Source organism: Sciurus carolinensis, chromosome 7 (genome assembly GCF_902686445.1).
Source record: "Sciurus carolinensis chromosome 7, mSciCar1.2, whole genome shotgun sequence".
Lineage (NCBI taxonomy): Eukaryota > Metazoa > Chordata > Mammalia > Rodentia > Sciuridae > Sciurus > Sciurus carolinensis.
In genome coordinates this window covers 141,858,624-141,914,939 of record NC_062219.1, presented here as the reverse complement: position 1 = coordinate 141,914,939, position 56,316 = coordinate 141,858,624, and the positions used below count along the sequence as shown (strand labels likewise).

The following is a 56,316-nucleotide window of genomic DNA, read 5'->3' as shown; positions in this document are numbered from 1 at the left end:
CTCAGTCAAGCAGAGAATTCACAAGCTCTGCCTGTTCGGGTTGTTACCAAGTGGTCCTTCCAAGATGGCTAGCTTGTCTGTCCCTGTCAAAGAGCACCTGTAGAGGCCAGGAGAGGGGGCAAATGCACACACAATAATGCAAGAACAGAAGGCTCATGAGCAATACCTCCTGAAGGAACTAATAAAGCACCAGTAAGGGACACCAAAGAAATGGAGATCTATGATCTGACAAAACTAATGCTCATGAAGAAATTCAGTAATCATTTAATATCGTAATGGATTTTAACTATCTCCTTAAAAATACAATTAAAGGCAATGAAATGTAAAGTCATGATGAAGCACTAAAAACGCTTTAAATGTTGCAGCTGTATGAACTACAAGAACATAGAGAGAGGACAAGTTTTTTCTTGCAGTATTGGGGATTGAACCCAGGGACATTACCTACCCCTTAGATGTTTTGCCTACCTGACTTTTGCCTCTTTTCCTTACACTTAAGATACACACTTAGAGAAAAGGTGTATCTCGATTCATGGATCTGGAGGTTCTAGTCTAAAACGGTTCTGTTGCTTTGGGCAAGGGTGGCCTATCACATGATCCAAGCAACAGGACTCTCCAGGGCAGGAAGCTGCACTCACACCACTGACACTGAACTGTTGGTAAATGGATTTCTCTGCATTGTGTGTGTGTGGTGCTGGGGGATCAAACGCAGGCCTCTGCATGGTGTGTGTGGTGCTGGGGGATCAAACGCAGGCCCCCGCATGGCACGTGCTAGGCAAGCCCTTTACCGCTGAGCTACATTCCACAGCCCTGGTCTTTATGTAAACCAAGAATTTGGTACACCTAACTGTATGATGAAAGGCGATTACTAACCAGGCGTGTGGCATAGCACGGGGGCTTGGGAGGCTGAGGCAGGAGAATCACGAGTTCAAAGCCAGCCTCAGCAAAAGCCAGGTGCTAAGCAACTCAGTGAGACCCTGTCTCTAAATAAAATACAAAATAAGGCTGGGGATGCGGTTCAGTGGTCAAGTGCCCGAGTTCGATTACCAGTACACACACACACACACAGGCAATTACTATGCCAGAAACTGTGGAATAATTTCTAATTTAAAATATTTGCAAGTGTTTGCCATCAACCCTCAATCATTTCACTATAGTGGTCCCTGTCAATACCACTAAGACCCGGGACCCCGGTAGACTAAAAGTTTAATGACTCAGTGTTGTGATGGGGCTTCCCAAATTCCAATTTTGTTCCCAACTGCATTAACAGAAATGCATATCCAGAATACAGTACCCTGGTCACAGCCCAGAGTTCCAGGCACTGTGGTTTACCAATAACCCCGTCAAGCTGCATCCTGTATGGGGAGTCAGAAAGAACCTGAAGGTACTCAAAACCACGACACGTTAAAAAAAGCTGAGGAAACGGACCACTTTCAAGAAGTGTAAGCAGGGCTGGGGGTGGCTCGGCAGCAGAACTCTTGCCTAGCAGGCCCAAATCCCTGGGTTCAGTACCACAAAAAAAGAAAAAGTTTAAGCAAATACATAAGTGCCTAAATTACACGTTCAACTCAACCCGTGTGATACACAAGCAATACCCTGGTTTTTTTTTTGTCTTTTTGGTACTGGGGACTGAATCCATTACCTCTACCACTGAACTACACCCCCAGTTCCTTTTTAAAATTTTTTTGAGATAGGTCTAAGTTGCTGAGAGTCAATTGTTGAGGCTGGTTTCAACCTGTGATCCTCCTTCCTTGTCCTCCCAAGTTGCCAGATCAGATGTGTACCATCTTTCCTAGCTATTCTTTCCTTTATTAAAGAGGGAAAAACTACCTGGAGGTGTGTGATCATAATCCCAGCTTCAAAGGAGGCTGAGGCAAGAGGATTCCAAGTTCAAGGCCAACCTGGACAATTTAGCAAGACCCTGTCTCAAAAGTAAAATAAAAAGAGCTAGGAATGCAGCTCAGAGGTAGAATGTTTCTGGGTTTAATTCCCAGCACTGTAATTAAAAAAACTAAAGAAAACTAAAACAGGGGATAAGGTTACTAGGTTAATCCTCAATGCTGAAAAAGAATAAAGTAAAATGTGCCAGTGTCCAACTGGTGTGTCCAATGCTGAACCAAACTAGGCAATTCAAGCTCTGGACAGCTCTTTCAGTCCGACATTTACAGATGAACTACTTAAGCGAACTCCATCCCCCCACCACACACACACACCTTCTGCATAGTCCTCATCTTAGAAATCCTCAGAGGTGGGGCTGGGGTTGTGGCTCAGTGGTAGAGCACTTGCCTAACACGTCTGAGGCCCTGGGTTAAATTCTCAGCACCACATATAGATAAATAAATATAGGTTCATCAACAGCTAATAAAAATATTTTTTAAAAAATTCTCAGAGCTCATTATTAAAACAAGCTTCCAGGCAATGCATAACCAAATAACGATCCTTGGTCCTTATTCAAAATGGGCAATTAAAAAGAATTTCGCATTTCTAAATCACCTTGCTATCCACATCTTCTGTATTTCCGACAGGTCTGGCAAGGAAGACACCAAAGAACATGTTATTTATAGTAAAATTTATTTCCACTGATATTTCATTTCACATAATCTCAGTGTAGGTCTGGACTAAGATGAAAAAGAACGCACACCTGAATCTCTTGGCAACACTTTTCCACACCGTTCTTGGAGTGGGGAGTAGGGCTTCAGGACCCCCAGTGTGAAGCCTAACACTTTACCCTGTGATTTCATCTGACACAGACCTGAGCCACACAAGGGAGCCAACAAGCTCCTGCGCGGTATCCTCGCCACCTCGGAAGGGCTGTGACAGTAACGCCAAACTTTTTCCCCAGTGAATTTGGTGGTGTTTTGGTTTTTGAAGTAAAATGTCAGAGTGTGTAAATGTGCTGCACTTCTTTCCCTTAAAAACTGAGAACAGTGGAAGTCTGGAGAGTTCTAATTCTTCACAAGTCCAGGCTGGGTTGGGACCACTACGGCTGGGGTCTATTCAACATACTTATTCCAAGTTTGGCAACCATCAGCAAACTGTTCAAAAGAAACACAAACAAAGACACATCAGGAAAAGGAGAGAACAGGTGACCATTTTTTAAGGGACTAGTCCTCTGCAGGTCACAGCTCTCCCGCACAGCTGCACAGGAAGGAAGGTACCAGGTAGATAATCAGAAATAAAATGTCCTCCCAGGAGAAACCAGAAAAGGAAAACACCAACACACAGCAGCAGCATTGCACTGGAGTCTGAGAACACAACGTGTATTCCCAATGCAACTGCCAATAATCTGAAGATGAAGAAACTGAAGGTGAGAGAGATCAAGCCCTCCCAGGTCACAGACCTAATTAGCGCAAAATCTCCAGTCTCAGTTTACTGCCCTTGCTTGACCTTGGTCTGCACTGACTGTTTCAAGTATAAAACACTACAACAGACAGACAGGGTAACTATGACCAAAGATGGGCCCATAACATTTTCTAAATAGGACTTTTTAAAATTCCTCTGCCTTCAGGATATCTTTATTACATATAAGGACTATAATATTTAAGACAATTCGGTTGGGTTTTTATAATCAAAGTTGGTTAGAAAACAGATGTCAATCAAAATTTCCTTTCCACAATATTTTCAGTAACAAAGGACACCTACACCAAGAAACATGGAGCCCAGGCTGAAAGCCACACGCAGAGCCAAAGTCTCGGCTTTGCCCTGAGGCTTCCACACGGTGGGAAGGAGCCTGGGTGACCACAGAGCAATCTGAAAACAAAACCATTTCAACAGTGAATGAAAATCCTTAGACCATCTTGACATTAAATCCATGACTGCTCTTGCAGCCTTTCCTATTTATGTATAAATTAATTTCAGTTGACAGCTAGGATCAGGTAAAATTCACTGAAACAAGTAAATTTCTGAATGTATCTTTGGCAAGAAACTGAACTCTGTCCTGTTAAGTAAGAGTAACAGAATGCTACATACCTGGCCCCTGCAATTAAACCTGCAGGCATAAACTTTCCAGAATGGTAGAATCTCATTCCCATGATGCCAGCCAAGGTCCCAGAAGTAGCTGGTGAAAGAGAGAGAGAGTCCAAAGTCTTTGCATCTTATATGCAGGGGACCAGACGTCCCACGCTGCTTTCAAGGCCCAGACTCCATCCTACCCTTCCTCCTCCCACCTCAGGCAGGGCGAGCTCCATGGCTGCCCACATTCTGAAGATCTAAGCTCAAATACTGACCAAATAAGGCCCATTACGACAGGCACTTGGCCTGCCTTTTGGCCTCCATCTCTCATGACTCTACTGCAAAACCCACACTTTAGCCATAAATGCCTAAGTTTTCTCCAAAATGCTGGAGAATTTTTTCACACTTTGTGTTTCTTCCCTGTCTGCTCTTCCTGCTGGGATCTACCCAAACGCCAGCTACTGCTAAGCACAGTGCTGGAGAAGAGACTGTATCAACAACAGTCTTACCTCTGAGAGGGCCTCAAGTCTGCTGGGGTACACTAGTGTAAAGAATCACACTAGCCAGGTACGGCGGCACACACCTGTAACCCTGCTACTAGGAAGGCTTGGAGGGCAGGGGGTGCACGACCTCGGCCACTTAACAAGACCCCTTCTCCAAAAGAAAGGGCTGAAGATGTAGCTCAGTGGTAGAGGGCCTCTGGGTTCAGTCTCACACACACAAACACACACAAATCAAACAAAAAGGAAGTAAAATTTGTATTCTGGGTACAATTAATGCTACACAAATAACATAATGGCAAGCTGTTCAGGAAGCTCAGGCAACGACTGGCAGAGGAAGTAAAGACTGAGCCGTATCTGAAATCAGAGGAGGAGGCAGAGCTGAAGGGTGAGGGACACAGGCCAGGCGGAGGGAGTGTGTGTCACAGGCACTGTGGGAGGAGGAACGCGGGGCACTCAAGGACACAAAAGGTCACTGTGGCACAGAAGATGTGGCTAGCGAGGAGGAGGGGCCCAGCCACCTGCATCCCTGAAGGCCACACCAGGGACCATGGTCCTCCTCCCTACAGCAAGAAGTTCGTCAAGGCTATTAGACAGGGGGCTAGTGAGCAGAGCTGCAGCCCCCAAATGTAATCCTAGCTCTGCATGAGAACAACTGTAGAGAACCAGATGTGGGCAGGGTATTAATGGGGACTCCCTCAGAACGCAGGCAGGGGCGGGGAAGGTGGCCATGGAGGTGGAGACGGGGACAACCTAGGGTGGTGCTGGCATTGACAGGACCTGGGAAGAGAGGGGCCAGGACCCAAAGGAAGCGGGAAGAGAAGACCCACGAGAGAGAGCACGCGGCCAGGTGCGAGCAGAGCCCTCGGACATCTAAAGCCTCTCAACCAGCCAGCTGCTCGCGTGGGGGACAGCTAGGAGGGAGACTGTCCCTGGGGTTCACGAAGTAATTTAAGGAATGGCCTTCCACGACACTGTCGAGTCAGAGTATAAAGGAAATAAGTCACGCCTCAGGACACTCAATTTAATGGACAGAAAGGAAGATGGGTACACAGGAGAAGTGGAAGATAAAAAGGAAAAATAAGGAACAGAAAATGATTGGTCAAATGTGCTGAGACGGTCAACAGTCCACGTGAAACGAGGACTGACCAATGTACAAAGGAGCTCGCAGAGACAGGGGTCACTGGCAGCCTCCGGGACACCTTCCCGTGGACAAGGGGGATAAAAATGCAGTCTGAAGGGTTGACGATGTGTGAAATGGGGAGAAATGGAGGACAAATGGTTTCTTAGAGAAGTTTCTGAGAGAAGGAAAGGGCAGCAACTAAAAAGGGAAGCGGGGTCACCAGAGGTCCTGCTTTGTTACATGGGGAGAGATGAGCACATGTGAGCCCCAACGAGAGAGATCTGCCAAAAGGGGGGGAAACATACAGGAGGGACTCCTGACAACACAGTTCCGAGCAAGGCAGGGAAGAGATCAGAGCCCAGGTGGAGGGACTACCCTGGAAAGGAGGGCGAGAGGACAAGGGAGGCCTGAGGCCGAGGGCGGCATGGCGGTCTCCACCTGGAGGCTTAAGCAGGCAGGAGGTGACTGTGGGAGTGGAGGGTGAGAGCCGGGACCGTGGAGTGGGCGGAACGTCAGTCCAGAGCACGGATGAGGACGCTGCTCAGCAGAGCTGAGGGCCGGTGCAGCCTCCGTCCCCAGCCAGCCGTCGCTGGCCTCCCCCTGCCTGTCCTCACTCCCACCCTCATAAGGGCCAGAGCAGCACCTCCACGTGGTGGGACTGCGAAGGCACCGCATTCCCGGCAGTGTCTGACACCTGGGTGGGGCCCATCAAGAGTGTCCAAAGCCACCCTGATAAGTGATCTTCCCTTTCCCCACGCTCCTCACGGCCAGGCCTGCTCAGGGGGCACTTTCCCACAGTTCCACAGTCGCATTTTACATCCATGTCTGACTTCCCTAGCAAATCAGAGGGCTTCCCGAAGCAAGGCCCACCCTTACGCGACTGGCTGACTGCTTAAGAGCAAACTGACTTTCAAATGGGAAAAATGCAACATGGATGAAGTTAATGCAGACAATTCAGTGATGCTCACGCCGACCACGGTTAACATCCAACTGCAAAGAGTAACAGACAGACTGCCTTGTGCAAGTTCAACGTGAATCTCACAGGGAAGACAGCCATGAAACGCTCTCCACGCTCTATACATGAAAGATAAACAAACGAGCACGAATCCCCGTTTGAAAACTTGCCTCAGCAGAGGCAGTCCAATCTGTGAGTGTGGAGAACCTGCCACATCCCACCAAACCAGGGCCTTCCGGTAAAACGAATGATGGGGACAGACATGCTCTATGGAGACATCAAGGCAGACATACCTAGGAAAACCCAAATGTTCCTGGGATCCTGTGACAGCTGGTAAGCACCCAGGCCTGCTAAACTTCCAAAGAAGAGCCCGGCCGCCAGGGACGGCACACTACCTGGAGGGAAGCAAACACAGGCTTGCGTTATGTCTGACATTTAGTTCATTTGCCAAATCAACCAGACTCCCCTGGCCTCCAGGGGAGCAGATCGAAGAGAAGCTTTCTTCCCACAGTTCCTAACCAAGGCGTCCTCAAGCAGGAAAACGTCTTGGGAAATCTGCTGGCTTAACAGAGAAGTCAGGGTCTTAAGCACCATCCTTCTCTCCTCCAGCAGTAGGGCACTTCCAATCTAAGAAACAGTTACCTCCATCACAGAGCAAGCGGAGTCCTTCCCTCCTAGGTGGATCTGTGTTTAGGCTTTTCCTTTTTTTATGTTTACTTTTTTTTCATTTGTTCTAGTTAGTTAGATATGACAGTAGAATGAACTTTGACACATCATATATAAATGGAGGGTAACTTCTCATTCTACTGGTCGTATATGATGTAGAATCACACCAGTTGTGTAATCATATATGCACACAGGGTAATGATGTCCAGTTCATTCTACCATCCTTCCTGTCCCCATGCCTTCACTTCCCTCTGCCTAATCCAAAGTACTTCTGTTTTCCCCTAGGTGCCCCCCTTATTGTGAATTAGCAACTGCATATCAGAGAAAACATTCGGCCTTTGGTTTTTTAGATTGGCTTATTTTGCTTAGCATGATATTCTCCAGCTCCATCCATTTACCTACAAATGTGGTTAGGTTTTTCTTAACAACCTTGATCAGGTTGTGCACAGGCAGGACTTCAGAATCACAAAAGGGAAATAGGGTCGGTCAACTAAAAACAGATTCAGAGAATAAGAATCCCAGTGCATGCTTGTTGAGTGGGGACACAGGCAAGTAAGCATAGTGATAACCCCTACCTAGAAAGATGAGGAGACTTCAAAAATGAGTATGAGAGAGCTGAGGCTGTAGCTCAATGGCAGAGTATGTGCCTAGCATGAGCAAAGAAAGCCCTGGGTTCTGGCCCTAGCAAAAAACCTAAAGAGTAAGCGAAGACCAGAGGCCTCTTCCTACTTGAATGGTGCAGAGATGACATCCTGGGGTCAAGGCTGATGAATGGCAGTTGAAGATAACAATAATCTACACCATGCCTGCCCACCTTTAGGATAAAGAAGCAAAAACAAGCCTGGTTCAGCTTGGCCAGATAAACAAAAGGCAAGTGCAGGAGTCTGACAGCTTCAGTTGCACTCAAGCTTTGGGGCCTAAGGCAAAGTGGCCTCAAACAAGACTGCTGCTCTGGGACCCTGGGGACTCACTCTCCTCTGAAATAATGTGAAGAATTTAAGCAGCTCTTACCTGCTTTTGCATAGCCAATGATTCCACCAGTAGCAACCAGTGCTGCGTAGCCAAAGCCAAAATAATGTAAAGGCACCCTGAAAATAGAAAAGGGAGAAATCAGTGCTATGTATAAAAACAAATATAAAACCCACATGAGTCATTAAAGGTCATCATGGTTCCAGACAAATTTTATCACTATACAAATCAAAGTAAAACTCAGAGAGGTTGAATGACTCACTGAGTCACACAACTGGTCAGTGGCAGTGCTGGGACTCAAATCCAGGACTCTGGCCATGTGTTCAGTGACCCACTCATACCCCATAATGTCCCTAGGCAGTCCACTCTAGGGCTCTCTTCAGATGGAACTCTGGTTTTAGAAGTGGCTAGTTATTCCACTGTTAGTACTGTGCACTTACATTGGGCCAGTGTTCTTCTGCATTGCTCTCTCACTGCAATCAGCGAAGAGACTACACCAGGCCTGCACCTGTGAACAAGGGGCTGGATCAGACGTGGTTAAACGCATGGATCTCCAACACAGAAGAAGGTCCAAGTTCTGGCTCAAGACCTTGGTGGCTGAGAATTAACTGGGCCCTCAAGCTACACCTCTGAAGCCTCAGTTCCAATGAAGATAACAACAGCACTCATTTCCTACGGCTGTTGTGAACATTCCACGAGGCTAATACGTGCTCAGCACATAGTAAATGCTGTACAAATGCCAGCCGTTTTTGAAACAAAACTCGTTTCTAACAGGCCCACAAAAGTGAGAAAAGAAAATGAGCAAGATTCACTGACAGCTCTGGACAGGTACCCAGTTAACCTTTTCATGAGTTAACCATTACTTACTATTAAATCAGAAAACAAATACTCTGTGCCTTGAGTTCAACTATTTTTTAATCTCTTTAGCGAACAAGAGGAATGCAACTTATCGTCTCTACCCCAAGAATGTAATTATTTCAGTACTCGAGCCTTGTAAAACTTTTAGAAACTTCTGCATCCAACTCAGAGCTCTTATTAGACTGGGACGAGGGGAAGATAATTACATTTGACGCTGCCCCCTTTGAAAAGTTAACTCCTATCTTTTAAGTTTTTTGCACTCATGGAGCCCAAGGAGACTGAAAGCAACGCACACCAGTCTTGCTTTAAAGAATTAGGCTTCCACAGAAAGGGAGGCCTAAGGGTCGCGCCGAGACGTGAATTTTAAGTGGCACTGATATTTCTTTAAGAAATGGGGGAGGGGGTTGCAGGAAACGAAACAATACTGCGCTACACGGGTAGCATTTACCCCACTCTGGGGATCCGGGGGGCTCCCAACCTACATAAGGAAAGCAGAAAATGCGCGACGAGAAAAAGCACCCACAACTCGGCCTAAAGCTCTCGCCGGGATGGCGGGGACGAAAAGCAGCTGACAGTGGAGCGTCTTGCTTCCTAAAAGGCAAAACCGGCATAAAATAAGAACAACCCCCAAGTACCCAGCAGCTCTCGCGAAGGTCTGCGCCGGCGGAAAAGGCACACAAGCCGCAGGGCGAGCAACGAAGGTCTGAATCCAGGTCTGGGAGCGTCTCGGGCGCACTCGCCGTCCCGGGGCGGGGCGGGACCTAAGGCGAGGCCCCGGGAGGGGGCGGGGCTTGAGGCCTGAAGTCGCTGCGCGCGCACCGTCTCCCGGAGACGGGACAGGGTCTGAAGCCCAAAGTGACTGCGCGCGCAGTGTCCGGGGACGCCGGGATAGGAGCTGCGGACGCGCTGGGAATCCAGGGGGGCGTGGACTGGGAGCGCGCTGGGTCGGGTGAGTTGGGTGGAGCTGGGGGCAGGAGTCGGAGTTGGGTGTGCACAGGCAGGTGAGAGCCCGTACACAGCTTCAAATTCTAGTGGTCAAAAACCGGAAACCGAGCGTGTAACACGGGTGTTGCACCAGGTCAGATGCACTGGGCAGGGCTGAAGAGGGAGGCAGGAGAAGAGCACCTGAGGCTGGACTCTGAAGGCCCCCTTAACGGAGGGATACAGTACCAGGTGTAACCCAGATGCGGGCTATCCGGGAGGACTGTTAACCTTAAGGGGCCGCTTTCAACCTGCAGAGAATATGGTGACCACGGGCTGGGCAATGAGACCCACATCAGTGTTTGCGTCTGTCTTAGGAAGTGAGGCCAGTCTTGTCAAGAAACATTTCAGAGGGGGAGAGAAAGTTGCATATCATTTCCACCTATATCTGTGAATCACGAGTCCACAGCATGGCATTCTATTTCTGCTCTATTTCCTGCTGTGTTTTCTGCAGCCCCATTCACTCATTTGCTGTACACCAAAATTTTGGTGTCAACCATGACTTTTCCCTCCTTCATCCCCTACAATTATCAATATGCATAATCTTCAATTTAAGCATTTTTTGGACCTCTGATTACGTTGGCGTTTAAAATTCACAGCTCCCACCCACCCCCCCAAAAAAAAAAAAAAATCCTAAACAAATCCCAAGTTGCAATGTTTCAAATCAATTCATGGCTATCAAGTATCCACAATATGATTCACTACATTTTTAGTAGTTTAGAGCTTTATTGGTAAAGCTAAACCATCCACTCAATAAACCTTTCTCCAAGAAATTAGTAAATAAGAGTACAAAAAGAACCACACCTGTTTTCTCAGTCTACCCTGTCTGCCACATGCTTCTTGATCTCTTATGTTGAAGCCATGCAATATTAGCATATGCACATGCCATGCTGTTACATGCTGGACACTGAAGTGCTTTACATAAATTATCTAATCTTAATATAACCCTGTGCAGTAGGGACTATAATTATCTCCTGCTTTTCTCCTTGGAGGAAATTGAGGCAGACAATAAAAAGTCACACTGTTAAATGACAGAGTTGTCCTAACTTTTAGTGTATTCTCAATAGTGTCCAGAGCACTCCTGTTCTAAGTCCAAATATGTCATTCCTTGGCTCAAAACTCTTCAGTAGGCCGTTTATTTTATGCTGTGGCCTACAAAGCCCTGCACCTGACCTCAGGACTGTCTCCTCTGTCCCCCTTGCTCTTGCTGCCCCAGTCTTCTCACTCCAACATAACTGCTTCATCTGCCCAGAATCCTCTCCCCAGATAACCTCCCTGGCTCACTCCCTCATCCACTTTAAATCTTTACTGTCACCTTCTTAGCAGAGCCCTTTCCTGTTCATCCATTTAAAAGTACAACTTGGGAAATAAAAGAAAAGAAAATAATAAAAATTTTAAAATGCTACTTAGGAAATAAAATAATTTTTAAAAATAATTTTTAAAAAATGCAACTTGATAGTTGGGGATGTAGCTCAGTGTGGCGCCTATTTCCTGCCACTCCAACACTTGACATGGTCTGTTAGAATAGAGGACTCAACACTTGACACAGTTCTGTTGATCGTCCTCCCTCTTGGGGGCCATAGGTGTGGTATGTCTCCGTGTGTAGTTACTTTTTAATATTAATAATCAATATATCATTAGAAACTTATAGGAAAAACTTTGGGAAGGTTTTACTGTATTGGAACACAAAATAGTGCACAATAAAAATTTGACAGTGGTACGTAGATAAAATATATAAAAATAAACATGTAGCTGTGCTCAAGTTAAAAGGAGCCTGTGATTGCTTTAGTATAATAATAGATGGATCAAGAGGCATTCCTCTGAGCTTGGATCCGGTGTTTAGCCTTTGTTGCTTTCTTAGTTTCAGTCTAGAGACACTTTACATAATAAAAACATTTAGGTTAGTCATAAATATAATTTGTGCTTTTCCTATGTTTAGTCTAATTCTTTAAGAATCAGAATAAGATTGTAGTCTGCCATTATATGAAATTAGAATAAACTAATGATTAACTATAAGTTGATTTCTTTGCCCTTTAATAATAGTAAAAGTTTCTCACTGTTAAACACTGGAGTTCATGATGGGGGTGGTTTCTCAGAAAATCTAGTTGACGTGTTTGTTCTGAAGGTTGAAGGCTGGCAGATCATGGTGCCCTCAGTTTAGCTGGGAGACGAGGTTGTTTTAATCTAGCTGGGAAATAAGGTTGTTTTGGTCTGGGCTGTCATACAGAGAAAATGTGTACTTTGAGAAGAAGCGTAGATTGTACTTTTGAAGGTTTTTCTTCTTTTAAACTAACCATAAAATGATATGATCATTAGTAAAGAAAAATATCTATAAAAAGGCTGGCAGAAAAAATAAAGACAGATTCAGCCTCACAAGGTCTGGTGTCTGTGTGTGCTGTTTCTCCACCGCGCCAATGCCTCCCATCCATCTAGGACCCCTGACCCTGCTAGCGCTGGACCCTGGCAGCTCAGTAGCAGAGTGCCTATCTAGCAGGCTTTTGTGCCCAGCAACACAAAAACAAACCTTCAATGCCACCGCATTTCCCTCCACAGCATGTTTTTCTTCATGGCACATACCTCCTCACATGCTGACCTACTGTCAAGTTCACCTCCTGACTCTGGCATATGAACTCCATGAGAGTGAAAACTAGTATGCAGCACTCAATATAGGGCACATAATGGGTGCTCCATAAACATGCCCCAGACAGACAAGGAGATGCAGAGTGAGAAGTAAGGGGCAGTCAGCAGAGGAAAGAAAGATGACAACCTGCAGAGTCGGAGACAAGAGGGAAAGATTGCCCTGGCTGCATCCCATCCCTGACTTTTCCTGCTGCTAAACTTTTGAGACTAAGAGGTCTCTGAAAATAAGTAAGTTATCGAGCTATACAGATGGTAGCCAAAAGGAAAAAGGACCAGTCCTGGAAAAAATTCCCTAACCCACCAGCAACATGGCCAAACAACCACAGGGAAGATGTTCACTGCACCTAAAGGGTCAGGGTGTTTTTTAATGAAATTTTGAGAAGAAACTTATATAAATCACTTACATTGAACGCACACTGGCTATACATAAGAGGGACAGGATAACACAAAACAGGCCAACCCTAGGTTGGTCCATAAAGAATAGTTTTCTACTTCTCAGTTGATTCCAAAAGCAGAATAAGATGTGGCCTTGTTGGGCAATATTCAGCAAACAGGAAAAAAACAAATGTGGAGCAGTTTTCTTTGTTGATTTGACTTGAAGCTGTGAGTTAAAATGATCTTATTTCTCTTCTTCCATTCTCTGGCCTGTAACTTAATTGAGGACATCTCAGAATTCTTATCACTTCCCTGGTCTTGGTCAGACACCTGTGGCCTGTACGGATCCACTGCCACGCTCTTTGTTGAAGTCTAGGATAGCCAGAGTGCTTTTATTTTCTGAGTTGAGTCTTTCAGAACTGAGAAAAGCATTGTGCTTCTATAAAAAATGCCCTGTAATATGAAAACCCAAAGTCTCATAATTTACAAAAATCAATCAAGCTGGCCCTTATCACCCCAGGCTGTTGCACTGAATCCATTAAAGTATTCCCACAGCTTTTGACCTTTGGGCAGGGATCTTATTTTTCCTTTCAGCTCCCAGGATTTAGGATAGTTGCTGGCACTCCTGGTGAATATTCAACACATGGCTGTTGAATAAACTCTGGGAGGAAAGGTGGAGATGGCATGTGTGATGTTATAACATCAGGAAGGAGCGGATTTATGATGAAAATTTGCTTCTACATAAATATCAAAGTAGAAAATTCAATACAGGGATGGTTGAGAATAAATGCAGACCATACATGCCTAGCAGGAAAAGAAACTAAAAGACCCGACATTCCCAACATGAATTCTGTACTTTGGCATGAATTGTCACCTGGGAAATGCAACAGTGGCCTTCAAGTACACTACCAGGCAGGCTCCCCAGAGGCCACTGAACACAGAGACTCACAGACCATAGTTTATTAAAACAATTTAAAACAGACAGGGAGCCCAGGTGTGGTAGCACCACATTCCTGTAATCTAGTGCCTCAGGAGGCTAAGGCAGGAGGATTCCGAGTTGGAGACCAGCCTGGGCAACACAGTGAAATCTTGTTTCAAAATAGAAAGGCCCAGGGATGTAGTTCACTGGCAGAAAAGTTTCGATCACCAATACAAAAAAAAAAAAGCCAAAAACAGGGATAAGCAAAGTCATCAGAATAGGTGCAAGCCTGGTGAAAGAGGCCTGCCACCTAAATCCTGAGTTCCACAATGTTTTTGCACCTCACTCCTTCTCATACCCCTTCACCACATGGCTCTGTGTCATCAGCATCTCTGAAGACAGATCTGAAGACCAGGGGTTGTAGCAGAGACCATCTCTTATAATAAACACATCCTAAAAGCTTTCCTGTGTATTTTACAAACATATTAAACTTTAATAGAATCTAATTTTCTCAAAAACAAATACACATTTCAATTATTTTTTAATGCAACATAAAGAAACAAAAAACCCTGCTGCCTGTCAAAGCCTAAATTAAATAATGTAATCTGAGTCATATAATTAGATTATCAACTCTTATTCAGGAGCAAAGGAGAAGTCCTAATAAATGCATTAAAGCAGAAGAGAGGAACAAATAGATTTAGCAACTGGTTTTGCACATGCTGGTGACTTGTAAAGAAACAAGTGATGAGCTGTCATTAGATATGGGCCCTGGGAAGAGAACTTAACTCCTGTCTTTCACATGTTTACTAATGTGACATTAGTTTCATTAGACTGATTATGCACCATACAGCTAGAAGGTGCATGAGGAGGCAATGATAATGGGCTATCTTGTCAAAAGTGTTTAAAAAGAAGCTGAACAATTTATAGGTGGGTTGCATTAAAAGTAGCAAAGGATAAAATATCTGTAAATCATGTATCTTATAAGCATGCAGTGTACAGAATAGAGTTCCTATAACTGAAAAATGAAAAAAACAATCCAAGTAAAAAAATAGGCAAAGGACTTAAACAGATGATGCTTCAAAGAAGAGATATAAGTGGCCAACAAGCACATGAAAAGATGCTCAACATCACCAAGTATAAGAGAAATGCAAATCAAAACCACGTTGAGATTCCAATTCACACCTGCTAACATGGCTATAATAAAGTTTTTTAAGTGAAAACAAGTGCCAGTGAGGATGTAGAGAAATTGGAACTCAACACATGGCTGGTGAAAGAGTAAAACTGTACTGCCACTCTGAAACACTGCTTGGCAATTCCTCAAAAAGCTTAATCTAAGATTGCCAAAACCAGCAATTCCACTCTTCGGTAAATATCCAATAGACTGGAAAGCTAGGACTCATGCAGATATTTTTATGGTAATGTTCATTACAACATTATTCATTATTGCCAAAAGCCAAAAATATTTCAAGTGTCAATGAATAGATGGATAGACAAAATTGGGTATCTACATACAATGGAATATCATTCAGCATACAAAGAACCAAGTTCTGAGACATGCTACAACATGGATGAACCTTGAAATCATTATGCTAAAGACAAATACTGCATGATTCTATTTACATGAACAGTCACAAAAGGCAAATCCAGAGACAGAAAGCAGGACAGAGGTTACTAGGACTGGGTGGAGATGGGGATGGGAGAGATTACCTAATGGTTACAGAATTGCTGTCTGGGTGATGAGAGTTTGGAAATGGTAGTGGTAATTGTGCAACACTGAAGATTAATGTCAGTGAATTGTACTCGTAATAGTTCAGGGAGCAGTGGCATGCACAGGTACACTTGTTTCCAACGAGAACACCCCTCTGTCATTATGGATATGATTATGGTTGAGAGCATCAAGATTCTGGAAGCCTGGAACAAAAGGGCCCCTTAAATCTGGGATCTGATGGTAGGTATAACTCACTCTATGAACCAGGAAAGAGGTCAATCTTTGTATTGTAATCAATCCACACAGAAAGAAATTAGTATCTGAATTGCTATGAAAGCTCTTGACACAACAGATTCTAAATTCACATTATTGTTAATATACTAAAAGTCCCTAAGTCTGCATAACCCCTTTCCAAAGTTAGACTTGCTTTTTATAATACTAAACTTATACCATATTATCTCCTTTTGATTTCTAATTATACCACCCCTTGCAGCCTCTCACCCTTTGATATACCAGACATAAAGCTACTTAACACCTACCAAGCAGCCATTTTTTCCAAATGACAAAATATACCATTACTATGATGATAATGGTAGTAAAAGGGCAGCCTCTGTTGAGTGCTGATAATGTGCCAAGCCCTGTTGTCAGGGCTTCACATGTGCCTAGTCCCAAGGACAATCCCACGAGGCATGGAGGAATTGTCACTGTTGTAGATGGTCAAACTAAGGCAAATAATAATAAAGAGCACAGTTTCTCTAGCTCCAAGACTCCTGCACCTAACTTAGCAACTTGTCCTACAGCTCACGTTCTGAATCAGAAATCCGGCATGAGAACAGGGATTCCAAAGTAGCAACTCCCGAATTCTCAAAGAAATGTTTGCCAAAATATTAAAAAAGACCCCTTCCAGTCCTATGATTCTCCCAAATCTTGAACCTATTTTGAACTGCCAGAAATAAAGGTCAATGATTAACAAAATAATTCATTCTCAAAAATTAAGCTGACTTTACCATATAAACCAAGAGGCGAGTTAACGTAGACTCTGCTATGGTCTGAAGATGGTTTGTCACTTCTGAAACCCATGCTGAAATTTGACTGCCACCGTAGTAGGTGTTGGGAGGTGTGGCTTTAAGAGATGACTAGGTCTTTAAGTGGAACTCCTTCCTGAGGAAGGCCTGGGTTAGTTCCCCCAAGGGTGGGCTGCGTTAAAGCAAGGCTGCCTCCCCTCTGCCCTCAGCACACCCACTTGCTCTTCTGCTTTCCACCAGGAGGCAGCACGAGCACCTCACTGGTGCCACACTCTTGCACTTCCTAGACTCTAGAACCAATAGGTTTGGCCAATGAATTAGTCAGCCAGGGTTCAATCCCCAGCACTAGAAGACAAAAAAAATTTACTGAGATCTCAAGTATTTTGTTATAGTAGCAGCAAAGACACTACCTACCTCCATCCTGTGGAGTTAGACAATCCAATAACACGAGTTCATGGATCAACATTAACCTCTAGCAAAGGCCAAGTTGGGGGTACAGACTTCCACCCTCACAAGTCTGTTAACAGATGCCTGACACTCCTGCTAGAATGCCAGAAGACACGCAGGGAGCTGGTTCTTCCATTCTCAGTAACTGATACCAAGACCCCTCACAACTATGTCAGTAGAGACCAAAGGGAAACCCAAGCCCCTAGCCTCACCCAGAATAAATGAGGAATCTCCCTATCTCCAGTCATCGGTGAAGGTTAAAGAGGAAAGTTCAGCTATCACCAAAAGTTCACTACCACCGGCAGCTGGAAACATGTCTCTTTCCCTTCCTAAGCAATGTCAGAGGAAATCAATTAATACAAAAGGCTTAAATAAGATGCAGAATCTACATAACACAATTCAAAAATGTCCAGGTTTCCACAGAAATCACTTGATATGCCCAGAACCAAAGACAATCAACAGATACCAATGTGAAAATGACAGACACTGTCATCTCAGACTTCAAAACAGCCACGATGAAAACACTTCAGCAATTATGAGCATGCTTGAAACAAATGTAATGACAGAAACATAAGCAGAGAAATAGGAAGTATTAGCAAAGAAAGAGAAATATGCAGAAATTTTAAAACTGAAAAATACAATAACCAAAATAAAAATCTCAGTGGATGAGCTCAATAACAGTATGGCAAGTACAAAGAATGGAATCAGCAATATGGAAAACAGAACCATAGAAAGCACCTGATCTGAACAACACAGAAAAGACAGCCTGGGCAGAAACATGAGAGAGCATTAAGAACTTGAAGAACTACAAGGAAAGGCATATTTATTATGTCAAAGTCCCAAAATAAAACAAAGGCAGAGTAGAGAAGGTACTTAAACCAATGCCTAAAAGCCTCCCAAATTTGGCAAGAGACACAAACCTATGATTCAAGAAGATGAGCAAAACTGGTTAAGGATAAGCTGGGCATGGTGCATATTCTCCCTTGGGAGGGAGAATGAAGCAAGAGAATCACTTATCTCCCAAGTTTGAGATCAGCCTGGGCAACATAGTGAGACCCTGTCTTAAAAAGCTACAAAAGAATAAATCCAAAAAAATCCACACCAAAACACCAATTAATTAAACTTCTGAAACTTAAAGACAAGGAAAAGACCCTGAAAGCAATCGGAGGGGAAAAATACATTAGAAAAACAATTAAAATGACCGATTTTTCATCAGAAACCAGAAAGGCAAGAGGAACGGCTTAAGAACCGTCAACCCAGAATCACACATTCAGCAAAATTCTCCTCCAGTGATAAAAGGCAATCAAAACATTCTTAGATAAAGGAAAATTAAGAAAATCCACATCAGCTGACTTGCCCTAAGGATAGCTAAAGGGAGTTCTCCAAACACAAAGTGATAAAAGAAAACATACTGGAACATCAGGAAAAACATGCTAAAGTCAGGTAAAAACAGGCCTTCCTTCTCCTCTCAGGCTTTCTGAATTACGTGTGCTGAAGAAAAAATTGACACTAATGTAAATCTAAATATGTGTTTGAGACAATTTATAAGATGAGGAACATTCAGGGTATAAAAAGGAGGTAAGATTTTTATACTCAACTGGTAAAATGGTAAAACTAGTATACTGTGCTAAATTAGGTGTGCACTAACTGAGTGTGTAGTGGAGACAAAGATTCTAAAATGAGATATACTCAACAGTACCACACTGAGCACCGGGTGAGGATGTAGCTGAGTGGTAGAGTACATGTTAACATGCATAAGACCCTGGGTCCAATTAATACCCAGCACCAACCGCCTCCCAAACCCCTACCATATAAATAAACAAAAATGGAATTCTAAAAACTGTTCAAGTAACTTACTGGAAAGTAAGAAAACAGAAAAGGCCAGGTAAATAACATACATCTATAATCCCATCAACATGAGAGGTGGAGGCAGGAGTACCACAAGTTGGAGATCAGCCTCTGCTCAAGTCAAGCAAGATTCTACCTCAAAACAAAATAAAAAATGGACTGCAGATGCTCAGTGGGATTGTGTCCCTGGGTACAACGCCCAGTTGGGGTGGTGCAGGTGGGTGTGGAGGGTGGGGAACAACGAAAAACTGGAAGAGAGAAAACAAAATGAAAATGGTAGTCTTAAGTCCAACACATTATTAGTAACACAAATATAAATGGTAAAAATACACCAATTAAGATGCATATTACCAAAATGCACTACTAAATATGACTCAAACTGGGTATGGTCCCAACTACTCAGGAGTATGAGGCAAGAGAAATCATTTGAGTCCAGGAGTTCAAGGTAAGCCTGGATAACACTGAGACCATTTCTCCAAAGTCAGCGGGGGAAAAAAGAACTCTATGCTGCCTACAAGAAACTCCAAATATAAAAGGTATAGGCCAGCTGAAAGGAAAGGATGGAAAAATATCAGCTTAAATAGACGTGAGAGCAAAGAAATATCAGAAAGTGATATTACACCATGAAAAAAGAATCAGTCCACCAATACAGTAAGAATTCTAAATGTGTTATGTATCCTAGCAGAGATGCAGAAAATGTGAGGCAACAAACAATGGAACTGGCGGCAAAGCTACAACTGCTGAGGTTGGGGTCATTAACACCCTCCCTCAGTAATGACAAAACAAGTAAACAGAAAATCACCAAGGATCTAGAAAAACCTAATCCCATCAACAATAGGTTCTGATCAATAGAACGCTCTGCCCAACAACAGCAGGATACAGATTGAAAATATCTACCAAGACAGATTACATCCTGGGTCATGAAACCAATTTAAAAGAACTACAGTCGTATCAGGTATGTTCTCCAACCACAATGGAATCGAATTATAAATCAGTAAGATAGATAACAGGAATAATGTATGCATCAAAGAGAAAAAAATACATTGAACTGAATGAAAACACAGCATATTAAAATGAGACAACTAGCACAAATAATCTGAAAATGAAATTACAAAAAGAGTCAACTTAAAATATGTAGAATTTAACAAAAGTACAAAACTTAGAAGCTAAGAACATTGTTGAAAGAAAATAAGGAAGATTTAAATGATGTCCTTTGGTCAGGTTTTGAGCTGCAGTATGCCCAAACTGATCTACAGATTGAACACAATACAATCCCCGTCAAAATGCTAGCTGGATTTTTTTCACAGAAATGACAAGGTGAACCTAAATTTCCTATGGAAACCCAATGGATGAAATATATACAAAATAATTTTCAAAAACAAGGTTGCAGGAATCACACTTCTGGATTTCAAAGCTTAGTACAAAGTTAGAGCAACCAAGACTATGGTACTGGAGCTGGCTGAAATAAATCAGTGGCTGAGAACAGAATCTAAAGTAAACCCTCACACTTAGTTTTAAGACTACCTTGGGTTAGATTAACCAAGTCAATTTTTTGATAGCAGAAAGAGATGCAAAAATAATGGGATATGTTGTTTTCCTACCCTTAAATTTTCTTGCCATCCACTGTTTGGAAACAGAAGAGTTTGAAAAATAACCTTTATTTACCTCTAGTAAAGAATGTGTTCATAGGGCTGGGGGTGCAGTAGCTCAGAGGCACAGTGCTTGCCTAACATGCTCAAGGCCCTGGGTTGAATCTCCAACACTGTTAAAAAAAGAAAGTGTTCAAGATTTTGCATTATTTTAAATTTCTGTATTTTGGGAAAGATCTTTGTTTTACACAAAATAAAAACTGCATGTTACAATTAACATCTTATATACCACCATATATAATTAATAAACTATAGGCCAAAGGTGCCAAAAATAATTTTAGCACATTTTTAAAAAGATGAAATAAAATTAGAAAAAAAAAAAAAAAAAAAAAAAAAAACACCTAAAAGTGGTTTTCCAAGCTGTATGTTTTCTCCAGAAAAAATAGTATTGCCTTTACTCAGAAAAAATATTTAGGTATATTTAAAGGATGAGTCCATTAAAAAAGGAGTTCTTTGGGATCAATCTGGGAATTCTGTGCATCAGTTAGATCTTCTTTTTTCTCTTCTTCTTTTCTGGCATTTCTATCATCTTCCTCTTCCTGGCTGATAGACTATTTCCTTTCACTGGCTTTTTACTATCACCATTTAAACCACATTTCTTTGAGTTAGGATTTAATGTGTCTTCTTGCTGCACCACATCACCAGATTTCTTTTTGCCGATTTTGGACTGTTCTGTATTTACTAAAACACAAAAGACAGCACATTTAAAGACTGCTTTTCCCCTTTATGAATGAATTAATGAAAATAAGTGAAGTTGTGTGGATATCCACTACTTCAACTATTCAAGAGGTAACAGAGTTCAAATTTTTTAAATGAACAACTTCATTTACCAGAAGGCTCTGCTGCTTGAGGAAGGCTCTCTTTTGTGTCTGTTCCTCTGTCTAACCACACTCCAAGACACGTCAGCCTAGCATTAGTATTCACTCCACAGAGTAAAGACGGAGGATCTTTCTAAAACAGAAGGGAAAAACTCGCATCAAACAGAGGAATTTTAAGTGCGTATTTTCTTTTTCAAGAACCAAGTTACTTTGATTTAAAATTTACTATACAATCATACACGGCAAAACAAGGTTTCAGTCAATGACAGACTGCATATAAAGGGTGCCTGCCACAGGGCCTACCTGTGTGGTTGGCTCTACAATCCACCTTTGTATAAGCACTCTGATGTTCACAAAATAATAAAATCATCTAACGACACACTTGGTGGAATACAACCCCATTACTACATTATGCACGCCAGTATTTTCTTGAGCAGAAAATATGCTATTATTATTATTATTATTTAGAAATATTTTTGATTCATGATCGGTTTAATTGTTGTTCAAAGTCAATTTCTAAGAAGTATCCAAAAATTAGAGATTCTAAGGTAATGGACTATGTCTTAATCATTTCTAGGGTTTAACAAAGCACAAAGCACAGACTGGACAAACCACAACCACAGGATTGATACCAGAGAATAAAAAATAATAAACTGAGAACATAAGGAGACTACAGTAGGGGATTTGAATTTTTAGTTATCTGGTTCTAAATTGTTAGTTCCACAATAGAACAGAACCTTCCAAATTGTTTTTAGCAGTGGCAGTCTCTCTAACTAATACATTACAAAGAACCCTATTTAAAAAAAAAAAAAAGTAAGCAGATGCTTAGGAATGCCAAGGGAGGTCTGAGATACTATGAGCTCAAACTCCCAAATGCTAGCCCTAAGGTAGCTCTGTGGGAACCTAACTTTAAAACTATTATCCATCATACCAGAAAGAAATTTATAAAGCTCAAGTCTATGGTCTTTACCCTTAAAAAAAACTCCACCTCACTTAACTTGGAGCTGGCAGCAAGATTTGTATGACTGTGTATTTATGTTCTATTGTACTAAGATACTGACCTTATCCTGCTTTAGCTTCCACATTTTGATGAACCCATCACTTGATGCTGTAACAAGAACACGATGCTCTGGAATTTCAAAACTGAACATGTCTTTTACCCTAGGATAGAAATATTAACGCTATAAAAGATCTTTTCTTCCACAGAGTGTGATCATCATCATAAAACTTGTAAACCAGTCTTGTGTTTTCCAGTGCTTCAGTATCTGCAAACTACTCAATAAAGCCTTAAAAATGTAACTTTGCTACACATTACCACTGGCCAGTGAGTTGTTTTCAGGCCAAAATACAGGCTAAAATGAACTGTTAGTCACATCCTAAGAAAAAATTGAAATGATGATAACTGTACACAATTAGGTTATCTCAAATAAGTAATGATAACTAAAAACCCTCACCTCAAGCACCTTTAAGAAGTGCAGTAAGGAGACAACACTTCCCTCACCTCCAGTGCCATCACTTCCAAATTGCTTTTTTCTTCCAAATTATGGAGGTCACCTAATTGGTCTTTCTACTTCCATTTCTTCCCCCTAAGTTTTCTTTACTTTCTTTCTTTCTTTCTTTCTTTCTTTTAATGAAATCGAATCATATTACTTCCAGGCTGAAATATGGAGAGGAGGAAGTAGCTGGTGATACACAAGCCACACTGGCCCTAAGATGGCAACTGCTGAAGTTGGTGATTAGTCTATGAGGTTGGCTCTTTAAACTAGTTTGCTTGCCTTTAATTTTCCCTAAGAAGTAAACAAAACAGGGGCTGGAAAACAGCCCAGTGGCAGAGCACCTGCCTGCTTCGCATGCATGAGGTCCTGGGTTTGATCCCCAGCACCACGCCCTGCCAAGTAAACAGAACAATACCTGCAAAGACACAGCATAAAGTTCAAATTCTTCACCCTGCCAATGAAATCAAGCACCATTTGGTCCCTACTGTCCTCTGCCATGCCCACTCTGATGGAGTCATGCAGGTCTTCTACTTGTTCCTAAAACACACTAAGTTCTTTCCTCCCTCAATTCCTTGGGGCTGGGGAATATAGCTCAGCAGTAGCAGGCATAAAGCCCTGGGTTCCCTTCCCAGGACCAGGGAAAGAAAAAAATAAACAAAAACATCTGACTCTTTTGTAATCCCTAAGGACTTACTTAACCCTTAAGGTACCCCCTTCATTAGCCTATCTAATTATCCTTCTTATAAAGATCTGCTTATTTAAAATCTATTGCCTTATATGATATAAGAGTCATAAGAGAAGAAGCTCTTGTCACTTTTGTTCATCATTAAACACCTAGTACATAGCTGAGGTTATTACTCAGTGGTAGAGTGCTTGCCTAACATGCATGAAGCCCTCCCTGCACCACAAAAACCCAGACAAAACAACCCTAGTACAGTACTCTAAATTGGATGTTCAATGAATACTTGTTGAAATAAATGAACAAATGGCTAAATATTGTTCTAGAAATACATTTGAAATGGCTTGCTTGAATGTGGTTTATTTCTAGTACAGGGAAAGAGTAAGGTCTATACACTGACTGCAAGACTCTGAGTATCAAGACCAATTTCTTAATCATTCTTTGAAAAATAAGAATTTAAGTAGAAGAACATGCAAAAATGCAGATGGACCGCATTCATATATACCTGTATTATCACTTGTTCGATTTTGTCATTAATTTTTCAAAATTACAGTGGAAAAAGCAGGGACATAAGTCAGATGAACCGGGTTGGGAATGGCTCCTTTACTTAACTCCGGGGTAATTGTGGCCAAGTCAATGAACTACTTACTCTGAGACTCAGTATTCCTCACCTAGAAATGCAGTAAGCATTCAGAGATAGAATTCAATGGTGGAATTTTATTTTTTTCTTCACTGGAAAAATATAGCATAGAAAGGAGAAATTGGACATGGGGGACTAACAATAAAAGGACAAGAGTGGCCAAGAACAAAGTTCAAGATTGCTTAGTTTTTAATTTTTCAAATATGCTTATTTCATGCTCCAGGTCTAACAGGTTTAACTAAAAAAAGTGCAACTGACCAGTTCTAATCACAACTTTATCACTTTTGCATTACAAAGTCCAGGAAGGTAACATTTTCCCCATCTTTTTAGATCCCAGAAATCGTACACACATACACATGTCTGATTATTTCTGTGGTTGTGTTCATAAAAGCATTCTGCTTCATAAAAAGTATATATAACATTTACTGAGACTACACATACACACACAGATTGGGGGAGGGGGGATACCTGTTTTCATGTGCTTTAAATTCACAGAGGCACATTAGTGAATCACAGTCAAAAAACCTTACAATCTCTTCATCTCCAGCTACTGCAAGGACAGAGTCCTACGAGAGAAAAGAAACAATATTCAGAATGTCATAAGCAGTTCTGACCATCTCCATAAATTTCCATCACTTATTTCTGATAACTTACTGAAAGAAATGTAACAGAAGAAATCCTCTTTTCATTTGTGATGGTGCCACTAACAGATGCAGTGTCAAGTTGATAGACATCTATTTTATTCAGTATGACAACCACATATTTCTCTCCCCTTGGGGACCATTCTACTATGTGAGCATCTGTAAGTTGAAAAAAGTCAGATTTATTTAATTTAAAAATTAAAATGATCAGAGAAATAATAGAAATAGTAAATATTTGTACTGTATTTTCACATTCACTTTCCTATTCGATCTTCCCAACAAACTTAAGGAATACATTTTGAAAGTTAAATTTTAGACAATGAAGTGAGTTCAAAGAATTATTGAAATAATACAGCTGTGCATGGCAGAGCTACAAGAACCCAGATCTAAAATGGGAGAAGTAACCTGAAACATCTGCTTTCAGAGGCAACTACCATCCTGCAGGAAATAATTGTACACACATTTGGGTAATAATGTGTGTCCATCCCTATCAAGTAATTGTAAAATATATTGCAAACAAAACACTCACTTTGTTTTATATTTTTTATGAAGGCTGATCTTCCCTCCACAAGATTCCATGTTCTGCAAAATAACAAGTTTGTTTAAGACACGAACATCAACTTACTAAATGGAAAAGCATAAGCATAATGAAGCTTTGATCAAATGACTATTTTATTAAGTACTGGCTATTTAAAGGGCCTGCCATCTTTATGTAGCAACATCTTCTATTTTTATCATTAAGCAAGATTTAAAAATCATTCCATTCCCACAGCCTTTCACCGTTTTGTACCCATGGTTATTTTCAAAAGATTTCACCTCGGCAAACATTTCTCTCTGGGAGCACCCTGCTCCTCACTTCACAGCTTATGTCAACTGGAGCACAACATCATGTGTGAATACGGACCATTCTTATCCTGCTATCATGAAATAGCTCACTAGCTTTTTACCTTTTCCATGTATCACATACCTTTAAATGGTTGAAACCATGGAACAATACAAACAGGTTAATTAACATAGTAAGAGACACAACTTACTAAAGATGCTTTTAAGAATTAATGACTTACCTTAATGTCTTATCTGTACCAACAGACAGGGCCAACTTGCCAGATGGATGAATAGAAAGGAAGGTCACATGTCCTCTAAAATGAAACCAACAAGTTAGGCCCCAACTTGAGTGGCACAGTGGGAATGCCAATGGGAAAGAGCCAACTCACTTGTGAGCTTTGATTGACTTGAGGCATTCCCATTTCTTTGCATCCCAGACACAAATGAGTCCATCTTCTGCTCCACTGATTAAGTGCCTGCTGCCATAGAATTTCAGGCAAGTTATTGTGCCTGTCGAAAAACCAAGATGTGCAAAGTTTTCTTCATTTTTAATATAAACTTCATTTCCAGTTGCTAGGCTATGCTACAGTTAAGTACAACACTGGGCTGGGAATGTAGATAAGTAGTAGAGTGTTTGCCTAGCAGGTACAAGACCCTAGATTTGATCACCAGCACTCAAGAGGGGTGGGAGGAACACCATACAATGTCTTAGTATTAAACTTTTAGGTATACGAATAAACTTCATCTTAAATAAACTTAGTTAAGTAAGACTTGAAGTTTTACTTAGTAATAACCTACAAGTCTTAGGTGAAATAGTTCAATTGTTTCATACCAGAACAAACAGTTTTTCGGTTCGTTGGCTTGTTTTGTTTTTTGTAGTGCTGGGGATTGAACCCAGGGCTTTATTCACACTAAGCAGGCACTCTACCATTGAGAAAACATCCCAGCCCAAGAACAGTTTTAAGTCTATGCAAACATTTTGAGAATTAGTTCAGCTTTAGCTACAGATTTAAGCTAACTGGTTCATTTTCTTACTTTGTCTCCAAAATCATATTATAGCCAGATGGCTGGCTAGGATAATATTAGTAGAAGTCAAACAAAACCAACTGCCTATCCAGCTAATTTAGAGAAAAACACAAAAAACAAAATTTACAGCGATGACTCTCACTTTCTAAATAATGAGTTACCTATATCAGCAATAATTCAATCACTATTGACTCAGTATTATCATGATTTAACTCATACACTTCTCATTGACTGCCATGAGAATTTTTTAGAACAATTTTATGAGAATGTCACACTTTTCAGTTATGCCTCTGGAAACTCCTTCCCAGGGTAAATAAATTTTCCTTCATCATTTCAACATCTTAACAAAACTTCCTTCCCTCCACCAAAACTGAAGCCTGGATCTGCCACAAATTTCCCTTATAGATCAAATTCTAGTCCCAAACAGTCCATACCATTACAGCTTTACCCTCAAGTAAAACTCCCTATTCCTTTGAAGTCTGTGTCACCTCACCTCACTTTACTGCCCTATAGCTCAGGGGTCAAAAAACTGCTACCTCTAGACCAACTGTGGCTGGTGTTCTGGTTTTGCGAATGCAATTTTATTCAAAAACAGCCACAGTTCCTTCAGTTAGAGCATAGTAGGCTGCTTCTGCACAACAGCAGCAGAACTGAATAATTGTTACACAAGTTATGTGGTCCACAAATATTTACTATTTGGTCCTTTACAGAATTCAAATGAACCTGTGGGTCACTATTTCCCATCTATACACCTGCTGGTCAATTCTTTATATTACACTTTATATTGGAAGAGCCAAAGATCTCTGATGAATAATTTTGTGCACGACAGAAGCACTAATATGCAGGGTCATATACCCCCGCCTTCTAAAAGTAGAACATTAACTATTTTTGCCCATGCTTTCCTCTGTCCCTATTATCCATTCTATTTCTTCCTTTAAATGTTGCTTTCCCACATCTTCTGCTCCTTCTGCCCATGACTCCATATGCTCCCTAGAAAAGAGCTTGTCTAATGCCAAGTGTTAGAAAAACAGGAGTTGTACAAGGAATGGAGGGAACCAGGAATCTTACTTCATTCCTCTCCCATCTAACTCCCTCTAGTCTTTATCTTATTTTTAAAATTAATGGATTTGAACATATCAGATTTGTTTAGCTTATTTCTTCTAAATCTAAGAAACAAAGAAGCCTTCCTTGTATGAACTGGAATTGGGAGACACAGGGGAAAAGGAATGTATGCTGAAATCACTCAAAGCCCAGCTTCTACTGAGGAGCATGACACCCGAGGACTGTGCAACAGAAGGCAAACATTTATCACTTCAAATTAACTGCTAAAATCAATGCCCAGTGACCTCTGAAATATATCAAAGTGAGGGAAGGAAAAGGGAACACATCCTATCTTTCTTTATAGGAAACCAAACTCATTGGCTGAGTTTCCCCAAACTAATATGTAGCTAATCAAGTCTACTATTTTGAGTTTTACCTTTATTTTTCCATCCTGAACACACAATAAGTCCCTCGTCTCTTTCCTCTGGAAAACTCAATGACTACAACATAAAATGTTTGGAATTGAGAAAAAAAAAATTTACCTTATTTATTCTTTCCACTCGCCTGGGCATCTTCACCATCAGTGTGGAAAATCCAACCATGAGTGGGTGACTTCTAATCCCTGACCTCCTCAACTCCAGTGCAGTTATGCCTGCTCCTCTATTTTAGTTCCATACACCTACAGTGTTCTATGGGAACAGGGCCCAGCTCTAGGTATACAGGACTGAAATACAGAGAAGAGACCACCTATCTCCCAAAATGCCAACTGTGACCTAATCCAATGGGACTGTGAGCAACCTTTTTTCCCCATTTCTGTCTCTCCTAGCACAGAGCCTGCTAACTACCAGACACAAAACAAATAGTCCAAGAGAAGTCAACGTATACAGTAATAAAACCTTTACAGTATCTTAAAGGATACAACTTCTTACCATTGTGATGTACTAAAGCCCCATGTTCTATCTTCTTTTTCATATCATAAATGTGAATTGTTTCATCTTTGCTCCCAGTGACTACGAAACGACTATTCACAGCCACTGCTGACAAGGAGGCAGTGTGAGCATGATGAGTGAAGTCAGCCACAGGAGTCCATTGCTGCTGAAGAGTAAACAGGAGATCAGCACCACAGTCACATCATAGTTCTCTAGAATACAAGGTTCTTCCATCCATAAACACTACCAATGGATCCTATAAATGGGGAAAATCTACACAATGACATGTGGATTAAAATAAAAGTCCTGAGAACTGAATAAAGAATACAAGGAGGTGCGAGGCAACATTGGGTACGACTCCAGAACCCAGTATGGTGACAGGACTGTTTACTTTAAAATGCCACCCAAATCTTTAATTCTTATTACATCTACTTGTGAGACTTCCATATCACTCATTTAGTTACATATTTAAAATTTTATTTGAACTTATTCATGCAAACAATGACTACCTACCATATGCTTGGTACTACTTTAGGTAGGTAACATAGCAGTGAACAAAAGGCCCTATTGTAAAGGAGCTTCCATGCCAGTGGGAGAGACATAAATGTGTTAATATGACTTTACATAAAAATAAATACAATGACAAGTCCTAGAAAGAGAAAAACAGTATGAGGACATTTCCATTAGTACCAGCGTAAGCCCTAGAGAATCACCAGTGAAGAAATCTCAGGAACTCTATGCCTCCTGCCCTGTGTTAGGTTGTAAAGTCTGGCTGGATGAATCAAAGGATGACAGAATAAGTCTCCCATAAGCTGAAGGAGCCATAACAAAAAAAGTATTAGCAAAACAAATCAAAGAAGGGAAAAAAAAAAACCTTCTATGTATACGTTCAAAACTTCTATGTACAAAACTTCTATGTATACGTTTAAGACTTATTACTGCAAAATATGTCCTAAAGAACCACAGGAGCAGATATTCCTTCCATCAGTTAGGGCCAATGGGCCTTTTCTGACTCAAGGAGAGGCTACTATGGTTTTAAGCCAAATAATCTTTATTTATTTGCATCACACGAATTACATTAGTTACATAAGCTAATTAGAATTTAGAAGCATTAATGGCCAATGGTTAGGGATTTGATGCAGGTAGAGGGAGAGGTCCCTGACATTTTGTGTCTTCTCTGCCATACTAGCTGTGTGGCCCTGAGTACTCACTTAACCTGTCTATGAGGAACCTTCCCTTTCCTCATCAGTAAAATGAGAATAATTCTATCTGCCTTGGAGGGTTGCTGTGAGGACTACTGTGTATTTGGAACACAGTAAACAATTTTACTACAAAGAAAACACAGGAATGAAGTACTTGGTGAAATAGGTTTTAAGAGATACCTGGAATTGCTTCAGGAATAAAATAGTTCTGGACTAGAAGTTAAGATATCGAACTTCCAGTCTCAGGCATAGTCCTATATACCTGTCTGACTACCATGTTAGCAATTTACTTAATCTGTATTCCTACATCTACTAAAATATATTCTGCAACAATTTCTCTCCATGTATTTATCTCCCTCCTCTACTATTCCTTGTCAGGAAGGTCTCTACGGCAGGATCTGTACCTCTGGCATCTTTTCAACCTCCCTCCCTACCCACATTAAGTACCTATATAAATGAAGAAATTGGTATTACTTTTTTTTTTAAATCTATAAAAGGTCGATCCTGATCCAGTCCTAACATTTTGTAAAATACCAGGGGAGAAACATCATGAAAGAGCAGAATATTCTTTCACTGGATCCTGAATACCTACACTGGTTGTCAACTTAAACCTACAATCAACAACTCATTTTTCCATGTGCAAAAATACTAACTTTCTTCACGCTTTGTGGACACTGTGTCTTCATTGTGAATATAGTGGATATTTTAATACTGCATACATTGTGTAATGATAAGATCAGGGTAAATGGCACACTCCAAGTCAAGCATCATTTACTGTGTTGGGAATATTCAAAATCCTCTCTACTGGTTACTTTAAAATACAAAAGTGCTGTCAATTATATTTACCGTGCTACGCCAAAAAATATTGGAAGGCATTCCTCCCATCCAACCGCACCCCTGTACCATCCCCGCTATCCTCCCTATCCATTCCCAGCCTCTGGTAACCACTACTCTATAGTTCTACGAAAACGATTTTTTTGCTTCCCCACCTGTCTACTATAACAGGAAAACGCTATTTGACGTGGCAAATTGTCAATTTTGTTTTAAAAGATCAGCTTTTACTCAAGCTTCCCGGGACTGATGCATCACTTAATCCGTGAACATCAGACAATCCCTATCAAGTGCGGGAGTGTTTACCTCGACCGGGTGGGAACTCGATCTTCCCTGCCCCCTCTCCCATAGTCCCTCCGCTCGCCGTATCTCACCTGTTGGTCGCCACTCGCCTGAGGCTCCGGGTGTACTGTGAACCCGAAAAGGACTTGCTCATAGCTCCCAGCGACGAGCTCCATTCAGCAGCTCACGTGCCTTTCCCGGGAACCCGGCGCAGCCTTAGGAAGCTGACGGAACCGGAGGCGACGCGGGGTCCTTCCTGCGTCAGCGCTCAGATTATACGTCATAGGGTAAGGCTGCCTTTTAAGTGCCTGTATCCGGGAAACATTCGAAGATCAAGCGACCTTTGCAAGCGGAGAGTAAAAGAGGGCACCATGTGATAAGGCTCTCATTGCAAGGAGAAAAATATTAGGTTCAAAAAGGCAAATTCTAAGACGCCTTGAACCAGTCTCGCCTGAGGGGAGTGGGGGCGGGACGTAAACTGCGCAAGCCCCACACTTCCGCAACTCTCAGGAAGGAGCGGGTTCGCTGTCTGGTGGGCGGGAGGGCGATGTGGAGGTGGATCCAGATGTTGTGGTGTGATCAGCATCTCGGCGCTTCCTGCCGGGCAATGATAAGATGTTAAGTGTCCTTTTCGTGGCAGGAGGCTTTCTGTCGTTACCGGACGAAGAGTGGGATTTCGGCTCCGCGGTACCGGAGCAGGCGGTGTCAGCGCCGGGGTTGCAGCCACCGGCATGAGTGTGCAAGACTCGGGTTGGGGCCCTGGAAGTCGGCTTCCAGCGTTCCTGCCCGCCCGGGCCGGATCCTGCCGCGCCGCACACCTTTCCTTCCAGCCTGGTTCGCGGGTGTTAACCCTGGGGTCAGGTCACCAGAGGGACACAAAGAACAGATGACTTGAGGGAGAAGGGCACAGTCACCCTGGAGGAGTCTAGAAGGAAATCTGACGTCTGTGTCAGTTCACCACCTCCCTCTCCCTCCTATTCCCAGTTTAAGAGCAAAGCCAAACGTTAATAAAAACATTAACATTTTACAAAAGCATTCTACATTTGAGATTCTAAATCGAAAGGTTTAAATAGAAATGCAGGGGTGTATTGGAAATTACTGTTTTTTCACGAGCTCCCATTAGCGTAAATCTTAGGTCATATAGTAGTAACCACTGTAGTAGGTTAATCTGACGGGTTTGTGCATGAGTCAACTTCCAATCTTCAAACCCGCGCTCTTTGAACGGTAGTAAATCCTTCAGTACTTAGACCCTTTTGTTTCCTAGTGTTTTTTGTTTTTTTCGGGTGTTCTGAATTGCCCTATTTAACTCAGTACACGTTTTCAGTGATGCACGTTTGGGTCTTGTGGAAACGATTTCACTTTGGATGCTTTGTCATGGCAGCACCAGGAAGAGCCTCTATTCTGCCAACTTTGGCTACTCCACCTGTAAACACTCAGACATTGAAATGCTATAAACAAAGTAATCTAATGAAAATCGTTGTATTCATGATACAGACCATTTCCTTCAATTGGTACTAATTTTGTTGATACCAAAAGTCAAATTTTTGACCTTAGTTTCTATTTACTGTAATTATATCCTGCAGAAAACCAGTAGGATCCCAGGAGTGTGAAGGTGTCTCTTTGACATGGAACAGATAATGAGTAAGCAGGATGTTTCTTTGAAGCCTCATATTATCTTAAACATGGATTTCTGCATTTTACTATAGCAATTAATCTTAGTGCAATAGCAGAAGTATCTCATGCAAAAAGAGAAACTTTGAATACACTTTTCAAAATCACATGCTTTGTACTGTTGCTTCTAGAATGCCCCTCACACTGCCTCATTACCCCCAGTGAAGTCTCAACTACTGTTTGAGAAGTAATAGTGTTCTTTAATGTTTTTTTGAAACTAATTTAACTTAGCATTACAGGGTAATTGCCATTGTTAAAAGGAAAATTCCTTAGACCAATAAAGTGTAGCAGAGTTTATGTGAACAAAACATGATGAGCAGATTCTGCAACTCCCAAAACTAGAGCAAGCTCTGAGAATTCCAAGCAACGTGATCAGACATTAATAAAAAATGGTGATGGGACTTGAAAAACAACAATTGGCTATAGGTTAGTCCACTGGCTAGCCTGTTGATTTTAACTTAATCAGTTGATTGACTCTAAGACCTCCAGTTACCAAAACTTAGTTACTGTGATTAAACTCTATTGGTTTGGTCTGTTGGGAGGAGTGCAGGTACCCAGTTCAAACCCATTGCCTCCACAAATTTTAACATTATAGTCAGCACCTTTTACCTGTAGAAATATTAAGTTTTAGAGGAGAACCTTACAACTCAAAAAAAAAAAAAGTCTTTTGCTTCAATCAGGAATCTAAAACTATAGTTGATTCTACAGTGGAAACTATAGTGTAGGTCCCATAAACACAACAAAGTGATTTACTCTTAGAAATTCTCGAAAACAATTAGCTCAATTCTCAAAAACTTAGCATCTAATACAACACTAAGGATGAGTTGGGGGGGGATTGTGGATAAGTTTCAGGGGTTTTGAGTCCCTTGAAATTATATGCAAAATTGTACCTGTAAATGTGTGGAGGACACTATTGATAAAATTTCATTCCATTTTCAAAGATAATGCCACCTTAAGGGTAAGACACCCTCAGTCTTGGGTTCAAAATGCTGAAATATGTTCAGAACCATTTTTCATGGCTACACAGCTAAGTACCGGCCACTATTGCTGCTGCTGCTCTTTGCATTTCCTTCTCTTGAACATCCTCTTCCACAGAGAACAAAGCAGCAGCATTTCATTTCATTTCATTCTCTTCATTCAGTATGTTCATGACTTGCTCAGGTTGAGGTATTCACTGAAGAACAATGCAGAATTACACACCTGCTCAACTGGATTTGAACTGAACTTACTTCCTTTAAAACCTGTTTTCTCCAAAAAGGATGTAAAAAAAAGTCTAACCTCATGAAAACTGTACTTGCCAAAAAACTACCAACCATAGCAAGTTCTGTTATCAATACTAAAACAACAAAAATTTTTCTCCAAGTTTTACTTTTAAATTATTGATTAAAAAGGTTTTTTTTTTTTTTGGCAACTTGGGTCATGTAATCATTCATTCATTCGTTCAACAGGCAGTCACTGGCTTTAGTTTGGCAAGGAACCCGCTTGTTTTCCTTTTTGGATGGTGGTGTTGGTAAGGAGGATATCCTGGGCTAAAAACAGGATACAATGGAGAAAAAAATCAGCCCTGTTAGAAATACTGAGTCTAATATTCCTGCCCAAATAACCTCCTTTCTTAATGTGAAAAATAGCAACTGCAGGGTTTTATATGGTTGTATTTCCAGAGGACTTTGGTTTGCTTTGTATTTCACAGCTAAAGGAAACAGATAGTGCTTGTCAGCTTGTCTTTGCTGTGACAATATACAAGGGGAAAACAAAGGAGAAGAGATTTGGGGGGGCGGTTCAGAATTTCAGAGGATTCAGTCAACAGTCAGCTGGCTCCATTGCTCTAAGGCCTGCAGCAAGGCAGGAACTTGGCAAAAGGGTGTAGTTGAGTAAAGGTGCTTTCCTCGTGGCAGCCAGGAAACAGAAAAAAGGGTTGGGGATTCCCCAGGAAACCTCCCTTTCACTAGGTCTCACTTCCTGTAGTTCTGTCACCTCTCACGAGTTCATTCAGCAATGAGCCCATCAGTGGATTAATCCATCGATGAGGTCAGAGCCCTCACGATCCAATCACTTCCCAGAAGTCCCACTTCTGATCATTGCTGCTCTGGGGACCAAGTCTTCAACATATAAGCCTCGGGGGAACATTCCAGAGCCTAACCACAACAGTGGTCAACTTTCCCTGGACTCTAATCGTCCACCTCTACATAGCCTTACTTCACCTGCTTCGTGGGAGTCCACAGGGGTTTGCAGTTGAGAATTTTAAGAGCAAAACAACATTTGTGAGTTCTCTTATCACTGTCACCTCCAGGGCCCCTATATGTCCATCTTCGTCCTGGAACCTTGCTCACAGTCTTCTGTCCCTCAGCTCCTGGCACCTTCTTGGGTGGTTTTAACATGATACATTGGCCTCAACCTTCCTCAGCCTCCTTACCACCTTATCAGTGTTCAACAGCCGCATTCTAGCTATGGCCTCAACACTCACCCACTTATAGCCACATTTCTGATTTTTTTTTTTGTATAAATAAAACCAGTCCTAAAATGTTAAGGAGAAAAAGTTTTCATGGAAAGAATCTTTAATATGTTTTATGGGATATCTAAGCTGCTCTAATTAGGGATTTTGTTTATTTTGATGTAATAAAACAACAGTGGAAGAAGTATAGTGCTGGGACCCAGACCTGTACTGTCTTCCAGATGGTTAAAAGAAAATGTTCACTGATACTCTCTTCAGGATTGTGTTGTTGATATAGGGCCCCCTGCAACTGGATCTAGCAGTGGAGGAGATCAGACAACTCTGAATTCAACATTGGCAAGTGGGAATTTATAGCTAAGGATCGAGGTAAGAATCAGTGGATGGAAATCAACTAAGAGGAAGCATCGGGGGTGAGGGGGCTTCTGGCTAAACCCCTCTAACAGGATCCTTGCTGAAGACAAGCCAGGGTGATGAGATATCATCTGGAGGATGGTGGAGGATTAGGAATCTGATCAGGCATTGCACATGATCAGATATCCAGGATGAGGGGTTTTGGCTAAACTGATTTAGCAAGGGTTCTTTTGCTAGCATTGGATTTCATAATCAAGGGCAGATAGGCTTAAGAGAAGGGCCAGAAGCCTGAGTAAAGTTTGACCAAGCCAAAAAAAAAAAAAAAATCTGTCAGGACCAAGTTCATGGGTATAACTCCCCCTTGATGTCACCTTGTAGCCCAAGACAGCTGTAGAGGTATTTTGACTCAAGCCTTCATATCTGTAATCTCTGCACTAAGCCTGGTGGACAAAGAGACCTCCCACCTAAGCAAATGCCTTTATCCACATAGCTTTCCTCAGTCCACCTGACCACATCAGTCTTCAAGGCAGGAGCTAGGAAATAATGTGCACTTCTTAGACCTAATGCTTCAAATAAAATCAGGGTCCTTTTATTAAGACAGAAAAAACCCATTGCACCTGGCAATGTCTGCCACAGGTGCTAATCAATAAAATATCCCTTGAAGGCTTGGAGAGATCAGCTAGAATACAAGCTCCAGGTACCACCAGTGCCCATAGCCCTGCCTTGCAGATGGTGGTAGCTAAGGAAATAATTGGTGACTAGTTGCATAATCTGAATTCATTGTGTTTATTGTTTTTCACATTATATGTCATTGAGCATTTGAATAGTTATGGACAAGCTTCAGGGAAATGGCAACTGTAAGTGCCTTATTTAGACCCAAAGTTATCTCAAATTTTGACACTTTGTACATATAGCCTTGCTACTTACAGTGGTGGAAGTTGGTTAGAAATGCAGACTCTGAGAATCCTCTCCAAATCTGAAGGATTAGAACCTGTGTCTTAAACAACATATACAGGAAATTTGCATGCACATTAAAGTTTGGAAATTCCACTTACTTTATCATGTTTTCTCCTTTTAAAAATTACTGGGGGTTGGGGATTTAGCTCAGTGGCAGAATGCTTGCCTCGCATGCACAAGACCTGGGGTTCAGTCCTCTCTGAACAACAGAAATATTGTGGGGTTTTTTGTTTGTTTGTTTTTGGTGGTGCTGGGGTTTGAACCCAGGGCCTCGTGCTTGCAAGGCAAGCACTCTACCAACTGAGCTATATCCCCTGCCCAGAAATATTGTTTTAAAACGTATTTACTTTTGCTACTGTGGACTGAACTCAGAGGTTCTCTATCACCAAGTTCCATCCCCAGACGCTTTTATTTTAGTACTACTGGGATTGAATCCAGGGGTGTTCTACCACTGAACACCCTCCACCCTTTTTATTTTTTTTCTTTTGAGACAGGATCTCACTAAATTGCCCAGGCTGACCTCAAACTTGAGATCCTGCTATCTCAGCCTCCAGGATGCTACTGGGATCATAGGCATGTGCCACCATGCCTAGTCTCTTTAAACTTTTATCCTATCCCTGCATTAATATAGGGCGTATGTGTGGTAGACATTTCTCTGCCTCTTGATTTTGCAGCTGGTTAGGATAATGATTTCATCCTGCATGGGGATTACAAAGATCACTAAGTGCCAGTTCCAATCACAGATAACTTGGGGGGAAAAAAAATCAGGTTGTGGAGGTTATCTTAAGGTTTTAGTTATTAAAAGTGACGCTTACCTATGGTAGGGGGTGCTGTGGAGACGTCTGGGTTCTTTGTAGTTCATTTTCTCTCTCTTGCTTTTGCTGGTTTCCCAGACCTGCCATTTGGGGAAAGGGGCTGGTTGCTAGAATTGAGGAAGAATTTGCAGAAGTTTCCCCAGCTGACCTCAGGGCAGTTTGCCTCCACCCCACCCTTGCCCCCTTGTCAGGAAAGTCACGCAATTAATTGCCTACCAGGAATTGCCACTCAATGTAATGACTCATCTCATAGGTTGTAAGAACTGTTTATAAGGCTTAGCACATGCTGACATTTTCAACCCAGGAATAAAAGTGTGGATTTCCGTCGTCCTTTTGGAAGGTTTCTGGACAAATGGCCAGATGGGAGAATTTTGCCAGTTTCGCCATACCCCAACAAAATAATTATTACTGCTACTGGCAAAGGTGAGTGGGTTCTGCACCCCCCCCCACTCCCTGCTACTTTGAATGAAAATAAAAGCCATTATGTTCCAACTAATACTTTTGGCAACTGATAAACTATTGCTTTGAACAGTAAGTGTTTTTAAACAGTTGAAGTCATTCTTCCCTGAAAAGTTCCTTGAAAGAAAAAGGTGTTGTGCATGATTCTGCCCCGGTTGGCAGTGGGTGTCATTCCTCTGCTGTTAAGAGTGCAGCCAGGGTCCCACACTGGCCAGGGTTACCACGGTGGCGACAGGTAGGAGCGGCCACAGCGCTCTTGCCCTCTTTCCTGCTACAGCTACAGCTGCGCAACCGGTGGGAATGGACCCAGCCTTTTCCCTGCACGCGAGATACCTGAACACCCAGCTGGAACTTCAGGGATGCCTCAGGTAACCCTCCCTGAAATGAATCTTGTCATTTATGTGCCCGCTAGTGTATGTATTGATTTTTTTTTTTTTTTTTTTTTTTTTTCCGTCTTTACACCTCCATGTCCTCTCAAAGTTCGTGGCTTTGTGCTCTGTTTTTGTTTTGTTCTGTTTTGTTTTTGTTTTGGTGCTGGGAATTGAACCCAGGGGCACTTGACCACTGAGCTGCATCCCCAGTTCTTTTCATTTTTTAATTTTGAGACGGCGTCTTGCGAAGTTGCTGAGGCTGACCTCAGATTTGGAATCTTCTTGCCTCAGCCTCCCCAAGTTTCTGGGATTACAGACGTGCGCCAGGGTGCCTGGCTGGCTCTCTGTTTTAATACCAGAGAGTAAAACTGATGTCCTAAGGGAAAAAAATAACAGGCTCATGGAGGTATAATTGATATGAAAGACCCCTGAAAGCATCTGCACATGTTGAACATAGACAATTTGATGTATTTGGCCATATGCATAACCTAAGAAATCTTGATTTGCAAGTGATTTAAGTCCTCACTCCCTTCTGGAAACAAAATAATGGAATGATGAATTTTGGCCTAAATTCTTGCCGTTTGTGTGTGTTTTGTTGGAACCTAGGGCTTTGCACATGCCAGACAAGTGCTTTACCATTGAACTGCATCCCAAGTCCTCTAAACTATAAGTTATTACAAAATAGATTTTTACTCTTCAACATTTAAACAAGGATAGGAAGTAGCTTTACGATCTGTTTGACTATAATAGAGGACATGAGCACACTTTGGAAATACTTTAATATTTCCATTACTAAAGTAACTTATTTTTGGTATCAGATTGAACTCAGGGGCACTTGCCCACATACCTCATCCCCAGCCCTTTTTATTTTTAATTTTGAGACGGGAGCTTGCTAAGTTGCTTCAGGCCTCACTAAATTGCTGAGGCTGGCTTGAACTTGTGATCCTCCTACCTCAGCCTCCAGAGCTGCTGGAATTACAGGCATGCTCCACTGCACCCAGCTAGAGTAACATTTCCTAGATATGGAAATATAACATCTCTATTAAGGAAAACCTTCCCCATACCTTCCCTCTTCCTCATTCCCTCCCGCTTGGAAGGAAGCACTGTTGGAGTGGATCTAAGTCTTGTAGATCTTCCCCCTATGCCCTTGCTGAGTGAGTGAGGTTGGGCCTTGTTTCTGTTTGGGGGTCAGGTGGGGTGCTTTGATTAAGAGGACTATGTAGTATGCATCTGGCTTCCTTGCTGGCTTCTGTTTATAGATTGTTTACAGAGAGCTTTCATTAAAATTTTCTAAAGATCCCCACTCTAGGGGTCGAGTCAGTTTTAGAGCTTATGCTTAGCATGCTGTTCAATCTGCAGCACCAAGAAAAAAATCCTAAGATCTCCCACTTAGATGTGCTGTGTTTTTTTTATCTCATCCTTTATCTGACATTTGAAATGTTTTTCAGTGCCTCAAATTTTTTTCTTTTACTTATCTTCAAACATGCGCCACTTTTTGTTTTGCTAAGAATACTTCTCTGGAAGAGGAAGGGTTAGATGAAAGGATATAACATTTAAAGTGTTAAACAGAAGATCGATCACTCACAAAAAACACCTACCCTCTCCCTTCCTATGGTGGGCTGTGCTTATTGCTCCTTGCTCTGTGTATGATCAGCCAGTCTCACAGGCAAGGGAGGCATGGCCTACGGTTGAGGGTACACATCGTGTAGAATGTTCACTAGTGTCTGTGACCCATGTCTGTTGCTGTCCTTCCTCTGCTTTTTCTGGTTGCAGGGTGTCCCCTCTGCTTGATTGCATAAGCTATTCACATCTTAGAGAAGTTTGCACTTTGCACTCAAAAGTTTCCAGGTTTGTGATGGCCTTTGCCTTAACACCAAAATCGAATTTAATATCTAGACCCTTGGTTTCTAAAATTTATCTTTGCTTCACATCTTTTTTGCCCACACTCTCATTTTCAATTTTGTTTTTAGTCTGTTTCAGGTGCCCCTTATGCAAAAATGTCTGGTTAGGTTTCTCATCTCTTTTTTTTTATTTTTTAAACCCGATTTGGGTTTTTCCTTTTCAGCAGATGTCCAGTATTGCATCACTTTTTAAAAAAATCATCACCCTGAGCGTAGTGCGCTTTCTTTCACTTCCCTTTTCTCTTTCTCTCTGAGTGGTTACCTTTGCGTCTTTAAATAGGGAGGTCTAGGTATGAGTATATCACCAGCTTCAAAAGTTGTTTTCAAAATTTCTTTCCAATCACGAGAACATTCAAAAGAAAATGAACATCCTTTTTTCTCACCGTACCAATCCTTCTTTCCATTCTTCTAACCATTTTGGTTGGCACATTCTGGGTTTTTTTGATCCCCTTCTAAAGTTGAATTATTACTTATAAAATGGATTTGTTCCTTTAACCACTAAAAATATATTCTCTCTGACTAGTCGCCACACTGCCATTTGCCTGCCATCCTCGTGGGTATCCCTGAAGGGGAAGCTGGAAGGCTCTCTGATGGGTTTCCCACTCCGAAGACCTCATTTGGGCCGCCTTTGACACATGTCCTCCAAGAGATGCTGTAACTATTCCCTACCATGTTCTGCCTGATCCTTAGCCCCCCAAATTAATGGATTAGATACAAACCCCAAAGAGCCCCCACTTTTACATTTTGATACTGTGACTTACCCAAGATCAGAGGAAGGAATGTCTTCAGAAGGATTCTCGGGTCTTTGGGGTCCATCAGCACAACTTCCTGGGCTACCTCCCGCCATTTAAACAGGGCAACCTGGGCGGGAAAGATGCTCAGTCTCCAGGTGGTTTCCTCTTATCCCACCCTGGTCATTTATCAGAGCACACATTGAAAAGGAGGACATGGGAGATTATCTGGACCTTGTATTATAGGAAAGACCTCCTTTAAGCAGATTCTGGTGGTCTTGGCCATTTCCAAATTTTAAAAAAGATGCAGATTGTGTGATTAGACTTACAGTAACTATATCATTTATTTTCCAAACTAGGACATATTTCAGAGTGAAGGGGCAACATACTTTTAGATGGACTAAAGAGATAAATCTCTGACTCTCAATATCATCATCTTGTTTTTGTTAGCAAGGGAGGTTTAATTAAGCATTGGTGGCAGGAGGTAATTCCTGGGTAGGGCAGTTCCTTGGAACAGTTGTACATACCTAAAAATGAAGGTGCCTAGCAGGTGTGTAGAAGGAGTCATTAATGTGTGCTGTTCCAGAAGAGCCAATAGAGTCTGAGTTAACCAACAGATTGATTTCAGGAGTGCTTCTGGAATTTACTTCTCTCAGGTAAAAAACATGATTGACTGGCCTGCTCTTCTGCAGCCTCTGCATTACCTTGAAAACTTTAAAGTCTTCTAATCAAAATTTAATAAAATGTGCTTAATGCAGTTAGCATTTTGAATTTTTATTTTAAAATTATTTTATTTACTTTTATACAGTGCTAAGGATTGAACCCAGTGCCTCACACATGCTAGGAGCTAAACATTTTTTTCCCAAGAAAGCACCTATTGGTATTCAATTTTTAAAATTTTCTTTTCTCTTAAGATACCCATTTTCTTTGTAGGAAATCACAGCTGCAGCTGAAAATCAAAATGAGGACCCACTAGAAGGTAACGTGAACCTTGTGTCTACATGGTTGAAAACAAAACTTAACCACATTTCTAGCTGCTTCACCACTCAACTTGCTGGAAACTGCAAGATCTTCCTGGAACATTCCGACAGGTTGCTGATGCCTTTCTCTTCAGTAATTGGTCCTGTTTGGGGAAACTTTCTGTAGGATCAATGTCAGCTGAGCCACCCCTGTGGGATTTTCTGAAGGATGGGGAAATGGAGACATTTCCAAACAGTGAAAAGACATTGTGTAGTTCAAGATCTGTTCTCTCCGTAAGTTTAGACTTTGGGTTATGTTAAGGTTTGATGGTGTCTGCTAAAGTTTAGGTGTAGGACACTTAAACTAAATGCAACAGTGTTGGGAGGCGGGACCTTTAAGAGGTGACCAGATCCTGAGGGCTCTGTCCTCCTGAATGGATTGATGCCGTTACTGTGGGAGTAGACTCATGGTAAAACGATGAGCCAGTCCTTGTCACCTGTTGCCCTTCCACCATGGGATGAAGCAGCAAGGAGACCCTGGCCAGGCGTTGCTCCTCAGTCCTGCACTTTTCAGCCACAAGAAAATGAGCTAAACATATTTCTATTTATTATAAGTCACCTAGTCTCGGCACAAAACGGACTCTGACAGGTGGTTCTAAAATAACAGGCAGGTGGTGGTTTCTATCATTCTTCATCTGTTTTGAGAAGAACAAGGTTTTTCTGTGCAGAGCAGGACCCTGTTTCTTGAATGTGTCCCCCATTTGAAGAAGGGAAGAAAATATTTTGCTTGTATTTTAATTAATGGGAAAGAGAAAAAGAGGAGAAAGGCAGAGAACACTATTGCCCAATTCTCGTGACAGGTCTCTCTGGTCCCTTTCTCCTGTGTGAGCTGCTGTTTGACAAACCCACCCACTGTCTTTGTGATCCCCATCAAAGATGGGAGCAAACAGAATTTGCACATTAGCAGGTGCTAAAAACTTAAATGACAGGAAATTGATGTTTCAAAGAAATCTTCACATGCTATTATGCAGTTCTAGTTTTGAGTACTTTAATTTACATATTTATGTATTTTAGCTCACTGGACTTTCTTTTGGGTTAAAGTATAAGCTATTCTCCCTGCCTTCATTAGCTATGCAGACATTAAAAATGATAGCAGAAGAACTGGTAGGAAGAGTGAGCTTTCTGAATCCAAAATGCCAGGGTTCAGGTCCCACTGATTAGCTCTGTAATTCCACAAAATCCCCAATGTGTGGGTTTCCCCTACTGTAAAACAGGGACATTCATACCCCTCTCATTGGGCAGGTAAGGGAGGTTTCTTTTCTTTATTGCACTGGAGAATGACCCCAGGGGTCTTTAACCACTGAGCCACATCCCCAGCCCTTTTATTTTTTATTTTGAGACAGGAGCCCTTTAAGTTATCTAGGGCCTCACTAAGTTACTGAGGCTGACTTTGAACTCACAATCCTCCTGCCTCAATCTCCCAAGCAGCTGGGATTACAGGCGTGCACTAAGTGTGATATCTAAAGTGCTCTTAAGTGTCTTAGCAGAAGCCGGCACCTAGTGACCAACTGTTAGCTAGTCACAGATCTGAAGTAAAATGGCTCAGTGATGTCATGGGAGAAGAGGTGTCTCCAAAGAAAGGTCCAAGGAGTTTCCAGAAACAAAGGGGAGCTCAACTTGGGACCAGCAAGGTTCTTGTCATACTTGATGACAAGAATTTCATCAAGTGCAAACGCATAGATAGAGTAAACCTTTGGGAAAGCAGATACATGTAATTAAGGGAGAATAAGGGCATCTCAAGAGACAGGCCTTTGGGGTAAAGCATGGAATATATGTTCAAGTGAGAATGTGGGTCATCCGGAGAGAGGTGTGGTTTGGGGGTTTCCCAGCTGTTCTTTAAAGGAAACTTGGTGAGGGATAGGTATGGAAAGATAGATAGGAGTTATATCAGTCCAGGGATCTCAAAACAGGTTCCCGCGGTCTGGTCAGTCTCAGGGTCCTCAGGCTGATGGGGTCTTTGTTATCCGATCAACAAATGTTGCTAAAAAGTCCCCTGAATTATAGGTTCTTCAAGGTATTGTATCTCTTTGCTTAATCTATTGAGGGATTAATTAACAGTGCCCTGGTAGATTTACAGATCTCACAAAATTTGGAAGTAATGGGATTGTAAGAGAAACTGACTTAGGGAGTGAACCTGGAAAAGTGTGTGGAACTTCTGAATTAAAATCCTATTTTCGGGCTGGGGTTATACCTCAGTGGTAGAGTGCTTGCCTAGCACATGTGAGGCACTGGGTTTGCTTCGTGGCACCCCATAAAAGTAAAAAAATTAAAGTATTGTGTCCATTTACAACTAAAAAGTTTTTAAATCCTATTTTCTTGTCCTTCCTTTTATGTCTCCTTTATACCTGTTTCTTGTTTCTTCTACCTCAGTAGAAATGTAACACCTAACATAAGGTCATCCACATAGACAACTTAAAATTTCCTAGAAGCCAAAATGACTAAGAAAACTAAAGAGACGGGGGGAATTAATAATTTTTCCTTTTTCCCTTTTGGTACTGGGGATTGAATTCGGGGGCACTTACCACCAAGCTACATCCCCAGTCCTTTTCTTTTCCTGTTCCTACGTTATTGGAGTGGATTTTCTTTTTTTAAATGTTTTTATTTGTTCTAAGTAGTTGTATATGACTGTAGAATGTACTTATACATTTTGATAAGTCATACATAAATGAAGTATAATTCCTCATTTTTCTGATTGTATATATTGTAGGATCACATCGGTCATGCAGTCATACATGTACAAGAGGTAATATTGTCTGTTTTACTATTCTTCCTACCCTCTTACCCCTCCCTTCCCTTCACTCCCCTCTACCTAACCTAAAGTAACTCTATTCTCTCACCCCACCTTATTGTGAATTAGTATTCATATATCATAGAAAACATTTGGCCTTTTTTGGGGGGTGGGATGGGGTTGGCTTATTTTGCTTAGCATGATATTCTCCAACTCCATTTACCAGCAAATGCCATAATTTCATTCTTTAAAACTCAGTAATATTCCATCTCGTGCATGCGTGCACATACACACACACACACACACACACACACACACACATATTTATAAAATCATGTTTTCTTTTTTCATTCATCTGTTGAAAGACCCCTAGGTTGATACCATGGTTTAGCTATTATGAGTTGAGCTGCTATAAACATCAAAAGCTGCACCAATCTGCAGTTCCACCAGCAATGTATGAGTGTACCTTTTCTCCCACACCCTCGCTAACATTTATTGTTGCTTGTATTCTTGATAACTTCCATTCTAATTGGAGTGAGATGAAATCTTAGAAGTTCTGTAATTGCTAGAGATGTTGAACGTTTTTTTCATGTATTTGTTGATCGATTGTATTTCTTCTTCTGTGAAGTGTCTCTTCAGTTCCTTAATTCATTTATTGATTGGGTTATTTTTGTGTGTGTGTTAAGTTTTTTGAGTTCTTTTTATATCCTAGAGATTAACGTTTTATCTGAGGTGCATGTAGTAAAGGTTTTTCTCCCAGTCTGTAGGCTCTTTCTTTAAATTATTTGTTTCTTTTGCTGAGAATAAGCTTTTTGGTTTGAATCCATCCCATTTATTGATTCATGATTTAACTTCTTGCACTTTAGGGGTCTTGTTAAGAAAGTTAGATCCTAAGCCGACATGGTGAAGATTTGGGCCTACTTTTTCTTCTGTTAGGTGCAGGGTCTCTGTTCTAGTGCCTAAGTCTTTGATCCACTTTGAGTTTTGTGCAGGGTGAGAGGTTTCATTTCATTTTGTTACATGTAGTTTTCCACTTTTCCCAGCACCATTTGTTGAATAGGCTATCTTTTCTCCAGTGAATGTTTTTGGTGCCTTTGTCTAATATGAGATAACTGTATTATGTGGGTCTGTATCTGTATCTTCTATTCTGTGCCATTGGTCTACATGTCTGTTTTGGTGCCAACACCATGCTGTTTTTATTACTATAACTCTGTAGTATAGTTTGAGTTCTGGTATTGTAATGCACTCTTGCTTCACTCTTTTTGCTAAGGATTGCTCTGGCTATTCTGGGTCTTATTTTTCCAAATGAATTTCATGATTGCTTTTTCTATTTCTATGAGGAACATCATTGGTATTTTAATTGGAATTGCATTAAATCTGTATAACACTTTTGGTAGAATGATCATTTTCACAATACATTATGCCTATCCAAGAGCAAGGAAGATCTTTCCATCTTCTAAAGTCTTCAATTTCTTTAGTGTTCTCTAATTTTCATCGTAGAGGTCTCTTTCACGCCTTTTGTTGGGTTGATTACTAACAATTTTTTTTTGACGCTATTGTGAATGGGTTACTTTTCCTAATTTCTCTGGCAGTGGATTCATTACTTATATATAGGAATGCATTTGATTTGTGAGTGGTGATTTTTATATCTTGCTGAATTTATTAGTTACGGAAATTTTCTGGTAGAATTTGTTGGAACCTCGTAAGTATAAAATATTGTTGGCAAATAGTGATAGTTTGAATTTTTCTTTTCCTCTTCATATCCCTTTAATTTCTTTTGTCTAATTGGTCTGGCTAGAGTTTCAAGGACTATGTTGAATGGAAGTGGTGAAAGGGTGCATCCCTGTCTTATTCTGGTTTTCAGAGGGAATGCTTTTAATTTTTCTCCATTTAAAATGATGTTGGCCTTGGGTTTAGCATTGATAGCTTTTACAATGTTGAGGTATGTTCCTCTTATCCTAGTTTGTCTAGTGTTTTGAACATGAAAGGATGCTGTATTTTGTCAAATGCTTTTTCTGCATCTATTGAGATGATCATATGGTTCTTATCTTTAAGTCTATTGATGTGATGAATTACATTTATTGATTTCCATATGTTGAACAAACCTTGTATCCCTGGGATGAACCCCACTTGTTCATGGTGCACTATCTTTTTAATATGTTTTTGTATGCAATTTGCCACAATTTCATAGAGAAATTTTGCATCTATGTTTATCAAGGATATTGGCCTGAAGTTTTCTTTCCTTGATGTGTCTTCATCTGGTTTGGGTATGAGGGTGATACTAGCCTCAAAAGAATGAGTTTGGAAGGGTTCCCTTTTATATTTCATGGAATAATTTGAGGAGTATTGGTATTAGTTCTTCTCTGAAGATCTTGTAGAACTTGGCTGAGAATCTATCTGGTCCCAAGCTTTTCTTGGTTGGTAGGCTTTTGATGGCATCTTCTATTTCATTACTTGAAATTGATCTGTTTAGGGCTGGGGAGATAGCTCAGTTGGTAGAGTGCTAAGCATAAGGCCCTGGGTTTGATCCCCAGCACCACAAAAAAAAAAAAAAATTGATCTGTTTAAATTGTGTATATCCTCCTGATTCAGTTTGGGTAGGTCATATGTCTCTAGAAATTTGTTAATGTCTTTGAGATTTTCTATTTTGTTGGAGTATTAATTTTCAAAATAGTTTCTAATTCTGTACTTTGGTAGTGTCCATCATTACATTTCCTCCTTCATCACAAATTTAAGTAATTTGGATTTTCTTTGTTAGTGTGACTAAGGGTTTATCAATTTTATTTTTTTCAAAGAACCCACTTTTTGTCAACTTTTTCAATTTTTTCTTGTTTCATTTATTTCAGTTCTGATTTTAATTATTTTACTACTTTTGGTGTTGATTTGTTCTTTCTCTAGGGCTTTGAGATGTAACGTTAGGTCATTTATTTGTTGACTTTTTATTCTTTTAATGAATGGGCTCAATAAAATGAACTTTCTATTAGCACTGCCTTCATGGTGTTGCAGATATTGTGATATGTTGTATTCATGTTCTCATTTACCTCTAAGAATTTTTTTTATCTCCTCCCTGTTTTCTTGCTATCCATTGTTCATTAAATAGCATATTATTTAGTCTTCAGGTATTGGAGTAGCTTTTATTTATTTTATCACTGATTTCTAATTTCCATTATGATCTGATAGAATGCAGGGTAGTATCTCTATTTTTTTGTACTTGCTAAGAGTTGCTTTGTGGCATAATATATTGTCTATTTTGGAGAAGAATCCATGCACTGTTGTGAAGAAAGTGTGTTTACTCTTTGGAATATTCTATATATGTCTGTTGAGCCTAAATTGATTGTTTTACCGAGTTCTATAGTTTCTTTGATTAGTTTTTGTTTGAAATATCTATCCAGTTGTGAATGAGGTGTGTTAGTCACCCAGTGACTTTGGTATATGTTATTTCAGGACCTCCCAGCTTCAAGGGTCTGGGTTGAGAAATCTGAGATCTGAATGGGGTTTCCCCCTGTATGTAATCTGAAACTTTTCTCTTGTGACCTTTTAAAATTCTATCCTTATTCTGTATGATAGGCATTTTTATTATAATGTACCTTGGTGTGAGTCTGTAATTTTGTACATTTGGTGTCCTATAAGTGTTTTGGATTGATTTGTAATTCAGATTTGGGAAATTTTTTGATATTATTTCATTGAATAGATTATTCCTTTGGTTTGGTTTATAACTCTGTGCTTTCCTCTATCCTGATAATTCTTAAATTTGGTCTTTTCATATTATCCTGTAATTCTTGGAGGTTCCATTCATGGTTTCTTACCATCTTCACTGTGTGAAGATTATATACTTTGTCTTCATTACCTGAGATTCTGTCTTCCAAGTACTCTAATCTGTTGGTGATGCTTTCCATTGAGTTTTTAATTTGGTTTATTATTTTCTTCATTTTAGTGACTTCTGGTTTGTTTGTTTGTTTTTTTAATCCCTATCTCTTTATGGAAGTATCTCTTGTTTCCTTCATTTGCCCTTTTACATCATCCTTTGCTTCACCGATCATTTTAATTATGTATAGTTGACTTCTGACATTTCTTCTATGCTATCAATGAATTATATTATTGTAGCATCTTGGTTTGTTTGGGGCACTTTCTCCCCTTGTTTTTTCACATTGTTTGTGTGTCTTCCCCTCTGGTGGTATGAATCTGAGGTATTAGTTTCTACCCTATAGGCTTATAGTGTCCCTCAGGTTTTCAATACCTCGCCTTTAAGGGGGAGATCAATATTAACAGCACCCAATGCAAATAATATGCAGGCTTAAACCAAAAAGCTCCTATTGAAATGTTTACAGTTTTGCTGCAATAAACATAAATTGTGTGTTCAATTATTATCAACAAAATAAATAGTAGGTTTGCAGTAGGGTCTATAATTTCTAATGGTGGACAGAGAATGGGGGTGGGTAGGATGAGAGGTTAATGAGGTAGGAGGTGAGAGTATAGAGGTATTGGATCATAGGAAGTGTGGAAGAGAAATCTAAAGAAGTTGTTAGCAGGCAAAAAGAGAAAGAGACTGCAGGGAAATGGGTAGGTGAAAGGAAACTACAAAGAGAAAAATAAAATAAAATAGAATAAAAGCGAACATTTTAAAATGTAAAAATAGAAGAATGTACAACAAAACTGCAATATACTGATATACATCACAGTCCTCAGTGTCCTTATGCCTGAAAAGTACTTGGTCTCAAAAATATTGGGGATGTGAGAGTAGGAAAAGAAAAAAAATTCTTGACAGAGAATTGAACATTGTTTCTGTTAAAGTTCAGTATCTTCTCTGCTTCCCTTCTCATCTGGTAGGTGGGGTTGTCTGGAGTTTGCTGGTATCTCCACCCTCAGGATGGTGAAGTTTACTAGGGTGGGAGGGTTAGTCTTGGAGGTGGAACTCTTGGAGGTGAGGCGTAGCAGTTGCCAGTCCTCATTGGAAGACTGCACCCCAGGCATCTCCTTTGGGGCCCACTCATGTGATGCAGGAGCCTGGTCTTGGCCCCTTACATCACCTGTGAACACAATTCCTAGACCTTTTTTTAAAACTTGAAACAGGGTCTTGCCACGTTGCAGAAGCTGGCCTCCAACTTACCATTATCCTATATTGGCCTCCCGAATCACTGGAATTCTAGGTGTGTGCCACCACACCCAGTTTTATATTTCTTACTCAACGTATGTCATGAAATGAGTGTTGTGTCCCTCCTCCCAATTCTTATGGTGACCCCCAACCCCCAATGTGATGGTTTTAGGGAACAGGACCTTCTGGGGTGGTTAGGTTTGGATGGGGTCATGAGGTTAGTAAGAATCACTAATGAGATGGGTCCTTGTTCTTTGCTTTCCACCACGGGAGGATATGACATCTTGGCCATCTGCCACTGAGAGGAGGACCCTCTCCAGAACCTAACCATTCTGGCACCCCAATTTTGGACTTCCAGCCTCCAGAACTGCAAGAAATCAGTTTCTGTTGTTTATAAATCATCCAGTATATGGTTCTCTTATAGCAGCTCAAACTGAGTAGGACAATAGCCCAGATATTATTTCAATATGTAGTCAACATAAAGAATTAATGAAACTTTTACATCTGTCTGCCAAGTCTTTGAAATGTGGTATATATTTTTCTAACTCTTTTTTAGTGGTAAAACATACATAGAATTACATTTTTCACCTTAAACATTCTTAAGCATTAAGTACATTCAAAATCTTGTGCAACCATTACTACCATCCATCTCCAGAACTCTCTTCATCTTGTGAATCTGAAACCAAACCCATTAATAATCTGCCCTCCTTCCCCTCACCCCTTTCAACATGGTGTGTATTTTGTCCTCAAATCACATGCAGGGCTAACTGTGCTCCTTCTTCCACAGCTACCTGTTGTTAGTAGCTACTGTATTGAACAGGGAAGGTTTTTGGCAAATATGGTGCTTGGTTGAGCTGGTTACTTCAAACCAAGAGCACTTGGAGAGCAGAAAATGTAGGGAAAGCCTTTCTCTGAACTTCCCCAGGGACAGATCCTCCAAAGGAAATGGTTTTCATGATCCCCTTCCTAGGAATTTGTTCAACTAAATTGATCAAAGCTTACCTACATCACAGGAAGGAGACTGAAGACAGACACCATGCCCTGACAGTCTTATGAGGGCCCATTCATCTTTCCTAGTAATTATTTACTCTCCGTTAAGTTGTCTGCTCTCTACTTCCCCTTCTCCCCTATAAAGAAGGTATATTAAAAAGTTTCTAGATCTGAGTCTTCAGGTATTTACTTTTCTTGGATGTGATGCCCCCTATCGCACTCCCTGCCCGCAGAGAGATAAGACACAGGCCTGGTTCTTTTGAGCTCTTTATTTTGCGCGCTTCTTCCTCATAGTTCTTTCTTTGTTCTCTCTCTTTGTGGAACTTACACTCCAATATATACAGTACTTGTAACCAATCAGCATTTTCGCACGAGGGGAGAGCATTAACAGATACAGGCAGCGAAGGCAGGCATATAGTGGACCTGTACTGTCCATCAGGGAGCTTAGCCAATCCCTGGAACTTCCTCAAAATAATGTCAGTTGTTTGTGCAAAAGTTAACTGCTCTGGCTCACTGCCAGGCGCCATCTTAGCCTTGCCACACCTAGGGCCAGGGGTCCGGCCGAAACCCCGACAGCCCCCCACACACATGTGATCAATTTGTATACTTTTTCTCCTGTTAATCTGCCTACTGTTTTCCTTCATAGGTTCAATTATCAAATTCTTAGAGGGAAAATTGTCACTCCCACCCTCTCACAAAAGCATGGGTCTTGGAAGGTCCACAGGTTTAGGGAAGATGTAAGTAGTTTGCTTTCATAGACTTCTATTACAGCTGTGGCCAATACCTAGCTCACACCATCTGAGGTTTGTAGCTGACCACACTGTCTGTTTTCTTGTCCACATGTTACAGGAGAGAGAGGGTGGCGGGAGGGAAGTGCCTTTAACTGTGTAGGAAAGGAACCTGAGGCATGACTTTTAGACAGAAAATTTCAGAAAATTAAGGGGTTAAAAATAGAAACATAATTTTATGACTAGAAGCTTTCAAAGGTTAAATGACTTAAAAGTGAGGACACTCCCAAGACCAAAAGTCGGACAACACAGACACCAGTGGCTATTTGATCTCGGTCATGAAATGATTAATACAGAAGGGTACTGTGAGGACAGTGTAGGCTGGGCAGCTTGACCATAGAAGTTTACTTTCTCACAGATCTTTAAACTGGAAGTCCAAGGTCCAGGTCTGGCCAGTTTGGTTTCTGGTGAGAACTCTCTTCTGGCTTTCAGATGAGTCCTCTCACTGTGTCCTTGCATGACCTCTTCTTTGTCCATGCATGTTAGATGTTTCATATAAAGGTACTAATTGCACTAGACTAGGATTCCATCTTATGACCTCACCAAATGCTGATTATCTCTCTGAGGTCCCATCTCCAAATTCTACCATATTAAGGATTAAGGCTTCAATATGTGAATTTGGGAGGAGTTGGGGACACAGGCATTCAGTACCTATCAGGCATACAAAGGATATTCCTGGAATGCATTTAGGTCTCCAAAAAGCACAAAGGAAAACAAAGGGCTTCTTTAATGACTTTAGTATAAGGACAGAAAAAAAAAAATGTTAAAAAAAAATCCACAATATTGAAAGTCTTAGAAACCTCTAGAAATCTGATGATCTGGACTGAAAACCCAGGTCTAATGCCTTCATGGTAACACCATTCCATCCCAGGTCTCCATGTGCTTTTGAATTAGTTACTGTATAAAATTTATTCACTTCATCTGTGAACTAAGCAGATGAAGAAGCATGGTTTTTTCATAGTGTCCTACAAGTCCTGGTTTTGGCTCACTGTTTGGCACTCTGTCCACCCAGGTACTCGGGCCAGAAACTCGGGGCTTACCCTTGACCTTCTCTTTCCCTGTTTCCCCAAATGGAAATTCATTTCTAGAATATCACTTGGATCTCCAATTTTCTCTTCCACCATTTGGGTGTGTTGAGTTTGGTAATATCACTTCTATAACTTAAATTTGTATCTTCAAGTTTACTGAAAGGCCACACAGAATTTTAAAAATTTAACCTTTAATGGCTGCAATTCTTCCTGCTTATGCTTTTTACAAACTCTAGTTTCCGGTCATTTCCAATGTGTTCTTTAAAACTCTATTCTTCATGTCCATTATTGACTCCTGCAGATTCACATCTTCATTTGAATATTGAAGAATTAAACAAGGAGTTTATGTTGAAAAGTGAAGAACTCTATGACTCTCTCATGAACTGTCACTGGCAACCTCTGGATACAGTCCACTCGGACATCCCGGATGAGACGCCAAAGTGAAACAAGGTGTTCAGTATCTACCCAACTATCAGGCTAATTGCATTTGTTTTGTTTTTGTAGAAACACGAAATCTTCCAGGAATGACCTGGGTTCTGTACATAAATAAGAGCTTCCAGTACTTAAATGTTATTGATATGATGGATTTTGAGGTAAACTAACTTCATCAGCATATCTATTCCTGGACGTATGTTATTTTAAATAAAAGCCAGAAAGAGCTCCTAGGACTATCTTGGTAGAACAAGTTGTTCTCTAAGACAGAGGAAAATAGGTTTAATATAAGTTGGGCTTAAATTTGACTGATGGTGACATTAGCTACTCAGTATTGCAGACTTCCTGTAGCATTAAATTCTCATGCAAGGTTTCCCATTTGCATCTTGTCTAGTAAATGTCAATTGGAACTAGATGTTTGTTCTCCACTGACCCTCGGGTGCTCTGTAAGAAAGCTGGGGTGACAGTGGGGATGAACTTGTCTCAATTGAACAGAAATATTCCTAAGCATGGAAAAAGCTGGCTTTTTCCAAACAGACTGTTTATTTTCTAAGATGAAAAACTTGGGCCTTTATAACAGCCAGTTCTGAAAAATAAATAAAAGCCAGTGCAGAAACTTCAATGGTGTCTTGACTGTGCTTTTTAAATTGTGTGTGTTCTGAAGTTGTGTCTTTGTTTTATTGTTTACCTTGCATGGATACTTGAGTCCCCTTGGACTGATATGACTGACCAGAAGGCCAGAAGGTGTATGCTCTAGAAGGAGAGTTGATCAGACTGTGGGCAAAGGGAATATAAGATCTCCTCCGTTCTGGAAGTGTTTAACAGACCCTAAACCTTGGACCAACTGGGCTCAAAGACCTGAACTCCTAATGGAAGACCCAGTGGTCTGCACCTGGGATGACGCGGCCTCTCCCTGGGCAGGCTTCTCAACCTCGGTCCTCCTGCCACCTTGTCCTGAACGCTTTCTTGCTTGGGGACTGTCTAATGCATTGTCCTGCCCTCTACCACTAGATGCCAGCAGCACCCTTGCACCCCAGTTGTAACAACACAGATGTCTCTGGATACTGCCAAATCTCCCCTGGGAACAAAATTGCCCTCATTTAGAACCACTAGAATGTTTTCTAACTGTGGGGTCTGTCGGAGTCTCCTGGAAGGCTTGTTTGGACTCGCATTCTTGAGTACCATCCCCAGTTTGCTTCGATAGGGCTATGGTGGGACACTGTGTTCGTCAGCTATTCATTGCTGCGACAAATACCTGAACGAAATGGAGGAAGAAAGGGGTTTTTGGCTCATGGTTTCAGTCCATTGATGGCTGACTCCATTGTTCAGGGCTGGAGGTCGGGCAGGACATCGAGGTAGAGGAAAGCAGCTCAGAGGAGTGGGAGAAAAGGGGCTAGGGACAAAGTATGCCCTTCCAGGGTGCACCCCAGTGACCTACTTCCTCCAACTAGGTCCTGCCTTCAACATCTTTTGCCACTTCTCAATAATTCATTCAAATTATTACCAAATGGATAAATCCACTGATGAGGTTAGAGTCTCACTATCCAATCATTTCCTAAAGCCCCACCTCTGAATATTGCTACATTGGGGACCACGTTTTCAACACATGAGTGTCTGGGGGATAGTTTAAGCCATATCAGACCTGAAAATGTTTTAATTCTCTAAGAAGCTGCTGGGTAAAGCTGATGTTGCTGACAGCACCTCTAAAGCTACCAGCCCAGGGGCACCCTAACTGGTTCAGTTTAGTTTTGCCTGGAACCAAGGATGAGGATCTCCTCTCACACTCCCTTCCCAGCACGAGGGCCTTGCTTTCCCACAGGGCCCCGACTGTGCAGGCATCCCTCCCCTTCCCCAGCCGCGTTTTGGGGACCAACACCATGTCCATCTCCAGGGAGTGGCTCTTGCAGGGTCTGAGCCATGGGCGGTGATCCTATTCCTCTTGCAGGGCCTTTGTTTAGGTGGAAGCAGGATAAAAATCTGACTATGAGCTATGAGGACACATTTTCTTCATTTTAAAAAGGAGAAACGAGGCAGCTTCTGTTTTTGAGCATTAGGTTTAGATGTGATCCCTGGCCCTGCTGCAGCCATCTTGTGACTATTAGGGTACAACCTGAAGGTAGTGCTGGCACACTCAGGATGGGAGCGACATCTGAATTCATAATAATGGCCTTGTGCTGTTGATTAGCCAACCCTAGTGTGTCTCTGCTCGGAAATTGTGTATGACATACAGATGTTCCTTGACTTTCTGTGGAGGGTATGTCGCCGCAAATCCCATACATTAAAAATACTGTAAGTCAGAAATGTATCTAACACACTGACCCTGGTGAACATCACAGCTTGGGCTAGCCTACCTTAGACATTCTCAGAACACTTAGCTTATAGCTGGGGAAACGTGTTTAACACAAAGCCCATTTTATAATAGCCAAATAGTCATGTATACACACAAGTGGGCATTTTGGAGATGGGATGGGAAGCTGTGTTAGCTTTTCATGGCTGTGACTGGTTTCATCTGACAAGAGTAACTTAGAGGAGAAAACGCTTACTTGGGGCTCAGGGTTCCAGAGGTCAGTCCGTGGTCGGCCAACTCCGTTGCTCTGGGCCTGAGTGAGGCAAGACATTATGGCAGAGGAGCATGGAGGAGGAAAGTTGCTCAGCCATGGCAGCTAGGAAGCAGAGTGTGCAGGATCCAAAGGCAAGACAGTCCCTGAGGGCACACCCCACTGACTGGCTTCCTCTTGCCAGGACCCACCTGTCCACAGTTACCACCCAGGAGTCCATTCAAATTATTAATCCATCTAAAGAAAAAGTGGTACATATACACAATGGATGTCATTCAGTCATAAAGAATGGAATCAAGTCATTTGCAGGAGAATGGATGGAACTTGAGAGCATTATGTTAAGTGAAATAAGTCAAACAAGATCAAGTGTCATGTTTTCTCTCATTTGTGAAAAATGAGAGAGGAAAAACAAAGGTGAGGGGAATATCTCACGAAAATCTAAGGGTGATAAGTAGAGGAAAGGGTCTGGTGGAGCCAGGGACTAGGGAAAGGGTAAGAAATAGGGACCAATATTGACCAAGCTATACTGTTATGTGCACGTGTGAATATGTAACAATGAATTGCATCATTATGTATGATTGATATGCCAAAAAATGAGAAAAATTATTAATCCATTGAATGAATCAATCCAAGTGGATTAATCCTCTGATGAGATTATAGCTCACACAGTCTAATCAGTTTACCTCTGAACATTCCTGAATTCCCTAACACATGAGTTTTTTTGAAAAAGAAATCTCATATCCATATTCTAACAGAGGTTAAAACACAATACCCAAAAAATGCTGGCAACATAGTTCACTTTAAAATATGGGTTGTTTACCTTCATGATTACATGGTTGACTGGGAACTATAGCTTGATTCCACTGGCCAGCCTCACAAGACAGGATTGTACCAAGTATCACCAGCTTAGGAAAAGATCCAGATTCCAATTCTGGTTCTACTGAATGGGCAT

General features: G+C 41.3%; 3 protein-coding genes and 1 non-coding gene across 5 annotated transcripts; 1 reads left to right on the top strand and 3 right to left on the bottom strand.

The window, feature by feature from the left end:
* Nucleotides 1-2,549: 2,549 nt before the first annotated feature.
* On the bottom strand, nucleotides 2,550-9,805 carry LOC124988712 (transmembrane protein 14C). Its single transcript, XM_047558421.1, has 6 exons — nucleotides 9,655-9,805; nucleotides 8,602-8,669; nucleotides 8,204-8,280; nucleotides 6,820-6,921; nucleotides 3,967-4,054; nucleotides 2,550-3,032 (listed from the first exon to the last, which is right to left on the bottom strand). Exons 2-6 carry the CDS (start codon nucleotides 8,622-8,624, stop codon nucleotides 2,978-2,980), a joined length of 345 nt encoding a protein of 114 aa, XP_047414377.1. The 5' UTR covers nucleotides 8,625-8,669; nucleotides 9,655-9,805; the 3' UTR covers nucleotides 2,550-2,977.
* Nucleotides 9,806-20,611: 10,806 nt separating this feature from the next.
* Pak1ip1 (PAK1 interacting protein 1) lies at nucleotides 20,612-31,256 on the bottom strand. Of its 2 annotated transcripts, none has more exons than XM_047558389.1 (10): nucleotides 31,114-31,256; nucleotides 28,707-28,872; nucleotides 26,100-26,220; nucleotides 25,950-26,024; nucleotides 25,415-25,467; nucleotides 24,899-25,044; nucleotides 24,713-24,810; nucleotides 22,491-22,590; nucleotides 21,442-21,562; nucleotides 20,612-21,292 (listed from the first exon to the last, which is right to left on the bottom strand). In XM_047558389.1, the coding sequence occupies exons 1-10, from the start codon at nucleotides 31,195-31,197 to the stop codon at nucleotides 21,096-21,098; spliced, it is 1,161 nt and encodes a 386-aa protein (XP_047414345.1). In that variant the 5' UTR covers nucleotides 31,198-31,256; the 3' UTR covers nucleotides 20,612-21,095. The 2 variants fall into 2 exon arrangements, with proteins under 2 accessions (XP_047414345.1, XP_047414346.1); XM_047558390.1 differs by having other exon boundaries at nucleotides 20,613-21,292; nucleotides 28,707-28,869.
* A 1,389-nt stretch (nucleotides 31,257-32,645) lies between these two features.
* Nucleotides 32,646-52,818, top strand: C7H6orf52 (chromosome 7 C6orf52 homolog). Its single transcript, XM_047559288.1, has 6 exons — nucleotides 32,646-32,662; nucleotides 35,422-35,510; nucleotides 37,608-37,690; nucleotides 38,004-38,094; nucleotides 41,663-41,708; nucleotides 52,676-52,818. The coding sequence occupies exons 3-6, from the start codon at nucleotides 37,620-37,622 to the stop codon at nucleotides 52,816-52,818; spliced, it is 351 nt and encodes a 116-aa protein (XP_047415244.1). The 5' UTR covers nucleotides 32,646-32,662; nucleotides 35,422-35,510; nucleotides 37,608-37,619.
* Nucleotides 36,695-36,767, bottom strand: Trnaa-ugc (transfer RNA alanine (anticodon UGC)). Its single transcript has one exon. It is a non-coding gene; the product is annotated as a tRNA-Ala (tRNA).
* Nucleotides 52,819-56,316: the final 3,498 nt, after the last annotated feature.

Coding starts and splice junctions, on each gene's coding strand:
- LOC124988712 (XM_047558421.1), bottom strand. CDS start 8,624: ATGCAGAAGAACACTGGCCCAAT. Junction 8,281..8,601: donor CAGAAGAACACTGGCCCAAT/GTAAGTGCACAG, acceptor TTCTATTTTCAG/GGTGCCTTTACATTATTTTG. Junction 3,033..3,966: donor GGTTTAATTGCAGGGGCCAG/GTATGTAGCATT, acceptor TCTTTTGAACAG/TTTGCTGATGGTTGCCAAAC.
- Pak1ip1 (XM_047558389.1), bottom strand. CDS start 31,197: ATGGAGCTCGTCGCTGGGAGCTATGAGCAAGTCCTTTTCGGGTTCACA. Junction 25,045..25,414: donor CATAAAAAATATAAAACAAA/GTGAGTGTTTTG, acceptor TTCAACTTACAG/ATGCTCACATAGTAGAATGG. Junction 22,591..24,712: donor TTTAAAGCACATGAAAACAG/GTATCCCCCCTC, acceptor TTTCTATCCTAG/GGTAAAAGACATGTTCAGTT.
- C7H6orf52 (XM_047559288.1), top strand. CDS start 37,620: ATGGCCAGATGGGAGAATTTTGCCAGTTTCGCCATACCCCAACAAAAT. Junction 37,691..38,003: donor TATTACTGCTACTGGCAAAG/GTGAGTGGGTTC, acceptor TTCCTGCTACAG/CTACAGCTGCGCAACCGGTG. Junction 41,709..52,675: donor AAATGAGGACCCACTAGAAG/GTAACGTGAACC, acceptor TGACTCCTGCAG/ATTCACATCTTCATTTGAAT.